General features: G+C 45.4%; 5 protein-coding genes and 1 long non-coding RNA gene across 7 annotated transcripts in view; 2 read left to right on the top strand and 4 right to left on the bottom strand.

Annotated features, from left to right (window-relative positions):
* Positions 1–7,388, bottom strand: part of LOC137473174 (uncharacterized) — a 9,384-nt gene extending 1,996 nt beyond the window's left edge. Inside the window, exons 1-2 of the mRNA XM_068188978.1 lie at positions 7,187–7,388; positions 1–1,475 (exon numbers count right to left, since the gene is read on the bottom strand). The exon at positions 1–1,475 is cut by the window's left edge and continues 1,996 nt beyond it. Of these exons, the coding sequence (XP_068045079.1) occupies positions 1–1,465 (1,465 nt within the window). The 5' untranslated portion in view covers positions 1,466–1,475; positions 7,187–7,388. The remainder of the gene's footprint in view (positions 1,476–7,186) is intronic.
* LOC137473176 (uncharacterized) lies at positions 4,870–7,180 on the bottom strand. Its single transcript, XM_068188979.1, has one exon. The coding sequence runs from the start codon at positions 6,873–6,875 to the stop codon at positions 5,178–5,180; it is 1,698 nt and encodes a 565-aa protein (XP_068045080.1). The 5' UTR covers positions 6,876–7,180; the 3' UTR covers positions 4,870–5,177.
* A 2,159-nt stretch (positions 7,389–9,547) lies between the features above and the next one.
* Positions 9,548–16,348, top strand: CD8B (CD8 subunit beta). 2 transcript variants are annotated; one of them, XM_068188977.1, is made up of 5 exons: positions 10,869–10,929; positions 13,071–13,421; positions 15,280–15,369; positions 16,010–16,099; positions 16,213–16,348. In XM_068188977.1, the coding sequence occupies exons 1-5, from the start codon at positions 10,884–10,886 to the stop codon at positions 16,251–16,253; spliced, it is 618 nt and encodes a 205-aa protein (XP_068045078.1). In that variant the 5' UTR covers positions 10,869–10,883; the 3' UTR covers positions 16,254–16,348. The 2 variants fall into 2 exon arrangements, with proteins under 2 accessions (XP_068045077.1, XP_068045078.1); XM_068188976.1 differs by lacking the exon at positions 16,213–16,348 and having other exon boundaries at positions 9,548–10,929; positions 16,010–16,185.
* Positions 16,349–18,481: 2,133 nt separating this feature from the next.
* Positions 18,482–27,646, bottom strand: LOC137473173 (uncharacterized). The gene is made up of 2 exons (XR_010998633.1): positions 27,590–27,646; positions 18,482–19,050 (listed from the first exon to the last, which is right to left on the bottom strand). It is a non-coding gene; the product is annotated as an uncharacterized lncRNA (long non-coding RNA).
* Positions 27,647–28,311: 665 nt separating this feature from the next.
* Positions 28,312–42,372, top strand: CD8A (CD8 subunit alpha). The gene is made up of 6 exons (XM_068188975.1): positions 28,312–28,668; positions 29,204–29,566; positions 30,165–30,251; positions 30,643–30,759; positions 31,737–31,767; positions 34,038–42,372. Exons 1-6 carry the CDS (start codon positions 28,623–28,625, stop codon positions 34,081–34,083), a joined length of 690 nt encoding a protein of 229 aa, XP_068045076.1. The 5' UTR covers positions 28,312–28,622; the 3' UTR covers positions 34,084–42,372.
* RMND5A (required for meiotic nuclear division 5 homolog A) lies at positions 40,718–65,847 on the bottom strand. Its single transcript, XM_068188974.1, has 9 exons — positions 65,596–65,847; positions 60,946–61,088; positions 54,639–54,773; positions 54,383–54,483; positions 49,570–49,736; positions 48,702–48,867; positions 46,099–46,201; positions 43,915–44,069; positions 40,718–42,442 (listed from the first exon to the last, which is right to left on the bottom strand). Exons 1-9 carry the CDS (start codon positions 65,735–65,737, stop codon positions 42,379–42,381), a joined length of 1,176 nt encoding a protein of 391 aa, XP_068045075.1. The 5' UTR covers positions 65,738–65,847; the 3' UTR covers positions 40,718–42,378.
* Positions 65,848–69,796: the final 3,949 nt, after the last annotated feature.

The following is a 69,796-nucleotide window of genomic DNA, read 5'->3' as shown; positions in this document are numbered from 1 at the left end:
ACACAAGCCACTGCCCCATCCCAAGGCTGGACAGGGATGAATTCAGGGGCTTGAGGAGGCCCTGCACGCCCGAGGTGACAGTCTCCAGCTTGTTTGCCAAGACTTCAGCATCCATGCTGTTGAGGACTCCCAGGCCAGCAGCTCCTCCTCCCAGCGCTGTGGCCAGCAGGTCCCTCCTGGCCCGGGTGCCCCGAAGGGAGCGGCTGTGGAGCCATGCCAGCCAGCCAGTGTGCAGAGTAGACAGGAAGGGGGCACAGTGTGGTCTGACAGAGGAAATATTAACAGTGGAGAGAGACAGCACCACCTTCTTTAGTGACCGGACAGGCCCTGTCAACAGCTCCTGGATGTGATTTTTCTTCACTACATAAGGACCTATTTTGGAAACAAAAGGGGGCAAGACAGCAATGATGGCAAATTCTTTTTTAAATCCTTCGGGGCCTCCTATCCACCACTTTCCTCCAAGTTTGGGAGACATTTCTACGCTCAGGTTTCCTTGACACCACACCTGGAGGGTTATGATCAGGTGTGGGCAGCGTCCATAATCCTGATTATACCATGAAGTCTCCGCATCTAATTCAGATCTATCAAGTGTTTTGGTCTCACAGAGGCAGGTCAGTGGAATGATCCACTTGCGGCCGTTAGGGGCTGTGACAGTCACGATGGTGCCATTAATCTGCACTGGGTCAGCTACATTTTCTTGGGAGTATTTAATTTCCAGTTTTACCTGGTTGCCAATTTCAACATAACGGGGCGCATGCCAGGCCAGAAAATGGCACTTTGAGATCTTAATGGCAGCAAAGGAGGGTGCTGTGGTGCTGATCTTAAATTTAAAGGACAGCCCCACGGTGTTGTGTGCCCAAAGGCAAACCACAAAGACTGGCTGGACCAAAGTAAAATTGTACCAGCAGTCCAAGTTCTCCACAGCACAGATTTTGTTCTGATTCTTCTTAGTTTTTATTTCAGTGACAGAGATTTGAGTTACTCGCTGGTGAGTGGATCCATTAATTACCCTGCACCCCACCTTTATTTGCTGTCCCACCTTTCCCAGCAGCTGTGGAAGTCTATTTGTGCTGTCCCAGCCCCACTCATTTTCCAAGTACACCTCTGCCCCATGCATAACCACTGTTGACAAATTTAAGCCTTTGTTAGAATTTAATCCCATGATCCCCGTGTGTTTTATGTATGCTTGGGACCAGGGCCAATGAGTCCCAATTTTTGTGTGCCTCCTAAGCCTGTGCTGGGCTGTGGCCTGTGTGTCAAGGTGCCTTTCTAAGTGAGAATGAATGACATTTTTACCAAGATGCTGATGGGTTGGTTGGACACACTGGGTGCTCAGCACTATGCACATACCAGAAAGCAAAGTAAATCCTGCAATCACAAATTTGAAAGCATTTTCCCCGCAGCACAAACAGGGCTGGTGATGCCACGAAGATCGCCCTTCCCGTTGGTCACAATCGCCTTCCATTTTCCTTTATCTGCAAAACATAAGCAAGGCGGGCTCTCCAGCCCCGTTAGTTTCCCTTCCATGCTTTTAATTGTGAAGAATGGAACCATTTCTCCTGCCTTTTTGCCCCTTTTCTGATTTCTACCTGGTACACAGAGGGGCTGGCCTTGTTCACAACCCTAACAGGCCCCATCCACTGGGGTTCCAGCACCTGGTTCTTCTCCCTAACCCCTCGATATATCACCAGGTCCCCTGTGTTCCACTCCACGGGGCGCAGTAGCACTCCCAACTGCTTATCCATCTTAGGGATGCTGGTCTCCTGCACTGAGGCGAGTTGGTGGTAGGTGGCTGACACCGTCCTCAGTATGTCCTGGACCCACCGGTCCATCAGCACCCGGGGCTGCATTTCATCCGGGGGCTCCCCTCCTTGCCACCAATGTTCCAGAAACTTCGGGTCTCTTGCAGGAGGAAATTTTGGGGGAGAAAGTGTTTGAGATGCCAGAGACCCCCTCAGTGCCAGCAAGGTCAGTGGGAGCTTAAGATCCCAGTCTTTCCTTTGCTGGCTCACAAGCTTCCTCAGTGCTGTCTTCAGTGGTTGGTTGGGCCCCTCTGCTGAGACTGGCTTCTGGAAATGCCCTGTGATGTGGAGCTTTTGCTTGATTCCCAGGGCCTGGCACACCCCTTTTGTGACTTCCCCGATGAAGCGTTGGCCGTGATCTGAGTGGATCTCCTTTGGGATGCCCCACTGTGAGAAGATGTGCTCTACCAGGATCTTTGCAGTTGCGCTGGCTGAGTTGTTTCGAGCTGGGAATGCTTCCACCCATTTGGTGAAGATATCACTGACCACTAGGCAATACTTATTGCCTTGGGCTGTTTGGGACAGAGGGCCAATAAACTCCATCTGCAACTTGCTCCATGGCCCAGAAACCCTCTGGTGGCCCAGGATGGCTTTGGCTGTTTTGGCATCTGGATTGTTGGCTGCACATGTCAGGCAGTTGCCGACATACCTCTCCACATCCTCTCTCATTTCGGGCCACCACCCAGCACCCTGCAGCCTCACCATGGTCTTGTCTGTCCCCAGATGCCCCTGCTCATGAGCCAGGGCCACCAACTCTGTCCGGACCAGCTCAGGCACCACCCAGACCGGGAAATCTGCCCCCTCCCTCCGTGCCAGGATCAGCCCTGAGACATCTTTCCACACCTTGCACCCTTTGTACTCCCTACCCTGCGCTAACTCCCAGAGCCTGGGGTCCTGTGCCTGCAAGCTCACCAGATCCACACTCTCCCAGTGCCTGCTGGGAGCCACCAACACTGGGCCACTCTCTGATATCTTGCTGGCCTTCCACATCTGCCCTTCCTTGGCACCTTGCTTGGCTTTGGCATCTGCTTCCTTGTTCCACTTGGCTTCCTCTGTTCCCTTCTTGTGGGCCTTGACTTTAATGATCTGTGCCGGGCACGCCCTCTGCTCTGCCAGCCTTGCCAGGTACAGCAGCTTTTTGGCATAGGTGACAGGCTTGCCATCAGCAGACTGCATGTCCCTCTCCCTCCAGAGGGGCAGCCACTCCAGCGCCACACGCACCACCCAACCCGAGTCTGAAAATATGGCCAGTGGCTTGTCTGATGGCGTGTTTTCCAGGGCAGCCATCACGGCCACCAGCTCGGCAGCCTGGATGGAGTGCGGCAGGCACTTCCCCTTCACCACCTCCCCCGTGCCCCTGTTGACAGCGGCGTAGCCCGTGTAGGGCACCCCTTCCTCGTGGTAGTTGGACCCATCTACGAACCACACAACGTAGCCTCTCTCCTTGGCTTCCTCCAGGCTGAGGCTGCTCTCAAAGAGGGGTGCCCGCCGTGGCTTGGGGTCGGTAAGGGAGACTCCCAGCTCCTCCCCATCCCTCTCTGCACTGATTACCACCCTGTAGGCACCAGGTGAGAGGTCCCCGGGGGCCTCCTTGTTGGTCAGTGCCAACGCCCAGTTGGCCATCCTGGGGCAGCACGGAGGACCTTCATCCCCCTTTCCCAACAAGAGGTACCTCACCGGGGTGCAGGAGGTCCTCAGCAGCACTGGGGCAGACCCCACCAGGTAGTCCCAGTGCTGCAGGGCCCAGGTTAAGGTTAAAACCTCCCTCTCGTAGTCACTGAACTGTTGCTCGACTGGCGTCAGGAGACGCGAAGCGTGGGCAACAGGGAGCAGGTTGGCACTGTGTTGCTGGCCCAGGGTGGCCTGCAGCCCCATCCCTGTGCTGGCCAGCTGCAGAACATAGGGTCTGTCCCCTTGAGGATGTGCCAGCATGGGGCCTCGTGCCACACTCTCCTTTAAGGTCTTCACTGCCTCGTCCTGCTCTGGCCCCCATTCCCAGGGGGTGTTCTTTTTCAGGAGGTGGCAAAGCGGGGCTGTTTTCTCTGCATAGCCCTCAATGAACTCACGGTACAACCTCAGGAGGAAGAGGAAGTACCTCAGGGTGGTGACATCAGACGGTGCTGACATCTTCTGTATTAGCTCAACCCTCTGCTTTTCCAGTGAGCGCCCTTCCTCCCCCAGGGTCACCCCCACAAAGGAGACCTCCTTCCAGCACAGCTGGGCCTTTGGGGGGCTGATCCTGAAGCCTGTCTTCTGGACAGCCCCCAGCACCTCTGCCAGCACCTCCAGGTTCTCCTCCTTTGTCCGGGTGTGGATGAGGATATCACCAGCACAGGACAGCACGTTCTCCCGGTGGCTGACCTGCTCCCACATCCTCACCACGCGGGCATGGCAGATGGCAGGGGCACTGTGGAAACCCGGAGGGACTCTGGTGAAAGCAAATTGCCGTCCTCGAATCGTGAAGGCAAACTTGTGCCAGGACCCAGTGTGCAAGGGGATGGCAAATGATGGGCTGGTCAGGCTGAGCACCGAGAACCACTCAGACCCCCGGGAGATGGCTGCCATGATGTTGGGATACCTGACCACCGTGGAGGTCTGCATTGGGGTGACTTCGTTCAGGGTGCTAAAATCAACTGTCAGCTTCCACGTTTTCCCATCAGCTTTCCTCAGGGGCCACACTGGGGCATTGTTGGTGCTCTGCTGCTCCACCAGCACGCCCTGGTCCAGCAAGGTTTTGACTGTGTCCCACAAGCTGTCCTCAGCCTCAGCCGGGTACCAGGGCTGAGGCTGAGGAGGCGGATCCGGCCCTTTGATTGACACAGCAGCATCAATCTGCCCACAGTCCAGCTTGCTCCTTGCCCAGACCTGGGGGAACTGCTCTGTGACCCGTCTCACCCGGGGCTCCCACTCAGGGTGGACCAGGATCTCAGGGGCTTTCACTGACATCACCCTATGGCTTGCCGGGATGACGGGCAAATCAATTTGTGGGCAGTGTAACAATGCTTGGTTTGCCAGGTCCACCACCACCCCCATCTTTGTCAGTGCAGGAATAGCTAAAATTCCTGGCTTTCCTTTCATTTCTATTTTCCCAAATTTTTCAGACCCTTTGGCAGCCCCAATTTCAAAGGGTATGGGCCCTGTGAACGGCACTGAGGATTTCTGGCCGTTCGGCCCTGTCAGTTCAATAATTTCAAAGGTTTGGAAGATCCCGGCTCTGCCGGGGGCCATATTCAGAATTGAATAAGAGGCACCAGTATCAATTAACATCACTTGTCCAAGCACCCCTCCTCCAATAGTTGTATCAACTATCAGGCGCCCCCATAAATCGGTCTTAATCGGTGCCACAAAAAGGGGCGATGCGGGTGCCTGGCAGCCCTATTGCTGAGCCTTAGCCCCCGGGTCAATCAGGTGGGAGCTGCTGGTTTTTTTGGCCTCATGCAGGGCCAGTTTTTGGAAGAGCTCCGCATCCGGCAAGCCATCAATGTCCTCCTGTTTCTCATATTTTATCAAGCGCTTCCTCAGCTCAGCCCTCCAAGGGTTAGACTTCTGAAACCTCAGCCCTTGCTGGTTCTCCTTCCCCAACCCCCCCTTGCTATCGGGATCTTTTCGGTTGTCTCCTTGCATTTTTCTCATCCCTGCATTTTGGAAAGACATGCCCAAGGTTTTCCCTTTCTTCCCCCCCAGCATGTACCCCGGGAATGCCTGCTTTTGCAGCTCAAAATTCTGGTTCAGGATCTGCTCCAGCTCTGACAGAGGCTTTTTGGCTGCATCCCCACCAGCAATCACCCGCAGTGGGGGTGTCAGCCCCACCACCAGTGGCTCCTTGAATTCAGGCCTGTCAAAATCAAGGGGGGAGTCCTTTGAGCCAGGCAGCCCAGCCATCTGGTAGAGCATCTTTTTACGGTTAATATAGGCATCAGGCCTCTCCTCGGGGTTTTGCTTCTCCTGGTGGAAGAGCACTAAGGGGTTGACCTCTGGGAAGAACACCTTCAGCACGGCCAGCTGGACATCCCCAATGTCTTGGACATTGCCCATCTGCACATCCCCCGGCAGCGACGCAAAATCATCTGGTTTCATGCTCTTTCTCACAATGTCTATCAGGTCACTCACAAAGTTGCCACTCTGGCACTTGGGCAGACGCTGGACCCTGGACAGCCAGTTAATTGCTGTCTCCTTTGTCAGTGGCCCCAGCATCTTCCCCACAGTCTTAAGCTGCTCAGGGGTAAACCAGAGCACAGCCCTGTTGGTGTCTATGGGCTGGAGTGGGACATGGCTGACTGGCTCATCGTGGGGGACCTTTTTATCTTTGGAAGCCTCTGCCTCCCCTACTTGCAGCTGGCACACCTCCTCCCGCAGAGGAGCATAGGGGGATGGCCTGGTGGGGCTGTTAGCACCCCACATATCATCCTCATAATCGTAGTGGGGTGGGTGCAGGTCCAGGGAGTCCTCCCCCTCACCATTCCCCATCGGGGTCCTCTTGCCTTTAATGGCAGCCACAATGCCCCTTGACACCCCCAGCTCTGCCTCCAGCTCCTGGATCTTAGCATGGCACACCTTGTGATCGGGGCCAGTGCCCCGGTCCCGCTGGACGTCCTGCAGGACCGCCCGCACCGCGCTCTGTGCATCGTGGGTCTCCCCAATCCACTTGCCAACCTCCTTTTTCAGCTCCTCCGTTTTCAGCTTCTCATAGCCCAGCTTGCTTTCCAGCCGGGTAATCTCCACCGCGCTCCGCAGAGAGTCCCCACACAAGCCCTGCACCTCCGCCCGCAGGTTGTCCACCTGGATTTTGAGCTCCTCCTTGGCCTGCTCTAAGGTCTGCACATTCTCAAGAGCCTCCTTCAGCAATTTGGACAACTCCCTGCCTACCATCAGCAAACCCTGCAAAGCCGCACGCTTCTTACACTTGTTAGTGGGTTTGGGCTTTTTGTTCTCCTCCGACCAGCTCTCCCACTGCTGGCACAGCTGCTGGTACGCATCTGGGCCCTGGAAAGACCCTGGTGACCAAATTGGGGGGAGACACTTCTGGAGCACAAACTGCTCCAGCTTCCAGCTGCTAACGATGTCGCTCATCATAGCGAAGGGGACAAGATCTGAGACGGCTCCTTCTCAGGGCAAAACTACCATAACACACCAGCACTGACAACCCCTTCGACCCCTCCACAGAGCAAGGCCGCAACCCCGCAACCCCGCAACCCACCCTTCCGAAAAGGCCCCCGGGGGGACACCGAGCCTGGGCACAAGGGAAGGGGAAGGTGGGAACAGGAGGCCGCAGCCGAGCCGGCAGCTGCCGCGAGCCGCCGGCTCCGGGAAGGGAATGGGGAAGGGATGTGGGAGCGGGTGAAGGAAAGCAGAGATGGAGTAGGATCCCAATAATAAGATCTCACCAATCCTCGGCTGAATGTTCCAGCAGTCCCAGGAGTTTGGAGATGGTCTCTGCAGAGGTCCAGCAGATCCGACACCTTTAAGGTAAAGGTGGTCACGAAGTCTCTGCCTGGTGATTTTTATAGCCATGGCAGGTCCTTGTTTGGGGCTGATGACACCTGTGTTTACTTCCTTGGTGGCTTTTACTCCTCCGTGTGCTGCCTTCCCAAGGACACTTTCCTTGTCTTTCCTTATCCTCTTCAACACTGATTAGGGAAGCTGAGATCACAAGGCAGCACCTGCACTGCCCCTTATCTTTTTGGGGAGGGCCAGGATTAGGCATGGTTCACACTAAACTTCTGCTTGCACCAAATGTCCTGAAGAGGGAGAGCTGGAGCCTGTCCTCTGGCCGTCCATCCTTGCAAATCCCCCCATGGCCCCCTCACTTACTGCACACCCCATTAGCACCTGGGGTTTGCGAGGAGATCACACATGAAGCTCACACCTGACACCTGCGACAAACACAGTCCTGCCAAACCACCCCCCAAGCACAGATCTATTTGTCAGGGAGGGAGAAAATGACAGGAAAATTCGCACAAATCATCATTTAGATCCATTTTGGCGTCTGGTCTTTAAAAGCAGCTCAGCTCATCATACACTGACATGTACCTTGTGACTACCCCAGGAGATGTCAGGAGCCTCCACTTTGATATTGCATCAGCTGAATTGCAGCTATAAATCTGCACCTGCAAAAGCAGATGGACCCCCCAAGCTCACCATACAAACCACATCTTAGCTTGGAGCAGTTTAGAAAATTTGACCGACTTGTTTTGGGTTTTTTTTTTTTCTGCTATTACACTCGGAAAAAGGTACCAATTGTCTCACTCAGTGAAAATGCTATCATTTTCATTACTGCTTTTACCTCTGATGAAATATTCCAGAAGCTAAACTCTCCACTAGAATAAAACCATTTCTAAAAAAATGTAAAAGGGAAAAAAAATGTTCATGGCTGCTGGAGCCCCAGGGAGTTTCAATCCTGCACCCCTTTACCCCCAGAGCAATCCCCTATTTCCACATACTGCAGTACTGGCTTGTGTTGGACTGGCCTGGAGGCTGAGCAGCCTTCCCTGACCCCCAAAATCAATACTTCTAACCTCAAAAGCACAGAGAGAATGATTTTTTTTCTCTATTTTTGTGGTAGCTGTTTTCCCTAGCCTGGCATTTACAGCCTAGCTGCAATTAACCTCCTCTGCAGCATGAGAGTTTAACAGAGATGAAACCCCAGCCAGGTCCGGCTTCTTGGCTCTAAACCCTGTTCTTCTATACCAACGCTTTGCTCCAGCCCACCAAAACAAACACTTTATTGTAGGAAATTCATAAGAGGGGGAAAAGAAAGAGTGAAAAAAGGCAGAAAAGCTGGTGAAAGCACCAGAAATTAATCTTAATGTGGTGAGGTGGGCAGGATGCAGGCTGGAAAAAAGAAGAGGGGTTGTTTCCTACTTGGATGAGTTCACAGGGAACCGAGCTGGGCTGGGGACAGGGATGGCTGTCTTTAATTTCAGAAAAAGAATAAAATTCCCTTGGAAATTGTGCAGCTACATAGTACAAATACACCAAAATTCAACAAGTCCCCCCCAACACGGCCCAGCCGTGAGCCAAACACTGGTGATTAGGAGCTGCTATTCCTCAGCAAGGTCACCAACAAATCCTGGTTGTGTGAACAGATAAGATCAACTTGCACCCTTCTTTCCTCCCATTTTCTTCCCAGGACAGCAGCCCCAAACAAAGTGGGGATGTTACAAACAGCACCTGTCTCCTGCACGTTCACACAGTGCTTTGATTTTTGTCAGAGCTTTGCTGCCAGACAAAAGTATCCCTCCTCCAAAATGTTTTCTTGTAGGAGCAACAGCCAGTCCTGAGAACAGCTTGGCCACTGGTAAACAGCTCCACTGCCTATAAACAGCAATTTTTAAAAAATTACATTTAATCCTTGTTCCAAGTACATTATGCTTTTACATTTCATGTATTTCTTTTGCTTTAATGTCCTGGGGAGTCATCCCAGTGTCACACCCCCTTATCCAAGGCTGTAATGATGGCAAAAGCCACCTCTAGGAACAACTCTTGTCCTGGCCAGGAAGCCAGAAGTTGCTCCAGGTGACAGCAGCAGTGGGAAAAGAGGGGCGCAGCCATTGCAGCAGCTGGGGATTTTGGGCTATACCCTACCTCAAAAAAAAAGTGTTTCTCCTCATTCTAGGAAGGGCCCAATCTCGAGGTGATGTGAAATAAAAGGGTACAGATGAGCAGAAGGTGAGGACAGCAGAGGCAAGTGTTGCTGCAACCCACATCAAGGGCTCAGCTCTGAAAACAAGAGCTTTAAAGCACTGAAATGAGTTTGAAAACACTAAAATTGCCTTCTCCTGTCAGGAAAGAGTTAAGGAGCAATTCAGCCCACCCTAAAGTTTAGCAGATGAGCCTTTTGTGGCAAGGGTTTTGCAGCTAGCAGCCCGCTTCGAGCAGGAAATTAATTTAAACAGAAATGAGGAGAGGATGTGTTACAGCAGCACGGAAAAATCTGGTATAAAACAGACCAAAAGCTCACAGTGTACAAGATGCAATATTGTTTTTCCTATTCATCTGCCAGCTCAACACTGGGGGAGGTTTCTCAGTGCCCCCATGTGAGATTCCCTTTTCTGAGGAAATGCTGGAGCATGGTAAGGACCGCAGGTATCTGCATGAGAGGGACATAAAAGAAAACTGAATCTCACTTGGCAGCCAAGTGGGCAGCAATAAATAAAAATAATAAATAATTTCTATTTTTTCCCAAGCATGAAAATATTGAAATCTGCTGACACCAGTTCATCTCCTTAATTTCACCTCATGTGCTTGTATTTGAATCCTAAACCCCAAGTGCTTCAAACCTCTTCCTCACAGATATTTCAAAGTCATTCTGATATTTTATAATTTAAATATTTCTGTCTGTGAGCTGCATACTGTCACAGCTACCGAAGCAGCACATGCTCTGAGGTGGAAAGCCCCAGCAGAATTTCCTCATTTTTGTGGTTTTTCAGCCACAAATTTGTTTGAGGTTTCTTGCTCTTGATTTCAAAGCTTTCTGTGATGCTTCACATCTCTGCTTTATGTTGGGTTGGTCTGGTGTTCACCATTTTTCAGAGAAAAACACCTGCTATAAATTCTGCTGAAGAAAACAACTCCACAGATCAAACTGCATCTTTTCCTTGTTTTGAATGCTTTTTTGATTTCAGCAGGGGGAAAACCAGACAAAATTCATGCTCTGCTGCTTTTATCTCTAAGGCCATGGTCCTACATATGTAATTTTTTTTGATAGGATAGAAGTAGATTAAAAGAAGGAGGAATAACTGGGTGGTGAAATATGAAGAAATCTGAAGAAATTCAAAATCAGTGAGTTTTCTTGGTTTTATTTTTCTAAAGGGGATTTAAGGGTACCCTGTGAAGTGCTGGAGAAGAGCATATGGCTGCTGCCCCGGTGCGCTCTTGGGTTTGGGGCTTGGCACAGAAGAAGCTGCCAGGCTGAGGCTCCAGGTGCTGCTGTGGCAGAGGCTCTTTGGCAGCTGCTGGTGAGAGATCTGCACAGAGAGGGACAAGGACTTCCTGAGGTGAAGCCAGCCCTGCCACCAAGAGGTGACAGCAAGTGGAAAGGGGGAGCTGGCACAAAACCCCTCCGTCACCGAGTCCGCCACCATGGCCCGGCCATGGCTCCATCTCTGCATCTGCCTCCAGATCCCAGGTAAGAGGGACACATCTCTTAAGGGTTGAGGGCAACTAAAATCCTGCTGGAGCCTCTCCTCCACCACACTCCAGCAGCTGGATGATGGAAGACTAAATATAGCATCACAGTATAGAGCTACAGGGTATTATTACCTATTTCAAAAATTTTTTTTGGATCATGCTATTAATGACATGCTTTAGGTTTTGGTCAGCCGTGAACTGGTCAGAAAGTGGGACCAGTTGGTTGCTGTGGGTCCCTTCCAACTGAAAGAGTCTATTCTATTCTATTCTATTCTATTCTATTCTATTCTATTCTATATTCTATTAATATTTCAATACACAGTGGTAGAGTCACCACAGAGTTTTTACTCCTCAGGGCAGATGGGCTGTAGGAAGATGCTAATGGAGAGGTTAAAATAGCTCCTCTCTCCACTGCCTGTGTAACACAAATGTGACACACATCCCGAATTTTCTAAATCATCCAAAGACTGAGTACATCCCAAGGGCCACCGCTGGAACTGGTGTGTTATAAAACCATTCTGCCTTACAGGTTCAGATATCCTGTAGATCTGTGAGGTGGGAAACCCACTGAGAAAACCTCAAAAAATGGGAGTTTGCTTTGCTCATGCAAAAGGAAAAGGGGTTATTTTTAAGTTGCTGCAGGCTGGTCTGGCCAAGCACCGTGATTCCCCATGGTCCCCCTGAATATTCACCAGGAAAAGGAACAGAGAGGTTTTGGGGTTGAAAGTATGACTGAGGATGAGTTTTCTTCTCTGTCTCCATCCCAGCTCCCTCCTAGCCTGACCACTGGCACTGAGCTGAGATCTTCCAGAATCTTTTCTTATCTTTTCTGACTTATATAACAGTGTCTCCAGCAGGTCAGGGATAAGTTTTTCATGGAGAGTTATGTTTCCCATGCCCAGCAGAGCCAGACCTCAGGTCACTCAAGGAGGCCCTGAAGCCCCCAGTGCCATGGCCACACACATTTCATCCCCTAAAAAACCACACAGGTGTTTGCCAGGACAACATCTGAGAGAATTACCCTCTGAAACCTTTAAATTATGTATTTTAATAATAAGGAGGCATTAATGTTGTCACGGAGCCAGAGGATGTGGGGAAATGCTGCAGCTGCTGTGCAACACTGGACTTTTGGCATTGCAATGAGGCTGAAAAAACTGCTGTAAGCAACTTCAGGATTTTGAGGAAAAAGGAACATTTTAAAGTAAAAAAAAGACAAGAAACATGTATTACTGAGCTTTTTTGCACAGCTTTAAAACACGCCTGGGAAAGAGATGGGGGAAGCAGGAGTATCCTTATCTCCAGAGGGCTGTTTTTCACTTGGGCTCAGAGTATCTGCAGCTTTGCAGGACTGTTTGCTGAACAACAAGGATCACAAGTTACCTGTTATCCTTCCCACAAGGACACATCCTCGCTCTCACAGACAGCCCTCACATCTGCCTGGGCCAAACAAGACTTAGATAATTTCCACAAAAGCTGCAAAGCCCAAACAGGGCAATGTGATGCCAAACCAAAGCTTTGAACCCCACCGCTGCCCCTCACTCCCTCTCCTTCCCCATGTCTCAAAATTCCTTTGAAAAATATTATTGTCTGAAAACCAGTATCAAACTGGCTCGTTTTGAGATGTTTTGCATGTTTTTTGGTCTCTTTTTCTGCCCCTGAAATGCTTTTAAGTGTTGTATCAGTTAGAAGAAAAACTTGGCAAATTAGTTAAGAGGTATGAAAAATTCATTGAAAAAGGGGTAAAATGTCTGAAAAATGAGAAAGGTAAGGAGGGCAGGAGAGGGGCATTCACAGGAGCAGGAAGGGATGCTCTTCCCTGCACATACAGCCCCAAGAACACACTCAAAACCATCCCTCCATCTCTCTCCCTGTCAGTAGCCTCTTTCCTAGATGACTGTTCACAGAAAAAAGTCTGCCTGTATAATTTGTCTTGGCCAAAACAATAGCTGGGGAACCCAAAGAGACCTCTGAGGGAATATGGGAGCATCCTGATAAAAATGCTCCTGTCTCTCACTCATGTGACCCCCCTGGTCTGTGTGTCTATGTGATTTTATTAAGCCCATAAAGAAAACCTGTAATTTGCATGAAAGAAAAACAATGAAATGAAAATAATAACTGTATATTTCTCTTTTTCCTTAGGCTTTTGTACAACTCTACTTTTAACCCAAACTCCAGGGCATATTCTAACCCAAACTAACAATAAAACTGAAATCCTCTGTGAGCGGAAGCAGGAGCATACCGGGGTGTACTGGTACCGCTGGAGCCAGCAGAGGGAACATTTCGAGTTCTTGATATTTTCCAACACACTGGGCAAAACCACATATGGCCCAAATGTGAGGCAGGACAAGTTTAGTGTCCACGAGGCGAGGTCCCACAGCTCCTACAGCCTGCACATCAGCCACCTGCACCCCTCGGACAGCGGCACCTACTACTGCTCCGTCTCCCAGTCCTCCCAGCTCCTCCTGGGCAGTGGGACACAGCTCAGAGTGGGTAAGCAGCACCCTCGGGCTTCCAAAATGTGCCACCAGTAACCTGTGGTCAGGTCCCCTGGGAAAGGGGTGAGTAGTTTTGGTAGATTCTTCCCGATTTTGGGTTGCAAGGTTGGGGCTCTGGGTTTTTTCTATGAGACAGAAGAAATCTATAATATATGTGTGCAGAAAATACAGAAAATAGCTAAAATTTAGGGCAGCTTCATGTGATAGTCCTTTTGCCATCAGCAGTTGCTCTGCTGTGGGCATGCCTTGAGCACAGCATTGCTCCTAGTGCTCCGGGATGTCCCTGGGAAGACCTGGTATAGCCATGCCCTGTTTTTTTGTCATTCCCTGCTGTACTTTGGATGAGAGGCTGGATGTGTGCCCTGCTCAGATCACAGGTCCTTCCATGCCTTCATTCTTCCTTACCCTCACTCCAAGTGACACGAGCAGCGTTGAGGCCAGAGAGCATCACCCCTCTCATCTCTGGGGTGGATCTGATGGCAGCTTTCAAGACCACATTTCAAAAAAAAAATCCTGAAATGGGATTTATTCCTCAAAGCTCACAACCCACTATCCCTGAGGGGATCCAAACAGAAATAGCAGTTTTCTGCAGGTGTCATGGGAGGAGAGAGGCTTTCCAGATATCTGGGTCATACAGAAGCTCTTTTCAGACCATTTTCCTTTTGACCACAGAGCAGTAGTTGATGCAGAAAAACTAATGTATTTGAAGTGGGATTCAGCCTCTATTTTTGCAGACTTTTAGGGAGACAAATAACTTATTTAACTAAGATACAAATAACTTATTTAACCGAAATGCTGCTTCTGTCTCTAAAGCAGACCCAGTGTCCCAGTTTTTCTGGGGTTTTTTTGCAAATACACTCTGTACCTTGAACTGGATGAGAAATCCCTTTTGGATTCTTGCAGGCTCAGAGAAAAGCTTGTTTAAGATAAAGGAGAATTGTTTTTTAACAGCTGGGCACATATCTCTGTGCAAAGCATGAAAAACAGGCTTGAAATATAGCTTGATCAAGGACACCAATTAAAAAGTAAACAGCAGCAGGTGTTCTGGGAAGACTCAGGCTTTGCTGGATATTTTCTTTTTTTTCCTTTTAGTTCTCAGGATAAAACAAATTGTCTTTAAGTTTCTTTTCCCCAAGTCTATTATAATTTAAGGGAGAAGTTTCCAGATAAATCCCAGAGCCCTGATGTCTCATCTTTTCATGTAAAAAAAATGGTTGTTTCTGTAGGAATTTACATCCTGGATAGAAACAGAAAAAAACAGTTTTCGATCCCAAAATTTTTCAATACCTAACATTTTGAATAAATATGGTTTGAGCAGTCAGACATGCAGCTATTTAATGACACTACTGGCATATTTTCCTGGCCAACTTTATTCAGAAACGAATGTGTTCCATTTTAATTCAGATACACCATAATAAATCCTACCCTCATTTTATCAGAAAATTAAAAAATCAAATGTTGAGCAAAGTTTAGAGCAATGTGAATAAGGAAAAGATCCAGGAATCCTTTAAAACATTCCAGTGCTGCTGAAATCTCCTGCTACCCACGATTTTGTGCAATTCTGGTGAGATGATGCTTGGCAGCAAATGCCACTCGAGCAAGTTTGGGGGGTTTCCCTGCATTAGCCTTCTCCTCTTCTTTACCTGGTACATTGCTTTATTAACACTTTTAAAAGCTCTTGGTAACTTCTGTGAGCCCCAAGAGGCTCGGGTCAAGCTCACCCCTCTGAGTGACACAACCCTTTGCAGGTTGGGGCTTGTTGAAGGCCCAAACTTTCCCCTCTTGCCTGCTGCTGGAGATCTCTCTGCACTCAGTGCCGCACTCACCACCCTCCTTTTCTCCTTCTCCCCCAGTTGATGCTTTGCCTCCAAAGACCACACAGACACCGGTGTCCAGAAAGCCAGTGCCACGGATAACCAAAGGCAAAGCTGCCAGCAGGGAAGGTATGGCACCGTCTCAGCTCAGGCTGCCTGAGAAAAGGGGTTTGCTGAGCTCTTGGGGTCCTCAGGGCTCAGCTGGGGTTTGTCCTGGGGTGGGGGCCACCACAGTGTCACCCTGCAGGAGTGGGTGTCTGCGTCCAGATGGACCTGCTGCTCTGGATAGAGCTGACTTCTGCCTGTAGGAGGGATTCCCTGGGCTATCCACAGGTTGAGGGGGTAGGATGTATTTCATTTTAGGTTCTCATGACCCAAGAGCCAAGTTCTCTCAGAGCCAAGTTCCCTGCAATGCCTTTCTTACTGCGAGAGGGACTGAGCACCAGAACAGGTTGCCCAGAGAGGTCATGGAGTCTCCCTTATCAAAAATATGCAAAAGCCACCTGGACACAATCCTGTGCCCTGTGCTCTGGGATGACCCTGCTTGAGCAGGAAGGTTGGACCAGGTGACCCACTGTGGTCTCTTCCAACTTGACCCATTCTGTGGTTCTGTAGTGCATCCTTCAAAGGATACCCCAGGGGGATGGTCGCATCCTCCACCACTCCTCTGAGGACCTGCCTTGCTTTTCTCCCTTCCCCACCCCTCACTCCATCCCCAGAGCTGCTGGGGCAGCGTGGTGCCAGGCACTGAGTCCTCTCCTGTCTCCAGGTCCCTGCAGTCCCCTGGTCTGGATCCCACTGGCCGCTGGTGTCCTGCTCCTCCTGCTGAGCCTGGTCCTCACCGCCTACCGCCTGTACCGTGAGTGCCCTGCCAGCATCCTGAGGGGAGCCAGGCCCTGGGACAGCCCGGGGGGATGGAGAGCCAGGAGGGGGTCCTGGGACTGATGGACAATGTCTCTTGTCTCTTCCCAGGTCTGCGGCGGAGGCTGTGGCTTCGCATCCACAGGCAATAAATCCCAGTAAATCCCAGTAAATCCCAGTAAATCCCACTGCCCCCCTGCCTCAGACAGGCAGGGAGAAGCCACAGACTTCTCTGCACAAAGCTGAGCACTGTCTGGACATGACCCAGGAAGGACCGGGCAGGGGACAGACGTGGGCTTGTACCACAAAGGAGACATTTCTCTCCTGCATGACCTCAGCATTCTCCAAAAGGACCAAGCTGGATTCCGCAGCGTCCTGAGCACTTCCCAAAGGACACTGAGTAGGGCAAATGCCACAGCTGGCTCTGCACAGGGGGAAAGGGGCTGGTACCAAAGGGATTCAGACGGGCTGGAAAGCTGCGAGCTCCTTGGCTCTCCTCTGTGTTCATCTGTAGGACAGCCCAAAGGTGCTTTTTTTTGCTCCTGTTAATACTGATTGATAAAAATCTGGTAACCAACACTTTGAGAGCAACCTGCAGGAATGGGGCAGAGGCAACTTGTAAAGACCCTGTGCAGGTTTATTCAATACCAAAAGTGAATATATCACTCAGTTATTTTGTTCTGCAGGCTGCTGTCTTTTGATCCACACAGTTGTGTGGCAAGCAAGGAACCACGGCCTCCAACCAAGAAAGAGTTAAAGCAAAAGCTGCAGGGGTGAGCAGATCTGGGAGGGTGTCTTCTCCCATGGGAGACTGCAAACAGCCAGGAGTGGGAGAGGAAAACCAGACAAAGCCATGCACACAAAGCCAAACACTTGGCACGGCCTGAAGGTCAACACCACCTCTGAGAGCAAACAGAGGCCCCCAGGGGCTGGCCCTGAGCCCAGCAGCACAGCATGGCCAGTGGGAACTGCCCTGAGTGATGCCTGGCTGTGCTGAGCCCCGGGTGACACCCCTGTGTGCTGAGCCCCGAGGGACACCTGTGCCCTGAACCCTGGGTGACATCCCTGCATGCTGAGCCCCGAGCGATGCCCACGTGTGCTGAGCTTTGAGTGATGCCAGAAGCAGGGAAGGTCTCCCCAGGGAGGGAAACAAGGCTCAGCTGCTGCTCAGGGTGCCAGGGCAGAGCTGGAGCTGGAAATTTGGCATCCTGCTGAGCACAGGCAGCGAGCACTCGCTCTCAGGTGCACGCCCAGCCCCACATCTGCTCACACAGGCACCAGCACTGTGCCAGCTACAGTGAGGCCAAGGGGAAGGTGGCCCAGAGTCCCCAGGGTGGGGGCTAACACAGTCTTGGGATGAGCTTGTGGGTGAAAGCATCACAGTGGCAGAGCAGCGTCCCTCTGTCCTCCCCCTCCCTCCCCTCCCAGCCGCAGGGTACTGCTGCTTTCCACTTTAATACTGAATTTTCTGTAGAGCTGGGTCTCAAGCCCAGCTGTTGGTGCTTCCCCTAAACGATGCAGTGGATAAATAAAGCTGGCAGTGGATCATGCTGAGCCAGCTTTCCCAGGCTGTGACACTCACCCAGCTGATGGCTGTGAGGACACCAGCATGAGTCCCCTCCCCAGGTGCAGCAGGGAGGGGACTCTGAACATCTCTGCCTCCCATGCATCACAGTTTATCCTCTCTGAGAGCTCAGATTAACTAAAACCATCATTTTCCTGCCCTGCAAGTAGTGAGCAGGGCTTTGCCCCAGAAGCAGGTGGTTTTTATGGCACGTACATTTTTCATGACAGCTGTAAGAAAACCCCTTTGAAAGATCCCATGTACAAAGGTTTATTCTTTAAAAAACAGGGGCTTTCCCTCTGCCTGCAGCTGCTTTCAAAATCCCAGCTCCCTTTCTCACACTTGAGGTGTCCTGCCCTTGATGTCCACACTTTGTCCAGCTCTCCCACCTCCCAGCCAGCCCAGGAGAGGACCTCCCATGGCCAGGCAGCAAATACAGGCTGCACAGCCCAATCCTCCTCTCCCACAGGAAGGTGAGCAGCCTCAGGGGTAACCCTGCCCAGTCCACTCCTGCTCCTTCTTCTCCACACTCAGGACATCCTCAGAGTGTCTGACCTTGGCTGAAACCCCTCCCCAGGACAGCACCATCTTGTCTTGATGGGCTTCAGTCACTTATCCCAACTCAACGCAAGGACAAAGGAGAGGGATTTACTCCTTGGCTCTCTGCTCACCCACAGCAAAGAATTTGCTCAATGTCTGAATTCCTCAATTAGTCTGCACTTTTCCTTTGTATTTGGGAAAAAAAAAAAAGTCCACCCAGACTCTACATCACCTGTGTGAAGTGAAAACAGGAGAGGACAGTGACAGCCAAAGACATTGTCTGGTCTGTTGAAACACAGGTTTGGGCAGTTCACCAGTAGAAATTATGAAAAAGTAATGCTAATTTCTTTAATCTTCAATAGAGTGATTTAGACAGTAAAACTGGGAGAGATTTTAGCAGCAGGTTTCACAGTTGTGAGGGTTGATAGATAAAAAAGATTCCCATTTCAACGACAATTTTTTCCCAGAGCATAAATAAGCACAAAACAGAAACACCAATGTAAAGATGCTGAGAAAATGATCCCGGTTCCCTGACATCTGCAACTTCTTTGCTGAGAGCACAGTGATGATGCCAGCCAAGGATCAGGGATGCCATATTCTGTCGTGGCATGGCATTCCCACCTTGAAAAATAATGGAAAAGTGTTCCTGTGCAGCTCTGTAATAGCATGGATCCACAGAGAGAGGGAGATACAGGTGACACCATTGTCCATCACAGTGTCACTTCTGCCACCATGTCCTGGCACATGAGGGTCCCAAATTTATTCCTTGATTCCCTCCAATGATGGATCAGCCTTCTCCTGTCTCCCACTGTCACCATCCTTCCCTCAGCAAGGAACAGCCATACCTAGAAGGAAAAATAACAGGATTTTATATATATAACCCAAATATCTTGCTTCAAATGTAAATAAACTATTTCCTCTTAAATGACAAAAAGAGACACCACAAAATTTGGACAAAGGCAAAAGGACAAGAAGGGTTTTGAGGATGTATGGGTTCAAGAAAAAAATTTCACCTATGTTGTGCTCATCCCCACAAATCATTGGGCAAGGAATTGTAAAAGAGATCAAAAATTACATGTTGCAATAGTCGGGTTTATTATTACTATTATTTCTTTTGTGTTTTATAGTGTATATATCTACATTTGGTATAGAACAAGCTATAGAAGAGATATTTTATCTAGAATATATAGACTATATATAAAGAATATATAGAATACATATTCTATATTATAAAAATAGAAGCCAGTTATTTTCTCAATGAACAGTGCAGATCTTGAAAGCATTAAAATATTCAAAGGACACAGATACAGAGCAGAAACTTCAGGCATTGCAGTAAATAGTCTTCATGGCTTTGTTACAGTTCTGTAAATGCATCTTTTTAAAAATTGCCAGCCTTTACAGAATATCTCAGTTGTTAATCTAATAGTGGAAGTGCTCAATTTTTCTTTTTTCTTTTAAACTGCTCAGTCATTTTTATGTGGATGGTCTGTGTTTTTATGATACAGAAAAGTAAATCTAATCAGGTGCAGTGGAAAACATTCAACTGAAAGCAAACTATTGACACGAGAGCAAAGTTACCTCTGAGTTTAAAGCTCCTAATATATAAAAAAATAATCTTTCAGTCATAAACTGCTGAGTAAGGCATAATAATGGAGAAATGATGAATAACACAATATTCAATTATTAAATTATTCAACTTGAAAGCTGTGCAAAAAAAAAAAAAAAAAGAAGATATGTTATCCATGGGTGCTGTTTAAGTTCCTTCAGATTTATCCTCCAGAACAGCTCCATGCACTGTAGCTGTTTATTAAATATGTTGTCCTGGCAGGAGAAATGGATTCACAGCAGGACTTCTAAGCTTTCGGGTCAGACCTGTTAAATGGGAATTCCTAAATGTCTTTTTCTCGCACTGTATAAAATCAGATGTGTCCCAGAAACTGCAAGGGAATCCCAAAAAAGCCCTCTAGGAATAAAAAAAACTACCTCCTGGTACCATTAGTACTTTTCCCCCCTATTTCTCTGGATTTCAATAAGCCAAAAATAGCGATGTGTTACATTTCTGGTTTATATAAACAAGAAATTAGGTTTTTCAATATATTATTCTAATTATTGTTTCATATAATTTCCAGATATTAAAGTATATATTATTTGCTGAAATAACAAGTACTTGTGTATATCAATATACCTATATTGAGTGCACTTGGTGAAATCTGCAGCTTCTGGGGATTATAAACAAATATTTGTTATTCCAGCATTCATTTAAGTGGAACACATACTGGACCAAGTCAAAAAATAAATTTCTACAAGGTATGTGTTTAGCTCCTCTACTACCTTGCTATGAGAGAGGTTAATTTGAGTTCATTACACCAGTGGTTCTTTCACATGAAGCAAAACTCACCCATGCTTTAAATGTTTGCAAGATGACAGAAGCCTTAACATTCCTCCCTTAGGCATTTGTGTTTTTCTACTGAAGTTCAACTTCTCCTTTAGCCTTTAAGATACACATGTGCATGAAAGGGGGCTGCATCACACTTTTAAGAGAGAGACTGTCATTATTGCTATTTACACTTTCTGATCAGGTAATAAATGAAAATCAGATATGAAACACTCCAAAAAAAAAAGCCCCAGTGATGATATCAGCTCAGAATCTTTTCTCTGCCAGGTAAAACATATCTAAGTGCTGTTGCAACAGGGATCTCACACAGAAAAATTAGTTAATATAAAACCCCCAAACCCCTAAGAGGAAGGTCAGCTGGAAGTCAATAAGCAAAGGAAACTTGTTCAGATGGCAAAGCCCTCTCCATCCCCTCCCAAAAGCTCCTTGGATTGGAGGGAGCTCTCATGCAGCCACGTTGACACCAACACCTCAGAGTTTGTCTCCTTGGTCTTTTTTTGGCCCCAGAAAAGAGTCAGAGCTATGTTTTGTCTTGCCCTGGACAGAGCCTTTGCAGGCAGGAAGACATTTGATCCTGGAGAAATTTGGAGAAGTTTTGCAACACTGTTTTTTTTCAAGGGCTTGAGCTCTGCTGGGAAACACCAAAAAATTCTGGAATTCCCTCTGCAGAGCATTGGGAGCAATGGACACCTCTGAAGAAAAGTCAGGACAACAGGAAATGGTCTGAAGTTGTGCCAGGGCAGTTTTAGATCAGATATTAGGAAAAATTTCTTCACTGAAAGAAGTGAAGAAATGCAGAAGAAGTGGTGGGGCCACCATCGCTGGAAGGGTTTAGAAGACATGTCGATGTGCCACTCGGGGACATGCTTTAGTGATGGCCTTGGCAGTGCTGGGTGAAGGGTTGGACTCGATGACCCTAAAGTTCTTTTCCAACCTAAACAATTCTGAGATTCCGCTGAGCCCACAAGCTGGTGCCAACCACCACGGGCACCCTGCTGGGCGCGCCCTGGTCCCATCCCAGCCCTTCCTCCGCGCTCGGAGGAGCCAGCCTCACCCTGCCCCAGCTGCATGCCACGCTGGGTGTGCTGCTCCTCTTCTCAGCTGGTGGTTCAAGCATCCAGCCAGGAGGTCAGGCATCAAAATCTGGTGTGCAGCCACCCTCCCTCCCCGCAGGGCTCAGCAGGGAGGAGGGCTGTGGCTTAGGAGACGTCTCTGTGCCCGGAGCTGCGCGTGTGATCTCGCCCACCGCACATCCTGCCGGGGCTGTGGGCTCTGCAGGCAGCATGAAATGCAGCACAGAACCTTCCTGCTGGGCAGCTGCCTCTGGGGACAGGCACAGCGTTCTCAGAGGAGCTGGGTGCATGCTGCTCTTCCACATGCTGAGTGCCACCACGGCATAGAACCAGAGAACCATTTCACTTGGAAATGACCTCCAAGATCATCAAGTCCAACCTTTGACCCAATACTTCCAAAGTGCAATATCTGCTTGTTTTTTGAGCACTACCATTGATGGTGACTCCACCACTGCCCTGGGCAGCCTGTTCCAATTCTTAGCCACTCCTTCAGTGAAGAAATTTTTTCTAATATCCAACTGAACCTCCCCTGGCTCAACCTGAGGCCAGTTCCCCTTGTCCTATCAATACCTGGCCCCTCTTCAGGCACACCAGGGATGAGATGCTGAGCTCTGGGGGCTCCTGGCTTACAGACAGGGTCACAGAAGAACTGCTGCCATTCTTCAACAAAGCCCAAGTGCAATCATCCAGCACAAGCACAAGGTAAACTCACTGACTGATGTCTTAGGGAGAGGTGCTGGGCTGCACTGATGCCCAGCTATGGGGCTTCAAAACATTATGCCTTAACATCAACACTGAATGCAAAATTTAAGTTAGGGTATTTCCTGACAGTCACTTAAAAAATAAAATTGACACAAAATATTCCTGGGGGCTGGGACTGTATATTCCTGCCCTGAGCAATGAGCTGCAAATGACATTCCTATTATTAAAGTGCATGTCTCAGGTCACCTGGATGCAGGAGGAAATAAGTCAGAGCAGTGGTGGAACAGCCATTACTGAAATAGATGCCTTTCCTCAGGTCCTTTCATTTTAACCTGACACCCATCACTGCCATAGCCAGGATAATTTTGACACAATTAAAAACATGGGTCACATCCCACTGTGCAGAGCCCAGGTGACATCCCCAAGGAAATGCCAGGGGAAGGAAGCTGCCTCTGTGCAAATTCTCCTGGTCCCCAAACCTGGGTCACTCCTTGCTTTCCTAAATCTGGAACACAAACTGAGGTAGTTGCCCAGAGTCAAACATCTTTCCTGGCCATTATCCCTTTTCCAAGAGGGATAAATGTTCTTCTGTGAAAAACCACAGGATCTGTTGTTGGGATAAATGTCCTTGTGCAGGGTGAGCTCAGGAAGATTAAAGTGTCCAGCATTAAATAATGAGATAACTGGAAAATTAATGGCATTTCAGAGGAAATGGATGTGGAGTTTTGTAACAAATGGCTTCCTTAAAATGACACATTGTAATGAGATCTCACATTTAAGAATATAAAAATGACTGGTTTGGTTCAAAGCAAAGGTTCATCCAGACAACCATCCTGTCTCCAGCACTGGCTGTGAGCAGATGGCTAAGTAACAATGACAAGAAAATCATATATGACACTGTCCCTTAATATTCAGTCTATTTTAAACTAAATGGATTTCCTGAGCCTGTTGCTGTCTGCTGAGTAACCCACAATGAGCCTCTCTTCTGAGAATTTGTCCAGGCTCTGCATCCACAGTGTCCTTTGTCAGGGACATCCCAGGGTGGAGGATTTCTTTTGCTTTCAGCCTCACCCAACATCAGCTTCACCTGCTGCCCCTTACTTTCTGTACTGGAAAAGGCAGGGAATAATCAATCCCCCTCCACTCCTTCCCAGCCACTCCTTACCCTGGAGACCTTTAGTGTAAATCCATTTAAATCAGGTTTTCAGGGTGAAGAGTGTCCTAGCCACACAAAATCCATGCCAGACCTTTGGCCCTGCATTTTGTCCTGCTCTGAACCTTTTCTTGCTCTACTACTTCTTATTTGAGTCCTCTCTGTGAGATGAGGGGTGAGACCAACACACAGCATTCAGGCCTTGGCTCCGGACCAGACCACTGGACCATACAATGGCAAAGCTGTGTTCCCTGTTTTATGTCTAATTTCCTTCCTACCTGCTGACATCCAATTTGCTTTTCCTGCTGGGCAAAGAGTTGATATTCCCATGGTAGTACCTGCCTTAATCCAAATTTTATCGTCAACTCGGGGCAGGTTTTCCTTTCACACAACACTTCATAATCACCTACTCCGAATTTCAGTCTCTATAAAATACTTCTGCAGTTCTGTATTTACAGTACATAAATGCAAAGAAATCAATGTTCATAAAAATAAAGTTTGCAGGATTTGTTTTAGACATGATTTGACAGGAAGTGCAGTGGTGCCTGCAGGAGAACAGGCATGGGAAGAGTAATCACACACTTCTCTTGCAGTACTGGTGGGGATCAGGCTGTTAAAAGTGAAACAACACCAAATCTAGTTTGTTTTGTTGGTGGCAGGAGAACATTAAACCAGCTGCTGCTTTTTGATGCTACCATCCCTCCCACCCTGCCCCTTTTGAACAGGGTGTTGTGGCTTAGGGTTGCATCTTACAGGTCTAATTCAACAGAGGGCGTTGGGGTTTATTCAAATAAATGCAAAATTGAGAAGAAATAAGCTGTATAAGCCAGCAAACACTATTAATAGGACCACAAAATGGATGAAGCAAGTTGTCTCCAGCAAGCCATGGGTCTCCATCCTGCCAGCAGGAGAGGTGGAGAACAGAAATGGGAACCCTCCCTCCATTCCATTAGCTGTGACTGCTGTGCAAATTAGTTCCCTCTCAAAGATTTTAACAGTAAAGATGCACAGCAATACCCTGCTCTGGGGAAGCCCTCCTGCACCACACAGATGGACCCAGAAACTCCCTGAGCGATCTCCACCAGGATTTCCTGCCCAAGGTCTTTGGGGAAGAAGGTCAGTGTCCAGCAAAGAAGGAGACCAGACGTGGCAAGGCTCTGGATTGGTGGCGACAGGAGACATCAGCTGTGGGGATTGCACCAAGAGACCCAGGAAGGGAGCTGAACTCGGAGGACAACAGTCAAACAGTGCCTTGAACCCAACAAAAATCTGGTTGTGACAATTGGAAATGACACAACAAGACCAGTTCATCTACTTGAACAGTTCAGACAAAAAAAAAAAAATATGTTGGAGCCAAACAGAAAATTTACCTTTTCTTACATCTATATAGAGTTAGAAGAACATTAGTTTTTTTGGGGGTTTTTTTTGGTTTTTTGGTTTTTTTAAATTCTAGTCTGAATCTGTGGTATTTAGATTAAAGAGGCAGAAAACCAGCCTGTCCACTGTTAACTGCAGCTGGGGCACTGGCAGAGTACATTGTCACCAGTCCCCAAAAGATACCATCACAAATTGCTGATTTACTGATCAGGAGAGGAAGTTTCCCACAAGGAAAACTCACAACACATCTAGGTCTCCTATCAAACTTTCATCTGAGGTACCAACAAGCCTGGAGATTATAGAGATTTTCCACCCTCTGGTCAGTTAAAGGGCTACACCAAGGAGAGGTGAGAGCACAGGAGTGTTTGTGGTTTGCATTCTGGATTTTAAGGTAAGTGATGTGCACACTGAGAGTACCCAGAGGAGTGGGCAGTATTGGCCACCAAATTGGAAACATGTGGCTACAGTGGAAAAATAGTGTGAGTGCCTGGTGGGTGACTGCTGCACTTGACATTCTGCAAACCCCTTTAAGTGCTGCAGCTCTGCAAAGAAAAGGGGGGCAGCAAGGGGCTCATAAACCACAGCTTCACACCGGAAAAGCTGCGTGCTAGAGCCTCAACATGGTATTTTTCCCTCTGTTCGAAAAACAATGCTTGTAATTTGCAACTAAATTTGGAAATTTTCACTAAAACTTTCCATTCCTCTTTATGAAAATGGAATGGAAAATTTTAATGCAATCCTTCAAGGGTTAGGAAGAGGAAGAGTCAGCGGTGCTGTGGAAGAGACAGCCCGGTGTCACCCCTCCATTGCCATCACTGACCCCTCCCAGGGATCCAACAGCACCTGCTCATCCTCAGGAATGTGGCATCACTGCTTGGCAATGGGATGTCCTTCTGGAGCACTAGGAGACACCATGGGCAGCAGAACAATGGACCTGTCAGAGCACAGTCATTTTGGTGCTCCTTTTGTGTTCACCGACCATGGCAGCGTGACTCCCATGTCCCCAGAGGAACTCCAGCCGCTCAACACCATGACACGTCCAGGCAATGTCTGCTATGACTGGCACTGAGAAACTGAAGAGCTCCTTACCCCATGAAAAAGTCCCTGAGAGCTTTCCACAAAATGACTGAGAAATCAAACATATCCAAAACTCAGCATGTTCTGCAGCTCTGGTGCCTCAGCTCCCTCTCGTTTCCCATTCCTTCTCTGCCAAATGGATGTAAGAAAGCAGAGAAAATGAATTCTGAATTCACCCCCTGCTAAGCCCTAATCAAACACAAGTGAATCCTTGTTACTCTTCTCATCCCTCCATGATTTTGTCTCTTGTGTCCTTGCTCCTGTCTTCTACCAATTATTTGACATTAATTAAATAGAGATCTAGGCTGGCCCTAATATATAAAGATATACCTCAGTCATAAACTCATAAACTCCAGCTTAGGTCGGAGTTCAACAGCAATCAGAGTCCTGTAACCTTAGCTGTGAGTAAAATAAAACTTATGTGTAGGTTTGGGAGAAAAAAGAAATTACTTCTACTTTCTAATCAACCTGTCTGGTCTCCTGACTTCTCTTACATGATGCTCTGCAGAAGTAAGTGGCTGTCTGAGTATTCTTTCTTCTTCCTTAGTCGTATTATAACACTGACACTACAACAGAAATTACTGACTAAATTACTAATAAAACAATGCTAGTGTTCATTGATTTGGCTTAGGTCCTCAGTCAAACAATGATAACCTATTCTAAAATACTGTATAGAGGACAAAAAGGCAAACCAGAACATAGAAAAATCAATGAGATTCCTTAATTAATCTGATTCTCCACCTTCTCTCCCCAGTTTTAGAGTTGGTCATCACTATTAAACTTATACTAACCAATCTAAATTAATTATACAAGTGTTGATTCTATATCAGAGCTTTTTCCTAGAGGTCCTGCTTGTGTTCTGGAGCTTTTCCTAATCAAATGATTGTCACTGCAAGTTTTTTTTTTCTTTGTTGCTATGCAAAATAGAAATAGCTTTGTACTACACAACACCTTATCACAGAAGTCAGTAAAAAGCGATGTGTGACTGCCCTCCTGCAGCCACATCTCCCAATGACAATAAGCTTTTGCCTTGCCTTTAAATGATATATTCATTAGCAGGGGAAAAGGTGGCCTCGCCTGGAAATCAGCTCAACCTGTGAGCAAAGAAGACGGAGATCAAGGACACCTCCACAGAGGAGAGGAATATCTGGGCACCAGTTTGGTACCATGGACTGATTCATATAAAATTCCCTATTTGTCAGAGACAAGAAAGAAATTAGATATCCCTATTAAGAAAGGCAGCAGCCCTTCCTGGATGAGCCTTTAATTGTACAGGTTCTGCCAGCACACCCACCACCACACCTCTGAGGACATGCACTGCGTGCTCACGCTACAGCAGAGTGAGAACCTAGAACTGATGAATATTTTATCCCATCCTCACTGGCCATTCATCTCCATTTTACTTTTATTTGCTTTATTTAAGATAGACATCACAAGTCTCCCAGCCTAACAAAAGCACGAGTTTCACATATCTCAGCAGGCCTAACAGCTTTCTTCACTCACCAACACGCATCGAAGCCCAGAGAAATAAATCCAGTTCCTAAACTGTTTCCAGTGATTCGGCTCTGAGCCCCAATAGAAATGGCATCAAACCCAGCAGCACCTACTTTCTGACAGATCCAGGGAAAAGGGGCTTTCTTTGCAGAGGGGTAATGAAGGAGAAAGGAAAAAAAAAAGGCATATAGAAGAAAAAAAAATCAATAGGAAAGCCAGGAAGGAAGAAAGAAAGAAAGAAATCAGACACCAGCCCAGCCCCTCACAGGCTGGTGAAACTGTTGTTAATGTGTGTTTTTAAAGCTCAAGGAAACATCACCCATCCCCACGTGCAAGTGGTCAACTGGAGGCAGCAGCAAGGGCCATTGAGGCACACAAGGGGATTTTTTGGCAGAGAGGAAGCACCTGTGGTGAGAGAAGAGAGCCTCGAGTTGTTAAAACAAACAAAAAGCAAAGCACACGCTGGACATTGGGCACTCAGATGATGCTTCTGCTCACAGACCACCTGCCCTGCATAATGAGATTTGCAGTTGCAAAGAAGAAATCAACAAAGAAGAATTGCAAAGAGAACAATCAAGCACCTGAAGAACCCAGCTGTGTGCCAGCAGCACGTGTGCTTGGGGATAAATGATCTGTGTATCTATGCCATGAAACACCTGTGTCTCACTTGCTGGGTTACAGAATAGTGGGGGCTCTGCCATCCACACGAGACCCCGTGAGTGGGCTAAGGAGAAGGAGGCAGAACCCCTGCCAAGAAAAGCAAAGTGCAGCCTGCATCAAAAGCATGGGACTCATCCATAACTTCTGCTGAGCTGGAGCAGCTGTGGATTCCCAGCGGGCTGTTGTGGCTGATCCTACCTCTGCCATGAGCAGCATCACTCTGGATCTCTAGAGAAGGCATCCAGAAAAAAGCCTTGAGGCACCATTTAGAACTGATGAGGATATATAAACTCTGGACAAGAGGTTAATTTCTTCAGGAATCTTTTTCCCTCGTTACGCCGCAGATGCCGAGCATCACCTCCTTACCCAAGAGGGTCCTGATGACATCACATCCTCCCCAAAGAGTGACAGAGCCACCCAAGCCAAGTGACAAAGATCTTCTCAGCTGTGCTGCACCAGCCCCAAGCACAGACACCCCAGGAGAAGATGGACACGTCTCCTGCCCTGCTCCTGCTGCTCACTCTGGGATTCTGTGAGTACGGACACAGGGTTGTGCAGCCCCTTCACTGAATCCAAGGCATTGGGTTAAATAACAAAGGGGGAAAAATATCAAACCAAAAAGGTTGACTTTGAGGTGTGCTCAGTAAGTTTGGAAGGAAGGCTGGCATCACCTCAGGCAGCAAAGGGCAGCTGGAGTGGTGGCTGCAGCACCACCTGCACTGGGAAGGGAGATTGATCCAATGAGTGGCTCTAGAGGAGAGGGAGAAGGGTGGAAAAAAAAATTTGCAAGAAGTGCAAAGGGAGTCACTTCAAAGAAGCTGGGAAGGTGTAATGTCCCTGAGAAGACTCTGGAAGGGCAGCACCCATCTTTCAAGCCCGTGTGATTGCTGAGCACCCTCCATGCACCATCTCAGCAAGGACTCCAAGAAAACCTTCACATCGTCCAGACAGTGAGGTCTTCCCTTTCCGTTTGTACTTCCAGCCCCTGGACAGGGAGGGAGGGAGGTTTCCTCAGAGAGCCCTTTGACTCTTCCCAAGTGGTTCCAGCAAGGATTTCTCTCCTGCAGGCTGCCCTGGGATTTATGGCCAGGCACTTGAGATAAAGGTCAGGTCTCCCAAGGACATCACCCATCTCCGGGAGAAACAGAAGCTGGAGCTGGAGTGTCACACTGACAAGAGCCATGGTGTATCCTGGATCCGCCTGGACAAGAATGGGACCCTTCACTTCATTGTCTTCATCAGTTCTATGTCCCGGGCCACGTTTGGGGAGAATCACAGAACATCACCTCGCTTTGAGGCGAGCAAACGCAACACGATCTATCAGTTGGTAGTGAAATCTTTCACACCACAGGATGAGGGGACCTATTTCTGCGTGATGAATTTGAACCAAATGCTGTACTTCAGCCCTGGCCAGCGTGCCTTCCTTCCAGGTCAGCAACACCTTCACCCAGCCTCACTCAGCCCTGCCAAAATGCCCAGCACCTCCTGTCTGTGCCCTTTTTAACCAGCCATCCCTCCCACAAACCCCATTTCCCTGCTTGCTTGCCCAAGGCATCCTGTGACCCACTCACTGCTCCTCCTGCCAGAGGCTCCCTGCTTCCCACCTCTCCTCCTGGCACTGCTCCTGCCCAAAGGCAAACATGGTGGGGCAGACCCAGCATCATCTCCCCATCCCCACTTCCCCACCCCACCCATGGCTCTGAAGGGAGAAGATTAAAGCAAAGTCCACCACCACCCCCTCCTTCCTCAGCACACACAGGTCCCAAAAGTACCACCAAGCTCAGGGGGCTCAGGCTTTGTGAGGATGGTGTGAGGATGGTGTGAAGCAGGCTGCTTGTTTCTCAAGCCCTCTTGGCTCTTGGGAGACCCTCCTTTGGGGAGTCTCCCTCCAAAATGGGCTCTATGAAGTTCTCCTGGAGCTGAACTCAGGAGCACCTATGCCCTGGCAGGGGCGAGAGAGCAGAAAGGCGGGAGAGATCTGTTTTATTGTATTTCCCTACATGCTGAATTCATCCATTTCACTTGTAGTCACCACCACAGTGGCACCCACCACATGTGGACCCAGCACCCAGCGTGGCATCACTGAGGACCCCAAGCTCAGGACTCCAGATCCAGGTAACCTGAATGGAGGGAGGGAGAGGGGAAGGGCTGGACTCTGGTCCATTGATGCCAAGGGGATCCTGCAGGCATTTTGGGATCAGGAGGGAGAGAGAAGATCCACGGAGCTTCCTTTTCACAGATGTGAGGATTAAATTCCAATATTTTCTTCAACTTAAGAAGGGCTAAATACGACATAAAAAGCACGAGCATGCCTGGGCACACCAGGAATATGGGGAGCGGGGGTAGAGCCTTGGGGGCTGGGGCTGCTTTTAGCCTAAGCAGGAAACATGAGAAAACTTTTGCCCACATATCCTCCCTCGAGTCCCCAGGAAAATGCTGACACCAGAACTGTCTGTAACACTGGCCATGAGCACTTGGTGGACATTTGTCTTCTCTCTTCCTGCAGAGGGAAGAATGCAGGGAGATCTGAATTTCCTCTGTCACATCTTCATCTGGGTCCCCTTGGCAGGTGCCTGCCTCCTGCTCCTCATCGCCCTGGTGATCACCATCGTGCTGTGTCAACGTAAGGCTCTCCACAACCCTCTCCAGATCCATCTCTGGCCTGAGACCACAGCCCTGCCCTCAGGGACATGGATGTTCTGGCAGTTTTGGGAGGCAGCCAATAATCAGAGCACAGCCAATGCAAGACAAGGACCACTGTTAAAATCAGTGTCTGTATTTTAATCCTCATCGGTAGGATTAGGATGAGAAAGAATTATCAACTTAGAATCACACAGTCAGGAAATTATTTATGTTGGAAAAGACTTTCAAGGAAGAAAAATAGATTAGAAAGAGACAATACTTACTCTATTAACTGTCTTGGCTCATAAAAGGGTGTGTCAGAAGTTAAAGCCCCAGAGCCTGAAACATTCTGACCTAACAGAGTAAATATGCTCCAGCAAATGCTGAGAATTCCAGCAGCAGCTGGAGCTGGAACCAGATGAGAAACTTCATTACCTTATGATCAGGGGAAAGCCCTCAGCTGCAGTTAATTTCTGCAGCAGTTTCCAAGCCCTTCAGGATGGATTTTTTACCTTAGTAAAACTTTTACCTGGGCATCTTATTTTGCTGAATCTACCCCAACGTAACAACACAGATGCTAAAATGGAGAAGAGCATCGTTACCTTGGGTGCATGCCACGTGGCATCACTGCCACTCACCTGCTGCAGAAATTATTGCTGCTGAGGGATTTTCAACAATGTGCCAAAGTCACTGGAGAGAGACAGCAAACAGAAATAATTTACCCTCAGTGTTCCCAGGCTGACCCTGCTGCTGCTACTCACCTTAAAGATTTATTCATGAAAATATTTAAGTGGATTACTGGGGTAACATGGGCTGCAGCACCACACCCTGGCATGGATTTCCTCAAAACCAGGCTGGGTTTATCCGTTGTTAAAGATATCGGCTGCAGGGGAGCACCAGCCCCACATCACTGGAGTGTTTCTTTCCTGAGCTGTCACTTGGCACCTTTGAACTAAAACATTTTCTCTCTTTTCTTAGAAACCAGAAGACGAAGATGCAGGTGTAAGAGGTGAGTGACAGGCACTGGCATTTTTCTCTTCATCTTGGCAACATCTCACCCTCTAGAGATAAAGGAGGCAGGTGCCAAAAAGCAACCTAAAATTTCTTCATCTGATAGAAGATGGCTGGGAGGAGCCTGAGCAATGACTTAAGGGCAAAAACAGAACAGAAGGTTCTCCTGTTCTCTGTTTTGGGTTTTGTTTGGGGTTTTTGGTCTGTTTGGGATTTTTGTTTGGTTTTTCAACTATTAAGTCACTCAAATCACTGAGCTCTGACCCAGCAGCAGATACAAAACAGAAAGACAGGAGGTGTTTGTGGCAGCCCAAAAACTTTGTGCATCACCCAGTGCTCATAACTAACCACATCTCTGTGCTTCCAATGCACCATTCCCAACTTGAGCCTGGGGGTGACCATATTTCATCCTTTCCCCTCCCCAAGTCGTTCATTTGAATTTGTTACTGCATATTCAGATGTCCCCATGGTTTACATGTAAGTTCCTGCAGCCCAAATCCCCCTCTGCACCATTTTGGGACCGACAGCAGCAGGCTTCCTGCCTCTGTTTCTCCAGCAGGCACAAAGGAACAGCAGCAGAGAGGCTGCTGCAGCCTCACAGGACTCTCCTCAGAAACACCAGAGCAGACTGGAACAGACTGAGGGGTAACCCAGTTTCTAGGGCACACAGGAACCTTTTCTTTATGCTTTGCCTCCTGCCTCCCCAACCCACCCCTCACCGTGGGTCACCAGGAAAACACGATCAGAATGAGAATTGGAATTTCCTGGTTTGGAAGAGAAAATGCTTTTTGCCCACACACATTCTGCTTCTGAAAATCGACCTCCCTGCAGCTGGTTTAGTCACTTCTGCTCTGAAGGAAACCACTTCTGCAAGCACCCTGTGCTTGTGCACCCTGGGGCTTGTGGCAAGAGAGGCACCAAGAAGTCCCCACTACTGCTCAAGGGCAACCAGGGCTGGGCTAGTGCTTGGAACAGCTGGGTTGCCAAGAAGCTTTGGAACAGCATGTTCACACCTCTGGAGCCTCATTCTTTGCCAATCAAAGCCTCTTTTAAATCAGATAAATTCCTGTTCCTTGTTATACATCCATGGGTTTTTTAGTACAAGAGGTAATTGCCATATACTTCTCCAAATTAATACAGTCCCTCCCCAACATTAGTAAGAAATGGATCCCTACAAATTTATTTTTCCTTTAAAGGCAGGTTGCATTTTTTGAACTATCTGTAAAATGGAACAGACTGTCATTTTCACAGGGGATATTTATCACACCCAGCACTTTCCTGGTACTTGTCTGCCTTTCCAGGGGAGGAATGATAAGGAAAAGCTCTTCATGCAGCCTTGTTTAGGAGACTGTTTGCATTTTTCACTTATCTCAACCCTGTTGCCAGCTCTGTGCAAGGACGTTCTGTCTCTGTGGGGAGAAAAACACCCTGCAGAGCTCTCCCAATTTGCCCTGATGCAGTGGGGCCTCAGGAAATCACCTCCTCAAGGATGGCTCTCCTTCAGCAGGCCTAAACTTGACAGAGCTCTTGTTTTAGCTATTGTACCATATTTCAGTTTTGATTTAGAGAGGAAATTCCTGCTGCTCTGAGCAGCTCCTGCTTAGTGAAAGGAAGCTCTTTGGAAGTTAACAGTGCAATTCACTCCCTTACAAAGCACCCCAGCATCTGGCCTGCCATCCTTGCTGGCAGCAGCAGGAATCATTTTCCACCACCAATTAATCTTCCCTGAAAAGGGGTGCCAAATCCCCAACTCATTCCATCAGTATAAAACACTCAGTTGATGGAGAGCAGTCATTTGTATCATTTTGGGTGCACATTGGCTGTCTGGAAAGCCTCCTTTCAAACTTCTCTGCAGGCAACATGTTCCAACAAGAAAAAAATCTCTCTGAAATTTTAACACCCTGTCTAACTCAAAAAAAAAAAAAAAAACCACAAACCCTTAGCTCTTCCCTCTTCATTCTTTTTTGAATGTAGAGGAAGACTTAATGAGAAGGCAGGAGTGTGCAGAAGTCAGAGGTAAATTTAAAAAGCCCACTTTATTTTTTTTAATTAATATAAGAATTGACCATCAGTGTATCTTGAGAATATCCTTCTGTTATCTGTCACTGCTCGAAATGGAGGCAGACCTTTCACTTGCACAAAGAGGATTTAGGAACACTTTGCAGCCTCCTCTTGGAGGTCTCTGGCTGCAGCCCAAGGCTAAAGGAGCCTTGATTGCCTTCTTGCTCCTCTCCCATCCGAGTAAACCAAACCCTCCTCTCCCTCCAGACCTGCCAACGGGAAGCCCCCCACAAAACCCAGGACACCAAATTAACACAGACCAGCATCTGCTCCTTCTGGCTTCTGGATCTTCCCCGGGAGCTGCCAGCACAGAAATCCATCTCCTGTGTTATCCACAACGCCACTGCACCTCAGCCACTGTGCCCTGACAGGTCTGAGAGACGAGAGGGAGCACAGACACACAGACACACGGACAAGGAGCAGCAGCTCCCTGTGAACTGCAGGGGAAAGCACAGCTCCTTCCAAACCCTGAGCTTCTCCAGGCAATGGCCAGGGCCAAAGCCACCTCTGCTCCCAGGGACAGGGCTCAGGCAAAAGAGCCAGGATAATCCTGGTGCTGACACAGCTCAGCGAGAAGCTGATGAGAAATAAAGGCATGAGCTGGACCTTTGCTCAAGGCTGTGTGCAATTTCCTCCCAAAATGCAGCCAGAGGTGGAATTTGCTACACAAAGCCTTAAAAATCATTATCCTCACTCAGCACATCTTGTCGTTGTGGTGCCTCTCTCCTAGGGCTTCTACTGTTTAATGTAATGGAATACAAGACTGCATTGAGAAGCTAAATATGGATTAATTCCCTTACTTTTGAGGTTTTTACAGTCCCGGGGCTAAGGTTCACTGCTCCCCTCACACTATCCTTGTTCTGCTGCTACCCCTGATCCACCTGTTCCTGCAGGAATTTGGCCTGAGTAAGGAAAACGGGATTTGCTTTCTTTCTGAGGGAAATGCCCAAGTGATTTTAAAAAAATTGTTTTGGTTAAGCAGGATGTTTAACATGTTGATATTTTGGGGACATGTTATGGACTATTATAAGTTCTGTTTTTTCAGATCTGTATTTCATATAAATATTTCCTTCGTATACTTGCAATTTAAGAACTGAGACATAAAATAAAATTATTCTAGTCAGATTCATGACTATTATTTCTTTTTTTCTTTGGTTCCTAGTCTTAGAAAAGCTAAAATCCTTCAGGAAGATAATAAACAAGGGGTTGAAAAAGTCTTGGCTAAGGGAAAAGCCAGTGATTAATACATCATCCTGAGCGTTAGGGCGCAGACTTCAGCTGCCAGCTTACCACAGCCTAAAATCATCTCAAGGTATCTTCCCAGGGACTTGCTGATGGGCCCAGTAACTCTCCCACATCCCAGGAAACTGCCAAGAAGGTGTCTGAGATAAAGAGTCTGTCGGTACTCTGGAATTCTTGTCACGGGGCTGATAAAAACCTGGCCAAAGAGTGGAAAAAACACTTTGATAGTCTTCTCCTCTGTAAACACAATGGGAAGGAGAGAAAATAAAAGAAAAACAAAGTTCTTCCAAACTTACTTGTTTGTAAAAATTAAAAAAAAAATATTCAGGAGTAGATAAGTGTATCTAAACAATAGCAGGCAAATACTGAATGGCAACTCCACAGAACTACACACACTATGAAGATAAAAATAACAGTAAAGCCCCAACACTGAGGCTATGAGATCAATTTAATTATTGAATTAGTCTCTTACTGAATTAGTGTGAGATAAAAGTTTTCACTTAAAAAGCTGTAACTCAAAAGTGTTTCTGCCAAAAAGCTATAGGTCTTTCCTCATATTCTCATATCCACTTTTTCACGTTACACATCACACCACGTTCCTGTAGCCCAGGCAGAAGGGCAGTGTGCTCCTGCTCTGCTACTGACCCCCACACCCAAATCCTCTTCCAACAGATGAAGAAATAGAAACAGGATCTGTTTGCTCTGGCAATTTTTATTTGTTTCAGAGGGGTTGTTTGTTATTTCAGAACACACCTGATCGCTTTTAAGCCCAGTGCCTTCTCAGGGACATTACACCTTCCCAGCTTCTCTGAAGTCATAACCTGTATAAGCTCCCTATGAACACTAACTTTTAAACCTCTTTTTTTCCACCCTTCTCCCTCTCCTCTAGAACCACTCATTGGATCAATCTCCCTTCCAGTCCAGGTGGTGCTGCAGCCACCCCTCCATCTGCCCATTGCTGCGTGAGGTGATTCTGCCTCTCCCTCCACAATTACTGAGCCCACCTCAAAGTCAGCGGTTTTGGTTTGATATTTTCCTTCCCTTTAACTAGTTAGTCCTATGTCTTGGATTCAGTGGAAAGGTTTTCCTTGCCCCTCCCAGTAAAGGGGCTGCATAACCCCCCTGAACAGCTCCAAATCCACTGCACAGTGAAATCTTCCCATTTTTGACCTCTAGTAGCACTGTAACAGATATGAGTTAGCACAAGCCTATAAGGGAAGGGAGTTGGAAAGCAAATCCAGCTGTGGATTTTCAGTGAGATCCTGCATGTTTGTGGGCTGCTGTCCATCCCAAGATATGCGGGGGGTAAAACTTGTCATTCTGTCTCTTCTTACACAAGGTTTTCTATCACTGAGCTCCTTAAATTTTAGTGTGTTCTACAAACACACACAATACACTGCACTGAACTGCTCTGATTCCACCTTGGCTGCAAAAGCAGCACAATCTTCCCTGCAGCAGGTCAGAAGGCTGAGAGGAGCAGAACAGCTTGGGGTGAGCACCAAAACAAACCCTTTTGTAGTCGCTGCCCCAGTTTCTCACTGAACACCCCAAAAATGACCGACTTCACCACAGAAGCCTCCAGCACAAGCAGTGACCCAGCACAGCTCTCCAAAGCAACACTGACTTTCCTTTGCCAGCTCTTCCTTCCACACAGTCCCTTGATCAGCTTGTGTTCCAGCTCAGCTCAGCTGCACCCAGCACTGCACCTTGCATTTAAACCTAAAACCTTGCACTTGCACTAAAATGTTAAGAAGCAATTGCAAGTATCAGTGCAGTAGTGAGAAGGGAAGTGCCAAGAGCAACTCCAGCCCTGCATGCATACACCTCTAGCAAATCATGCAAGTTCAGGGCAAGCTGGCTGGGTTTGTGGTTGAGTGGCAATGTCTGGGCAAGCAGCCTGGACTGCTGCTTGCACCAATAAAGAGAGGAGGACTGGCTGGGCTGGAGTGCAGAGAAGCAGCTCAAGGGTGCTTGTTTGTGCATGCAGGAAGCTGTTGTTGGACAGGCCCTACAGATCTGACAGTTGCTGGTTACAGCACATGGAAGAGGTTCCAGCTCCACAGTGAGCTGACTGAGCAGGGTGCAGAGGCTGGAAGCTGTCACAGGCTGACACAGGGCGAACTGGAGGCTGGCCTGGAGAATGACACTCAAAGAGGAGCACAAGGAATGCATTTGTTCAGAGGCTGATGGTTACCTAATTGCACACTTGCTCCAAACTAAAAAGGGAGTAGCTCATAACTCAGGATCTGACGGGCTAAAGACAAACAACCCAGGAGTTAACATTTAATGGTGGGGAGAGCAAGAGCTGTTACACAATTTAAGCATAACTAATAAAGGAAAAGAAACAGTACAAGATGGTTGCTGAAAGCCTATGAAGATGAGGAAGGCATCAGATGCCCCCGAAACACTGAGCATCCAGAATTTGTTGACAGATCCCTGCTTTTACACCATACAGAGCTTCACTTATTCAGTGAACTTTTCTGAGAAAGGATTTTGATAAATAAACTCCAGATACATAATACAGCCAAGATTACCCCATCAGAGCCAGTAACTGGACTGGTCAGTTAAAGTCACTTTGTCTGTCCAAGCCTGTATTTGATAATGACCTGTCACAGGGAAGTAACCTAAGCTCCTCCCAGACTCCTCTAATTCTGTGGTGCATTTTGTGCAAGTGCTTGGAAGCCACCCCCAAAACCATGCCCTTGCTGCTGCTTCTGCAGCATTCAACAGAGAAAAGCAAATTAAGGCAGGAAAAAAATTACAGAAACCTCTGGAAGAACATTCAATAGGCAGTGAAACACAACTTTCCTGTAAGTGGGTTTCTTCCTTCTGATTCATCTGACATTAAAACCTGCAGGGTCAGCACAACCTATCCATCACCGGATTCCCATCCTGAGCCGTGCTGAATAAATTGAATATGTGTAAATTTTTGTCATGGGAGATCAACCACATCTGTTTGTGTTCCACATTCCTGGAAACCCCCCACATAACCTAGAGACCTTGGAAAATACTGGATTTGTTCTCAGTTCTGAGGGGAAAGAATTGTCAGTCAAAACAGCTACCTTGATATATTTATTTCCTCTCCCCTCAGGCAAGTGTCTCATGGATGATGCTCAAGACTTGAACTGAAACATTATTTGCACCTTCCCCATCCCTTTTCTCCAGTCGAAGGAAAAGTCCTAGCTATAATCTGACACTTAGTAAGAAGAAAGAAACCAACAGCAGTGTCACGAGGTCTGAAAATAACCAGACAGAGGAAATGCAGGAGAAAAGGGGATCTCCTTTCAAAGGCCAAACTCAGGGAAGGTTTGCTCACTGCAGCCCAGGTCACAGCACCCACCAGTCTTTGTTCCAGTCTACACTGCTGTTTTAAAACACCCTCTAGAAAGTGAAAAGTTCTGAAGTGGAATAGGAACTAGACAACACTTCCAGGGCTTTTGCATTTGAAAACACAGATACAGCTGTCCTGTAAAAATTAGTACAAGTTAGTGTGATCTGAAACCCCAGTTCCTACAAGCAGACCCAGCAGGACTCAGTAAGAGCTTATAGGAGGCTGTGAACAGTTCCAATCCTGTATTTCTCTACAGGACTGCTAACTTAATGCAAACTTGAAGTCATGAAGAAAGATTAAGTTACTCTCATCTCATATATGCACATTTTTGTAAACCACTCTTCCTTTTTACATATTAAGACTTCAATTAAATTCACAGTAGTGATGTAACACCACATTACAGCTTTACTCACTACAAATCACTGCTGCCGGGCTCTTTTTTTTTAAATTTCGTTTCAAAAGCTTCTTTCCCTACACTTCAGTCTCCTATTCACAAAAGGAAAGGAGCAAGGGTTGAAATGGATTAAGGACCATGTTATCCCTCCCTGCCCAAGAGACACATCAACCTCTGAAGTGATAAGCACAGAAAGAAAAACCTTGCAGTGGGCAAACAAACCTTGCAAGGAAATCTAACCCAAACTTACTGCCTTTACCTTGGCAAGTTGGCTCTGAGCGATAAGTAACTTCAACCTTGAATTTTAGTAGAAGCCATCCTGTAAAGTGTCAAGAAGAAAGATTCAAAGCAACAGGATGGAGACGGGCCTAAGCTAACAGAGATCAGCAGCTCTGACTCATTACTGGGAACACAGAGCATCCACTTCAGCTTCCCCACAGGAGGAGACTGAAATCAATGTTTCCATAGAAGAACACTGCTTTTAGGAGGGAAGATTGTTAGTTCATCCATGCCTAGTTACAATGTGCAGTGCGGAGGTCACAGCAGGAAAAGACTTAATTAAAAAATACTTCAGAGAGCAGATGAACATCCAGAGCACCAACAGGAGGTGAGAACATGAACTTTGTGTAAATGACAACCAAAAATGAACAATACCTGTGAAGTTTAAAAAGGCTATGTGCTACTTTCATTTCCTACTCTTTTGAAGTTTTGATAATGCTTTATAATACAAGTCAGACCTGAAACACCACAAGAACGCATCGCAATACATTTCCTATTTCAGGCATTTACAAAAATTAAAATCCAATTCTATTAACAGACATTGAACTGACACTACAAACAAGCTGCTGCTATGAAAATCAAGTTTATAAACATCCATTACTTTCAAAGCACCCATAAATTAAGCTTTATATAAGCTTGGTCAAAAAATTCTTGACTTGATGCCCATCCCCACCATTAATGGGTGCACTTGCTCAGAGCTGCTGTTCTGACAGCTTGCAAAGGAGGGGAGCACCAGCTGCAAGCCCAGCACAGCCCAAGGAGTGACAGGGTGGTCTGGATACAGATACAAACATGCCGAGTGTCTTTATTCCCATCCTGCAGCACCAAAAGGCACTTAGGACACACAGGGCTACTTCAGGGACTAGTCCAAGGCTTCACAATCTGGTCCAAAAATGTAAGGGAGACACATCACAGATACCACTGCAGCTTCAAAATCTAATACTTTTTTACTGTGGATATTCCCACCCCACTAGGGACAATGTACACATACCAGATGCCAACTATACTTTAAGTATGGAAACCACAGTTTTATTCACTTTTCCCCTGCAAGCATGCTCTCCAGTTACCAGAAGCATAGCAGGCAGTAGCAGGAGAGAACTCACATCACTTCACAGGGCAAATTGGATTATTTGTGCCAAGCAAACTGCAGAGCTGCTTCCCAAATGCCCAGCACAGCCTCCTGTTAGGGTGAGCACGCACACTCTCAGTACTGAACCGTGAGCATCATCTGTCGGTGGAGCTGCACAACTGCAGGCAAGGATTTTTAAGTCAGATAGGGAAAGAATAGCAATGAACTGGTGAAAACAGTTTTTGAATTAGCTATGGATCCATAACATGCACTAGTTAAGGTGGTATTTAATAACCAAGGTGAATTTGTAACCTATTTCCATTTAATAGCTCTTGGGCTTTAAGCTATCAACATTTACTGTTCACACCAGTGCTAAAATAGCATCAGTGTAACAGAGAAAGATGCAGCACTCGTACTGCAGGCTGCTTGTGTGGGGGTTTGTTATTGCTGGGTTTGTTGGGTTTTTAATTACTTTATATGTCATTTCATATAGATCCAAAGCATTAAGCAACTCCAGTCAAAAGAAAATATTTAAAGCAATTTCAGCAAGACTAGGAAACCTACATGGAAAATAATATCCTCACCCGTTTATTGTTGATTTTACCACTTGGTAACGCGGCTGTTTGGAACTCAGTGTGAATACAATGTAAGTTTTGCAGAAAATCACACACCTGTATTTTTTCACATGTATCAAACACATCTGAAGTTTAAAATGTGTGCCTTGACTCGCTCCTCACTTTATAATGTCTCTGTAGGTTTGTCCATTGTCACTGATCCCATAAGAGTCCGACTCAGTCTCTCCAGTCAGGTGACAGGCAAATTCAAAAGGTGTAGATTTCCCAAAGACGGTCTTCTCTGTAGTGCATTGTGCTAGTGCATTCAACCAGTGTGTCAGTGTTCAACCAGACAAGCTTGGGGTTGGTTGGCTGCTGTTTGTTAACTACACAATACAGAAATATAATTTTACATGTAGCTTTGCATGCCTTATGGCTGCTTGCCCTACTATAGGACAGTGCAATAAATACAAATATATGCACACTAAAAAAGATTTAACTGCCGTGATCTACATCTCCTTTATGAGTACAAATTTACCTAGTCAACAATATGACAAATTTAGCAGAGAAAGTGGCAATGGCAGTAATATTCTACTACAAAAACAAGGCTAGAAGCAAAGTGTTCTCAAGCTACAGAAAACTTGCTACCTCCTAATATATGATGTAGGGCCCAGTTCTGCCAAGTGCAGAGTCGTGATCAGTAGATTGCATCAGAACATGCTTTTCCCCCCATTTAACAATGAATACTTCTACAATTTATTTGGTTTTGATAACTGTTTATAAATAGCACACTATAATGACTATTAAACTATACAGCAACATGACATTTATAGCCTAATCCTGAATACAAAGTTCAAAGAACATGACTACAAAGGCCAGAGAGCAAAAGTCATCAACTAAAAGCATTTCCACTTCAGAATTTATTGAATGTTCTCTTACACAAACGTTTCTCGATCGTGAAACCAGAGGAATAGGATTTCCTATTCCCTCTCTGCCCCAGTAGTAGTTTAGCCACACATCACCCTTATAAATTAGTGATGGATTTCAACAGGTAGCCCCTTGGGGCTATATATTTTATATACTTTATATATATGCACATTTACTTTGAATTCTATGTAAAAGTTGAAAAAATGCTTGAAAGAAAAACTCAGAATATATCACAGCATTTTCAGCAAAAAAAATACAAATTAGTTTTATAACGACTATTCAATTTATCAAACTTTTTTTTTTCTGAAGTATTTACCTTTAATTATGTACACATTACAGGAAATAAAACTTTGTCCACAAACTTTCTCTAAGATGACAGTTATCAATAAAATGATAGAATAATAGCAGGAAGAATATTAAACAAATGGGGGTGATCAATTTCTGCTTTTAAAAAGTAAAAAGTCACCATATAATTAAGTACAAAAACCTGCATTGAATGACAACTGCTGGTGTAGTAACTTGATCAGGTATGGAGACCAAGAGTATAGTAGAGCCCTATGGTAATAATATTTCTGTAGCATTTCCACTTGGTATGTATAGACTAAATGTTGGCAAAGTTTCTGTAGCATTAGCTTATACAAACATAGGAGTCCTCAGTCTGCTGCATAAAAGGGAACAAGAGTGTTTTACTTCTCCTGAAATGCACCTGAAATCCAGAGTGTCACTTACAAGCTGCATAATGTAACTTTTCTTCAGAAAAATATCTGTTTGGCATCTCCAGGGCTCTGTTCCATTGGACAATAGGGACATTTTAATCTGGGGACAAAGACAATGTGTTAGAACTGGGGAAATGTGTGACAACAGAGCATTAAAGGTATTCAGTTTTCCCCCTGCAGCAGGAAACAACTGCACTCTTAAGCCCCAACACTTGGCTCCTTTAAAAGTCACCTTTAGCTGAGAGAGAACTTACCATGCTTTTCCTTCTAGTTATAGTCTCTCACCTTTCACCCACAAGAATTATTAGATTATCATAAAGAGCAATTTCTCTGTAGTTATTATTTCTACTTCTGGATTTGCTTGTTGTATTTTAAAATCATAGAATGGTTTGTGTTGGAAGGGACCTTAAGGTCCATCCCATTCCAACTCTGCTGCCATGGGCAGGGACACCTTCCACTAGACCAGCCTGGCCTTGCAGTAATTTTAAATCAGCTGGTAGCTTTCAGTGTGGCTTCCTCAATATCCAGTTCATTTTAGTGTCTGGTTCCCAAAATGCTGTGATTTTCCAGCCCACTTCGATCAGCTCCTGCAGGCTATGACTGAAGGGTCACCCCGGTCTCCCTGTTGAGGTCTCTCATACAATCCCACCTACTTACAATATCTCTTCTTTTTGAAGAAATTGATTCTATTTTAAAGCATGGATCCATTTTGCCCCCATCTCCCACATTTGGGCATTTTACCTTCTCCCCCCACCCACCCACTTCTCCAGAGTTAATACTGTCAGAGCTGTGCTGTCAGTAAAACTGATCAATGAAAGCACCAGGAATGAGTTATCAGGGACAGGAATGATGCAGCAGCAAGTTTACAGCTTAAAATGGCTAAAGTCACCCAAAGTCACCCACAAAGGCATCCCTTAAGGCTTTTCTAACAGGGCACAGAATGCAAACATCACTTGACATTTTCATTCACAGCCTCACTTATTTTCACACTGGATTTCCCAAAATGACTTAGAGCTCTAAATTAAGCTGACAGCCTGCACAGAAACTGTATATATTCAATCCAAACAACCACTGTTCTTCCTCAAGAAAAACCGTAGAGATTTCTCTCTCCCATTTCCTGTTCCCCAAAAGCCTGAAGCACCCCACAGATATCTAAGAAGGACTATTTCCACAGTTATAATTCCCCTCCTTGCTCAATTACTAAGACAAATTTCCCCCAGAGGTTTAATTTTATTTTTCAAGAGATTTTTCATGCATTACTAACCTTGCTCCCAAGGAAAAACTGTGTGTGTAAAGCCTTCCAGTTTGAATTTAAGACAACACAATGGTGGCAACAACATGAAAAATTACTCTGCTTGCTGCATTCCTTCACACAAGCTCACTTTCAACAACATCAGAGAGTTTATTAGGCTTTTCTCCAGTGCATCAACCCAGCTTATCCAGCTTTCAAACCACTCTCCAAGATTAACAAACTTCCACCAATTATGGGCTCAGTTTTCCCAAAACACTGTATTCTAGTCTTAAGATGAGTCCTTTTCTGTATGTTGTTTGAAATAAAAGAATGGTACTTACTTGCTGCCATTAAACATTTTATTCAAAGCATCTCTGGATATAATATGACCACAGACTAATTTCATAGGTGGATTATTATCTGTTGTTTGCTGACGAAGAATGGGACAGGCAAATATTGAATGATACCAGCACTTTTTACCGAGGTCCACTTCAATCTGTGAATGAAATTAACATAAAAATTTATCTGGGGAATTGACATTTCCAGATAATATCCCTTTAGGTCATGGCAGTTACTTAACAGATTTCACAATTCAGCTGTGAAAGCAACAAAATCCATTGTGTGGATGCCTGACAATTTCCCAGCCAAAAATACTTAATTGTGATCTTAAAATGGTGATTTATGTTGGGGATGCAGAGTAACAACAAAACAGCACATTCTGCCAAGGGACAAATGCAAATTTTGTTGCATATCTATGCCCTGATAGGAAAATTGAGCTGGCTTCCATCAAGACTTTCTGGAAATCACTGGCTAGGAAATAAAAACTAGCTTATAGATTTCATTTTAGGGGAAAATTAAAAAAGAGAAAAACCCTTGCATTGACTATATTCATGTTCTACAGTTTCTTGAAAGGCTCTGCCAACACCTTCCTGTCTTGTGAATAATAAAGTATATCACAATCAGATACTTGTGCAGCACAACTCTTGCCACGAGTACAAAATTATTTCAAAAAGGAACATACAACAAAGAACAGGTCCGTAACTTCAGTGATTAACTGAGAACTGCAAAAATCACACCAGAGCTCACCTGGCTCTGAGCAGTCCTCTGTTCAAAGGTTTAACCTTCAACAAAACCTGAAAATGTGACCTTCTCATGCTACTTAATGTGTCTTTGCACAATGAAAATAAGGTTTCCCACCCTCATACTGCCTTAGCAGAACACACTAGAGACCCTTCAGTTTAGAAAATGCAAGGAGACACAGGTGTATTATTAGCTGATTTGCATCAGACAGCAATCTTTTTCCAAATGCTCCCCTAGCTATTCATTCCTGGCTGGAGAGCAAGGCAGGAATCTGTCACACTCACAGGTTACACTCTCAGCATTACAGAAAACCCAGCAGGGAGAAAACTCAACACTCATCTTTACTCTATAAATGAGCCTCTTCCCACTGCAGTCGAAGAGGCTAACTCAGTTCATGCCCAGTTTGCACTAAAAAAGTTTCCTTTCCAAATCAGGAGCAGGTCACTGGAGAGCTGCACACGCTCAGCAAGAGCTATAAAGGGAAACTGGGGTTTCATAACAACTGAACTTCATTTCAACCGATATAAATGAGATGTGCTGCAAACATAATGCACTGGATCCCAACTCCTGTGTCCCCAGATGCAGCACTAATTCTTTCATCTCCTGTCTGCCTGATAAAGAGCCAGTGCAAAGCAAGCCCTGGACTGAGCTCAAACCTAGCTAGGGGAAGTGAATGTGTCTCTGTGGGATCCATTTTCTTTCCAGTTATACAGAAACATCTCTGGGTAAATGGAAGGTGAGAGCATCAGTTTCTTTAAGGTCATTTATCAAAGACCTTTCCAATGTGAAAGGGGATAACAAATGAAAGGAGGAGCAACAAAAAAAACTGAGAGGTACAAACCTGACGGACAAAAATAATGGAGATAATAATATGAAACAACCTTGACAGGTCATCAAGAAACTGCAACCAAACCCGGACTTTGCAAGAGACACAAATCTAAACCTGAGGGTCTCTGAGGAGAGGGGGTCAGCAGAACTATATAAACTATAGGAGGAAAGTGCAGGGGAAGAAGACTGAGGAGGAACAGCTGGAAGAGAGTATCAAAGGGGCTAGGAGGGCCACGCTGCAATTGAGGACCCATGAGCAGGTGTTTGCCTACGAATCTGGAGTTGTGCTTTCACTGGTGAATGTCAATCATTTCCAGCCAAGGAGAAGGAAGGGATCTTGGCTGTCTGTACTTATGTTCCAGGTGAGTCCTGTGTGGGAGGACAGTGTGGGAGCTGCTGAGGGCAGTGCTGTGTCTGGGGCAGCCTGTGTGGCTGCCTGGGTCAGTGTCTGGGGCTGTCTGTGAGCCCCAGGCCCTGTGCAGCAGAGAGCCCCAAGCCCCAGAGCTGCTGGAGGTGGTGGCCATGCAAAACATCCTGTACCATGAAGTACAAAACAAACCTGAAAACAGCATTTGCCCTTAGAAATCTGCCCCAGGGGTGGCTCAGCCCCCACTCACCGGGAGTTCGTCCTTCTGGTTCCAAACCCCTGTGCACTGCCTTTGCTCAATTACTGCCTTGATGTTGATTAGAGCTGGTAATGCTACACAACCTGCTGAAAAACTGCAGAAAAAGGACACGTTAACATGAGGTGCATGTTAGGAAACCAACATTTTTCACATTTCTATTTTAAAGGTTAACTGGGACACAAGGTTTTTGTATTTTTTCATTTACATCTTGTTATGCTTGGAGGGAGCTTAGAAGTACAGACAAGCAAGAGTTTTGGGGCAGGTTATCAATTATCCATGTATTTTAGGCTGGGGCCCTCAGGAACTATATTCTGGACAGAAAACAACAGTAAATTCCTCCTCTGAGATTCATAATGATTTGATTTCTTCTACCATCTACTTTGATTTTGAGCTGTACAGGAGGAAGACATCACATGAGTTTATTCAGGAGGTTGCTCTCAGCTATGGTGGAATATGTGCAGCCTAAGAATTTCCATGTAACCCACAATCCTTTAATTATATGTAATTATCATGTAAAGAAACATGTCTTTCCACCTTCACCTTAAACCAAGAACAGAAATGTAGAAAAAGCAGGTAGGTAAGGAAAGGGAGGAAACCAGGGCCCGTGACAAGAACAGCAGTATAAAACTTCCCAAAGTCTGTGTCCCAACAAACAGTTCAGCCTCCTCTGGGATTTACCCACTACCACAACTTAGCACACTATTTGGAAATATTTCAGTATTTTACAAAAGAAAGTATGGCAGAGTTTTCCACAAATTAACAGATGAGTTGATGGATTTAAATCTAATGACAGTACTGGAAATCACCAGCAACAGAAACAGGGTTTGACCTTGCTGTCAGCCTGCTCTGTTTGTTTGGCAGATTATTTTACTAAATGTGCAAGTTTTATTGTCTACCTAAGTCATGTTGACTCTACCTGAAACCTGTGGATCTCTTGCCTAAGCTAAAATATATATATAAATTATATCTCTCACCTCCTGGCCATTTTAACCCTTACACTTTGTTTTTTGTTAATTCAGCCCTGAGTGTAACTTGTGTTAACCCTGCTGAAGAACCCTTTCAGAATATAAAAACTCAAGTCAATAGTAAATTCAAATTCCTGCAGTCCTTCAAGACCCCGAACTCTGACCTCCAGAACACAAGAGTTTTTCTGCTGTCACCACATAGTAACTCAGACCATGAGGCCTGTACAGGATTAGGTAAATATTGGAGAAGCCAATCAGCATTAAAAAAGTGCCCACTACTCATGCTCTAGAAAGCAAAATATTTTACAGCAGGGATTTCACTTCAAGCTTGTTTAATTCCTAAAGGATCTGCAGCACTCCAAGGTCACACCAGTTGAGAACAGTCTTGTTTATGACAAGAGCATCAATACCACCTATACATTAAATACATTTCAGCACCATCAATTCCACACCAGGAGCAGAGCAAATGTCCAACCACTCCAAACATCAGTAACAGGGATTTCCCACATCACCAAAAATCTCTTGGCCATTTGCTCTGAAAACTGCATTGCAGCATCAGTGCATGAACAATGAAAATCTAAAGGACTGCTGGTCATTTGAATGAAACAAGAGGAAGATAAAAAAAAAACATTTAAGCTCTAAATACCGATAAAATACTCAAACTGAAACTCAAAAGTTTATTGTAGAAAAACAATTAGTCTGAAGTGTTCCCTTTGTTGTTTCTGTTGTGTTTTGTGACTGAGGTAGAAACAGGAAAAGCTGAAGGCTTTAGCAATGTGAGAGCTCTAAACCAAGCACAGAAGTCTAACAATAGTGAATGGAAACAGTAAAAAGAAAAAAGTAAGCAAAAAAAAAAAAAAAAAAAAAAAAAAAAAGAAGCAGTGAAGCTTCTGCTAAGTACCAAATCCAACCCAGAAAGACAGAAAGATACACATAATTTATTTTCTGTTTAACATTTTAAATGAAAATGAGATCATCAGGGGAGTGTGCCGGGGGAACTGACATGCACAGGCTAAATAGCAGCTAATCTGTTTTATCTTCAAAGAAGCTAGAAGATTAGGTTGGGTTTTCTTCCTATTTCCAACAGCCTCGTACAGATTTGCATTTTGTCAGATTAGCTACTGAGCTTAAAAATTCCTCTTTCTTCTTTACAAAAGAGGCCCCAGCAGACAATTTGGAAATTTTAGCAGCTGAAACCACAACATAACTGTTAAGCATTCTTCTAAGTAGGCAACTAGTAATGTGTGGAGAAAAAAAAAAAAAAAATTATCAAATGCTGATGGAATCACGGCTACATTTTCAGGGTTATTTTTCAGCTGAACAGCAGGGACAGCTGTCACACATTTGTTGTGGGAATAACTGGCTGATTGCCATCTTCATCTTTAGCAGTTATGTCTAAACTATGGAAGGTAAATTCCATGCAGGAATGCTTCCTCTTGAGCTGCGGTGGTGCAGGGTGAAGTCCAGCACACAGGAACCTCTGGTTTTTAATCTTTGCAGATTTGTTAATTGTAACTATACCCTGTATTTGAGTCAAGCTAGTCAAAAGTCATTTCTTTTGCCCTCAACAAGAAACAGGAACCAAACCACGAAGTACCTGGTCTCAAAAGCAAGAGAAAAGCAGCATACCTAACACTGAGAGGGGATTCAACTGAGAGGCCCAGGAGAGCACAGGCATCCCTCGTGAAGATGTCACAGATGTCAGCCCACTGGTTTGCATCCAAGAGGTGAACGTACGGAGAGTTCTCGATGCCTTGCCGCAGGTACACCAGGCTGCCCATCAGGACCTGGATGTCTGGGAGGAACCAGGAACAGCAGAGTTTGTACAACAAACAAGAGACTGTGTCTCCAGCTGGAGCTTTCACATGGAAAACAGGCAGATACACCGGATCACTGCACACATCCTCACCTCCACACGAACAATTACAGCCATGACAGCCAGGAGAGCTCCACTCCTAGTACTTTTTTGGCTGGGGAGCTGCCAGGGTGTGCTGCCTGGGAATTTGCTTCTAGCAGGTTTACTTTATTGTAAGCTATCTGACACACACAGTACCCTAAAAAATAGGCTTTGCTGGATTCAGCTTGAGATGGTTCATTTAACTCACATGCTCTCCATTTTTCAAAAGTTTAATTTCTCTTTGTATTACCCCACGCAGCAGAAAATAGCAGATGACTATTCCAAGAACATTCCCCTGCATTTTTAGCACTTTACTCTGGCAGCAGGCCTATTCTAGATGTAATCTGCATTTTATTTAAAGAGTCAAAAACCTTAAATTTAAGCAAATGTGCAATCATTCAGATATTACTTTTGAGCCCTCTTAAAGAAGAAAAAAGAAGGTAATTCTAATTGTAGGGATTTGGGTTATACATGATAAATCCAAAAAGAAGCCTTTAACAAACTGAAAATAATGGAGTAAAACATATTTGGAATATATGTTTTACTCCCAGGTGCCATATCCCAGTGATTTAAATCCCCTTAATGTGACCAAAAACGTACCTTTCTGATGATTTAGGGCAAAGGGCTGGAAGTTTTTCGCATACTGAAGTGCTTCTCTTTGATTTGCTGTTCCACCCATCAATAAACTAATGAAATATAATCTGTGCAGTTTAAATTCCAACGAGCTGTTCTGTGCCATGAGCATCTCTCTGTTGGATACCGCCCACCTGGAAGAAGCGAGGAGGTACAATGGGACGTGACACGAGAGTAATTAAGTGGCAGCCCACACCACATGAAATCATTGCAATTATCTATTATCTACCATCTATTTCAAGGAAAGTGTGACTGTTCCCTGAACTTCTGAGAGCCTCTACAGAGCACAGAAAATGGCAAGGCCCTTTGCAAGGAATGGAGCTACACAGGGTGCACAAAATGTGGACGATGTTAATTCTGGTGCTGCTGTAGAGGTTAAGCACTGCAAAATTCAACATTCACTGGCTGAAAGACAGGACTAAATTAGGCACAATATAAAGCAGAAATAGTTCAAGTCTATTGTATTTCAATTAATAGCGCTCTGAATGTTAACAATTACTGACAGTTCTTCAGCTGCATGGCAAGAAGTTTGACCAAGAACATTTTCCAAAATCCTCATACACCAAGCGTGTTGTCCAAGCCACTGTGTTTGTGTGTGTGCATCTGCTGCCCTGGAGAGGGAACTGCATCTATGGGACCTCAAAGACAGACATTATCAAGATCTCACAGTGGGGGAAGGGAAATCATTTTAAATATCATACTTTACCCTGCTTAAACTTTGCTTTCTCTACTATTTTCAACTTGGACAATAAAAATATTTCTCATTTTCTGTGTCTCATTCACCATGACAACACAACTGTTTGGCTCCTAAATAACATGAAAGAATTCTTAAACATACAGAGAGTACAATGAACTGAAATTTTCAAAGCATTTTATACAAGTTTTTCTTTATTATTTAGAATTTATTCATCCCTTTCTTGGTTTTTTGGAAGGTTTTTTTTGGTGCTTTTTTTTTTCTTTGATTCCATTTAGTCAGGCCTAAATCAATCCAATCTTTCTCTTAAGAACCTCAAGTTTCAATGTTCTCCAGTACATCTGTTTCTCATTAGTGTTAATTAGTTCTACTATTTTCACTGTGGGTGCCCTATTAAGCAAAAAGCTTTTCACTTTTTAGCAAGGAAGTGAGGAAGTCTGTGTTCCTTAAAAAAAAAAAAAAACAGGGTATGTGAGGCTTCTTTTCAATCAATACTAAAATGAGAAAATTAAGCATTCTTACTGTATTGGGAAGGCTTTCAAAGCAAGTCAGCCTTCTGCATTAGGATGTAGCATTAATGAGCAAGTATCCACTTTCAATTTGTTGTGGTGGAAGTATCAGGAGTCTGACTTCACTGGCAAGGCTTTTTAAAGACACAGTAACCTTTCAGTAGGAAACAGTGAAAAATGGAGCCTTTGAACTAAAAACAAGCCCTACTGTCCCCAGTTTCAGATTTTCCTGAATCTCCACCAGGAAGGAGTGAAGAGCACACTCACTACCCATGGGTGGTGAGTGGGTTTTGGGACGGTTTCATAAGTTGGGGGGGTTGGGGGGTGTAACTGTATTTTTATGATCAGTGTGCACAGTTTAAACAGGATATTATGGCAATAAAAGTACAATCCCAGCTACAAAAACAAGAGCCTGAGGTTAACAACCATAGACTAATAAGCAGATGAAGGACAAAAAACTATTATAAATAAACACTAAGACTAGTCCACAGTGCCATCAATGAGATATTAATCTCTATTGCATCAAAAGAGCCTCCATCCTCTCCCTGCCAGTATTTGCACCCACATGACAGAGATCTTCATCTTGCTGAGGTCGAGTCTATTTTTCCAAATTAGCTTTTAGGCAGGCTTTCCATTTTTAGGTCTTTGAGTGGCAGCACAAATTTGTATCAGAAGAAAGCAACCACAGAGGCAAGGCCTGAGGTGCTTGGTCTGGGACATGCTGTTCCTATTTCCAACAGAAAAACAAAAAACCAGCAAGGGAGATTTGAAACACTCAATCCACATATTTTCTACAACTGCCCAAAATTATTAGTAATCACATCACCTGCCTTCCTACCTCTTCTCAAAATGACACTCAGTGTTTTCACTTCTGAGACTCAAATCCATCTGAATTTTTTTAAAGTTTACACTGTACTTTGCAAACCATGGGTACACAGGACTCTCTTCAGCTCCCACGTGGGATTTAGCTGTTAAAATTAATTTAACAAAGCCTACTAAAGAATAACTTAAGTTTAAATCATACCCCAAGGACCCAGCAAATACCAGGACCTGTACACCTTACTGTTTACATGGAGAGGAAGAGAAGAGGGAGAGGGAGAGGGATTACAGGCAAAGCTTTGAACCTCCAAGTCATTTCCACCAGGAGCTCACATGGAGGCCCAACCTGGGCTCTGAAGGACCAGAATACACCCTGAAAAATAACTGGATTTCCCTTCCCATCACCAAACTACACTGAGAGAAGTCACTGGAAGCTGATGGGATCTTGCAGGCATGCAGAGATTACACAGCTCAGAGTGCAAGGCCAGACTAGGCCTCTACAAAAGTCAACTTCCATATCCCACAAGGGAAAATAAAAATGTTATGGCCAGTCACATTCTATTTAAATCTGAAAGGTCATATTTTTAAGTGTTGAAATTTGTATTAGAATGAAAACCTGAATAACAAACACAGGGTCTTTTTTGCGGGTTTTTTTTTAGATACAAATACTAATTTCCATCACCTCAGCAGGGCTTTGAAAGTCTTTTTGAAAAGTCATAAATCTGACAACTCCCTTCCCATGGCAGTGACCAGGAGCCACCTGTGTTTGTTTTGTTTCCAGCACTGAGGGAAGTTGAGCACAAGCAGAGAGAGCTGGCAGAGCCAGAGAAACTGGTTGCCTTTTAATCCCAGCTTTTCACAATTTTGCATGGATAAAACCTGCTAAACTCCACTTCCTGGTTCAGGAGACTGTAATTAATCATCCTTGCGTGACACTTTGCTTCAACACCACTGTCAGCAGCCTGACCCTGCAATGGGCCACTCTGGAGCTGCTTCATGCTGAAGCTTTATTCACTGGTGCCAATTTGAGCCCAAGGAGCACAGTGCCACTTTCTCTGTTCACATGGAGGCCATTCACACAGCACTGGTTTCTATCCCTCCTGCTGAACACCTGTGTCTGCCAGGAAATAAAAGGGAAATACCTTCACAAGCATCAGCAGTTCTGTGGGATAGCTGGGCAGTTAATGCACTGGTTACCTCATTAGCCAGAGAGCTCAAACCATGACATTTTGTCACATGTTGATCATTCTCCCCAAGAGCCATGTTTTTTACATCAGCAGCACCACTGTAAATAAGGCTCCTCTGTGCCCAGCAGCAGCCAAGAGAGGCAGACAGCTTTTGCACTGTCCAGCTTAAACAGAATAAACATTATACACAGAAATAAGACGGGGAGAGGGAGACCAACACAAAAACTGTGCTGACAATACACCCTATTGTCTGCCCGTTCAGCTGGAAAATAAAAATTCCTTTGAGGGACGACCATGCCTTCTCCTTTGTTTGAAAAATATTTAACACATTGCAGAAACTACATGATACGAGTCAGTAGCAATGAGTAAGGCCTAAAGCACTGCAAACTGGAGCTGAAATGAATTTAGAGATTTCAAGGGAACAGTCATAACAGCAAGTTACTGTTCCTCAGGGATTATCCTTCACAGCTCTGTTATTATTTGAACTACAAGATGTATGTGGTTTAGCTGGCAGTAAATCTTGTTTCAGTTGTAATATCAGTGTTGCTTCCCTTCAATTAGCCAATTCAACAGCAATAAACTACCCCAGCTTTCCACCTGTGTAACTAGATTCAAAGACCAACTATTTAGGTCAAACTTTGCATGACCCAGAGGCATTACCCAGGATTTAGTCAATGAACACCAGGGATTGAATATCAGAGTGTCCCCGCACTTAGTTTAGATGCCAGTAAATGCTCAACTGACACACCTATGTTGGTTCATGTAAAAGGGAAAAGAAAATGTTGTTAATGTGAAAATATACTTAAATGAATAATGCAAAAAATTCTATCTCAAGTATATGATTTAGCCTCTGGAATGAAAGACAAATTTTGAATTTGTTTTGGTTTCACCGTTTTTATTTTTAGAATGACAATTTCAAGATAGGCTGTTTTGTTTGGTTGGTTGTTTATTGTGTTTTGATTTTTCTTACTTTTGAGACCAACCTAAGCTTCGAAAAGTTTGAAAAAAAACAGGATGAGGGAGTTTCAAGGGGTTCGTTAATGTTTTTTCAGGAGGAATCTCATTAACAAGTGTCACTGTCAGCCCCAAGCTCTTCCCAGCCTCTGGTGCTTTGTCTGGAAAGGGAGGGTGACTGAAGGACAAGTGAGAACTTTGATCCCAAGTCAAGTTCTGCTCACCCCAAAGGCTTCATGGTACCCAGCACCTTTAATAAGTCCTGGTATCCTTCACAATGGGACCTCTTAAAATAAGGTCCACTAATGATCCAAGAGAAGGTCAAGCACCATCACTGGCTAACAACTTTTCCTCCCAGTGGTGTTTCTTCCTTAAAGCAGTACCACAAGTGATTAAAGTGAACCCTTAATCTAAGAAAGAGACATTTAGTTAATCACTTCCCATGAGGAGTGACACAGAGGGGATGGAAAAGGAAAGATCCACTCAGTAACTACCCCTCTCAAAGGACAAGCAGGGACACACCAGAATATACTAAAGAGAGTATTGAAAGTGAAAAACTAAAGAACTGTTAAAAGCATTTTTTTTAAAAAGTGAGGAAAATAAATGAGTAGACTCACTCTAGTGCAGGTCTCAAAACTCTAACTTTTAATGCTTCCAATATTCGATTTAACTCCACAAATGGCTCTTTTTGACTTTGATCTATTGACAGACCAGATTCCTGAAAAGAAAAAAAAAAGGGCACTTTTTAGTTAAAGCATGAAAACCAATAGGTTATCTGACAGTTTAAATATCCACCTGAAACATTCAAATGAGGAAGCTAAGACAAAGCTTCATTTTCCTCAGTGCATAACCTTCAACATCCACACTTGTTACCTGACAAAGCTCCTCAGCTACATCCAGCATTCCCTGCCTGAAGAAGTGCTCCACCATCACCTCATTGAGGATCCTCTGGCTGTCAGCCTGCCAGCACCCATCTATGCCCACGCTGCTGATGTCCGAGTCAAAATTCTGAAACGCACAAATTAACAGTTAACAGGCTGGAACAAACCACCCCACATCATTTTTCTTTAATCATGCAGGACACCTGTGCCTCCACCCTGATGCCTTCTGCCTATTACTCAGCTGGCCCTCAATTATCTCCAAGGTGAAATAAATATATGTCAGCTTCCTTCATTACCTCCTGTATAGGAAGAAGAAGAAATCTTTTAGCTTGCTCCTTTCAAGTCTGAATATTAGTCACTACAAGGAATTAAACCAACAAATTACAAGTTTAGCTAGAAAGTTAGAAATCTAATTAACTTATAAAGGGGTTTCCAGTCCAGGATGGATTTTTGAAGGAAGTATCTGCAGAAATGGCTTTTTCTATATATGAAAACTGAAAATGTTTAGAGAACAGAAAACAAAATCACCTCTATTAGAATCAAGACAGAGTCATCAATGTATCTCTGTCAGTACAGCACACCAAACTGCAAGTAAAAGCTTTAACTTCAGGATTTTTTTACACATCTGGGGAGCAAGCAATGCTGAAAAAGCAAAAAAGGCACTTCTCCACACATCCAAACAACGAAATTCAAATCCCTGATGACCCCAACATCCCAACAACAGGATGAGCTTTGAAGATCCAAGAGATCTTCTTTAGATCTAACCCAGATGATCCCAGTGCCACGTATTTTTAGGCCAGTGGCCTACGGACATATTCCAGGAATAACTAAAGAGATTGTCACGCTGACTCCTCAGTAACACTTGGCACTGCTTGGCACTTTGCCTTTTGGCAGCAGGACAGCAACATTTATTCCAATCCAAGACATAAACCAGGATTTTTAACTGCTAACATGTTTTATGATCAGGGCAAGCAGGTTAATTTTAATTAAAATCCTCACCCACTGCTTAAAACAAGCCTCTTGCAAAATAAAGGATCTAGAACTCAGTATATTGCTTGCTGCCTGATCTAATGACTACAGCTCTCTCCCAAGAAGGAGCTTCAGAAATCAGAAGTTTGGCTCTGTGAGGATCCACAGCCCAGCACAACATGGAAACACCAGCCTCACACAAACACAGGCTTCTGTCACAGCAGGCAGGGCAGATAACACCCAGCTGGTACCAGCTATCTTCCCATGCACAGCTCAACTTCACACTGCACCTTCCTGTTACTCACCACTTACTAATTTCCTTCATCAGCGCCTCTACATCCCCTTTGATGCTGCTCTGTGTCATCATGAAAAAGGGACAGCCTTTTCATCCCTGCCCACACAGCTCCAAAGCCACTGCTTCCTTCAGGGCTCTCAGCAAACTTTCAGTAAAACATTAACCTTAGTCTAGCAAACTGACTTTTCCACCTTTCTGATATGGTAGAGTGAGGTGAGCATTTAAATTATTGCCATTGATTCACACCACACATTTAATAACATTTTCACTGGGGTGTCTTAACCTGTAAGCTCCTTGTCATGCTGTTCACCTCTAAGCTGTATCTTGAAAAATGTAAGCATCTTGAAGACTAAGTAATACTGCTCTTATTTGTGCCAACCATTCAAATCCTTAAAGGTTCACCACCACTGCTGACTCTGGTCTCAGTGTCCAACCACCACCAGCAGGTAACACAAATCCATTAACAAAGCACTAAAGGATATGAGATAGGATTCAGAATGCACAAGCTTGCATTTGTTACCTAGCTTCCAAGGTTGAGATCATTATTAATCTAAAAATAATTGACTACAAGTTATGCTTCAAGCAAATCCAAGTCCTAGCAATGATACAACCCCCTAAGCAGAAACTGTATCCTTCTGGACACTTACCAACCAGTGAAGCTGCTCCTATGTCTCAAACATTATCACATCATTCTCACTGCTCAGAGGCAGAGATGGTGAAACTAATTAGCTCAGTGCTCTCACAAAATGCTCATTTTCTTTCGAAACAGCAAACCTACCAGCCTTTACAAAACCCCACCACTAGATCTTTTCAAGTCACATAAATAAAGTTATGAAGTCCCATCGTTCAACCTGAGGACCTCAGTCATGCTCTGACCAACCCAGTCTTGACCAGCTTCTCATTCCAATAATTTTTTTTCGTTTGTTTTAAACGATTCCGAGGTCTGTATTAAATGTGGGATTCTACAGCTCTGCCTCCTCTGGGTCCTGAGGAGCTTCAGGAACTGACTGCACAGATTACAGTGAGTGACTGCCACATGTCAGAAAAAATTATCACTTGCCTTTGGCTTATATATTTCACAACTGTCACGCATGAAGGATCTGCTGGTGACTACAACCCTCAGTTTTGTTTTGTAAAAGCTTACAGTATGCTATCTGACAGCACGTGGGGTTTAATAAGATTTCAACAGTTAAAAGCATTTCTGCAAGTTAAAACTCCAGAAAGCTTAAAACCCCGAAAAACACAAAATAACCTCTGTGTCAGTTAGTATTCCTGAGGAGCACATCTTTTTTAAAAGCTTAATTAGCAAGCCTGGGGCCAAAATGTACAGTATTATGTGCTAAATACAAAATTGATACAATGTACAGCACATTACCAATAACTGCTACAATGTGATGACTTCAAGATGCTCACAAACACAAGATGGACCTTTTTAACCAACATACAACTCTCCATGTTAACCATAACAACAGGATATGAAAAAGGATGATGATTAAGGACAGTTTTATTCCTCAGTTACTCAGCTGAGATTACTTTGTGCATTCCTCCCTTCTGAATTCTTACCCAAAATACAAATAAAATATTTGTTTATTTTCTCTGTTCAATCTGTTTACACATAATAGAAATCTCAACTTGCAAAGACTCTGTATTTATGTAGCCTAATTCTTCACAGCAACACAAATTATGTTCAGTAAAGTTTTTTAGTGTGCTCATACACAAGTTTTTACATGAAAGGAACAATAATTCAGGCAAAAGGTTGCTTTCCCAAAACAAAGACTGGATTAAAATGTTTGCCTTATAACAGATATAAAATTCAGGGGGGAAATGGAAGGAACTACCTTTCCTAAATGAAGGTATTTAACCATACTCAGATTGCTCCTAGAGGGAAAACATTTACCAGCCCATCAAACATGCTTTGGGATGAATTCAAATCATTCCAGAAGACTGACTGATTTACAGGGACGCTGATGAATGAGCTACCTGATAACAACTTGCTGAACAACGGCAGCACGATGAGTTCTGGAAGCAGAGCAATTGCCAGTACAATACAGAAAAAACTGGATGCGAACATTTCCTTTCAAAGGAGAAAATGCTCTTTGGAAGACAGGGTAGCCTTTAGTGGATCAGAAGCATGCAATCCACATAGGACTGCCATGAAAAGAGGTTTAGCTTATTAGATAAACTTCCCAAACAACACCCAAAGCTCTGGCATTTCAGACTTTAATGTATTTGATGCCAAATTTGAACTTCATTTTGCTGTAAGGGTTTCTGTTCTCAGAGTGAACTCTGCAGGCAGACAAGTCTAGGGCCCATCCAAGTTCACAAGCCACAACTACTATAACTTAAAACTGACCAGACTAAACTTTTTATGTAGGTATAACCCTGCCCCAATACGGGGAAAAAAGAAATTTAGCCTGAAATTGCCAATGGCTGATAATAGTGCCAATGGCAGCAAGTTCTTTCACAACCCAAGCTTGCTAAATAGGAAGTCTATTGATTCTACATGCAACAGCAGCTACCATTTGGCTGTGTCACATGCAATGGGTACCAGTATTAGCATGTTTCCCAATCTCAAACCAGGCCATTTATCTGTGCCTGAGCATGCATGGTTAGTAAGACCATAAGCAGTGTTTTGGAGATGGTAATCTGTCTGTAAAATAAGTGAGCACTTACATGTGACAGAAACAGAACTCCAGTCTCACGAATCAAGGCGAGGGCTGTGCTTCCTAAAATTCTAATAACTTTTTTATTTTGGAAGCAGCAGGATTTTGACCAGAATGTGTTGAGAATCAATTCACTACATAAATTACACTTAATTACTTCTACTGTTTAAGCTTAAGTATATTATGGTGAAGGGATGGGGGAGGGCAATTCCAGTTTGGGACTCCAGTACCAACAAAGACTTTGCTGGCAGGTTCCAGCAGCACAGGGAAATTGCATTGGGTACCTATGGAAGATTTGCTTCAAATGTTACAGTTCAGGGAAATGCTACATTTCACCTGGATTTAAACATTACACATATTCATCTGACAAAAAGGCATAGACTAGGGTATATTTTAAAGTAGGCCCGTTAAGATACTACAGTTGGGGAAAACTAATCAAAAAAATTCCACCAAGGACAAATTTAAGGAGACAAGTTGTCCTAAGTTGTGCTCTGAACTTCACAGAACTACATCCTTTGCTACAAGCAGAACTGGGGACTTGTACAGTTCCCACTGCTTTTAATTTTTTAATGCAAACACCACAGAGAGTAACTGAGATTGAAAATCCAGAGGAACAAGCACACTGCACACAGCCAGTTGAGCTCATTTTTGAAGACTTCACTGAAAAAGCCCTTCTGACACTCAACAGGAACAGAGCAGATTAATGGGATCCTTTCTACTATTTTACCAAGCAACATATTTGAAATTTAAAAAAAAATGTTTTTATTTACATCTATTATTTTTCAAATAAATACACTACATAAACTTAAAACAGCAGGACAGAACACTGGAAAAACTATTCCCATGATAACTGAAACAGCAATTTGGAGATCAGACTCAAGACTAAGCTTCATTACACTTGCCAGCATTTTCTTTGGCTTATAAGAAATATCATCACCAATTTCCACTGAACACTTACACCCTCTCCATACAACCTGGGGCTGTTCTACCTCAGAGGATTTAAATGAAGAAAGCATGGCTAAACCTGGAAGTGTATTTGTACACAGTCCACTTGCTAAAGCAGAATTGGAAAGTTTAAAAACTTAGGACAAGATTACATAGATTTATTTCAGGCTTCAAGCTGGTAATAAGGATGGAATTTTACTCTAGTTAATTGGTTTAGATACAGCACCAAGGATTTGAGACAGATGCATCCTTAAGCTTTGGATAACAGTGACATGTGGATTAAAGCTTTTAGTACAAAGTTTGAACTCTCCATGATGGTCAGTCAGATATAAACAAAAAATACAAGTTTCATGGACATTCTGCCTAATAATGGAGCATTATGTACTTTGTTTCTTCATCTCATTATTGTTTCATTATGCTTTACCAGATTATCATTACTACCAAAGTTTAAATGAGATTCCCAAAGGATAAATCAGTGCTGTGTACTGAACAAATATTTAGACCCTGTCAGAGCCACGTTCTGATGTGAAGCTATCACAAAATGTACATAACAGCAAGTATCAGACTCCCTGCACACGGAGCTGCTTTTATATAAGAGAACAGAGAGGGTGAAAAGCACGGCCTGAAAGTATACATGCAGCACCATTTCTGTATCATTTCAAAGAATTGTTAATAGTTACCTACAAAAATAGGTACAATAATATTCATATCACAGTTATTGTTGAACCTGGAATTCAGATACCTCATATGTAAAGCACCTAAGATAAGCTGCCCTATCTATTATTTAGACACAGAGACTGTGAGATGCTGAATCTCCTCTATTGCTCATTAAGAGCCCTGCTATAAAATTAACCTCAAAAAAACAGTAACATCCCTGTAAGAGGTACAAAATGCCTTTCTTAAAAAATTCTCTGGTCTTACAGGGTCACTGAATGTTTTAGGTTGGACCTTAAAGATATCTTGTTCAACCCCCTGCCATGGGCAGGGTGTTCCCATTGGACCAGATTGCTCAAAGTCACCTTGAACATTTCCAGGGATGGGGCAGCCACTTACACAGCAAAATGGCACTTTAGAGTTACCTGCTACTGACAATTAGCTAGAAATATATATTTATACACACATATAAAAACTAACAGTATTTCTTACTGAGACAGTCATTGAAGAAAACATTTTGCTAAAGTGATAAAACACAACATATTTTTACATGCTGTAGTATCTATAGGGTATGTTCTGTAAGAATTCAGGAGAGTTGAGCAGTCCCAGAAGGAATAGGCTGTCTGCAGTGAGTTCTGAAAGCAAGTTCTGTGCTGCCCACTGGCTTGCCTTTGTTTCTGCAGCTGACAGAGTATTTAGTTCAGATTAATTATAGCAAAAATCCAAATTTTGTGCTATAATGTGATAATGCAGTCAAAGCACAAAATAAATACCTTATCAATGGCTTTTCCAACTCGGGACACACTGCTGTGAATGTCTTTGTGATCCGAGGCCAGTTTTTGCACTGTGTCTTTTATTCTCTTACAACACTGCGTCATAACAAGTGAAATCGTCCCCGACAAGTCCCCATCTTGATCTAGACAAAAGAGAGGAAAATTACCAACTTTGTTACAAACAAACGGTACTATCAAATCTCTTAATATGCAACAGCATAAACAGACAAGAAGTGGTATTAAAGAAATGCCATCTAGAGAGCATTTGCAAAGCAAGATCAGCTCAACTGAAGGCAGACATACAGGAATTCACTTGTATGAAAACTCTCCTGTGGAATTAGGAATCCAGTTGGGTGCACAATAACACTGAACAAATACAACAGTTTAAAAATTTAATGTAAAGGTCTCATGTGTCTCAGTCACAGCAGATGAATAAACATCTCAAAGTAACACTCAGTTCACAAATCTCTAAGGAAGTAACAGAAAGATACTGAAGCTACTACAGGATCAGTTTTCTTTTAGACAGCCCCTAAAGGTACATGAGAACATCATGTTTAACTTCAACAGGGTTTGCAAGCAAAATGTAGATTAATGATGGCCCAATTAATTCTTGCCCCACAAGTCACCCCCTGCTATTGGACTCTGTGTTTGAGCTGTAGGAAACTTGTGCTTCCTGACTTGTGGCAGTAGCTCTGAACAGTCTCCAATCCCCCTCAGTGGATGAGAAGCTGTCCGTGGAGAACCTGTGGCCCTTGTCATGAGATTTATTCTCTAGAAACAGTGACATTTCTTAGCTGATGTCCAACAGGTTCACCGCTGCATGACCCACTCTGTGAAGAAAATAATAAACAGGACAGGTTTACAGGCCCCTGACCACATCACAGCATCTCACAGCTTACACCCTTTGTGCCTTGATTCAAACATCACTCAGAAGCTTGAGTCAGAAAAAAAAAATTACATTTTTGGTGCTTTACTCCAGTCCTTTCTTTCTGCTTTTGATTTAGAAAATACAAGAAAAATCTCCCTTCCAGTCTTACCTCTGAAGGTCACTCCTTTCTCAAAGTTCATTCTACATGAGGAATTTTTCCTTTGGGGACACAGACTTAGCAGCCTTCCACTGCATGTGAAGGCTAATTTAAGTGTGAGAGCAGCTCAGAAATGTCTCCCTAATATTCCAGACCCAAAGCCTTCACGTGAAAAAACAAAATCACCGAAATATCCCTTTAGAAGAAGGATTTTATGGAAAACATGTTCACTTTTTAAGTTTGTTCCATTTAGATTTCATATTTTAACACATCTTTGCTTTCAGCAGCGTGTTAAGAGCCCAGTTTCTGGAGAGAGCAAAGAGAATCCAGGAAAAACTGCAATCATAGGGAGTAGATAATAATTTCACAGCCACTTTTTCTAGGCACCTTCCTTCTTGCACCCTGTGAACGCTGCTGCTGACACTGTCACACACTGAGCCACCCCCCTCTGACCAGCAAACAGCTCCTGCCCAGCCCCACAAACCCCAGCTGGGCAAGTTTCAACAGCATTTTTCCAACAGCCATGGGTTCTAAGAACAAAAAGAACCTTTACCACGCTTTTTTCTCCCCCCAGTCCCATGAAGCCAAGGATCATCTCCTGGGCAAAAGGCTAATGGAGCTCTGTGTTTTTTTTTCTAGCATATGAGTGAGGAGTAATAGGACTGAAACAGTCACTTCAGTGATTCTGTGCATCCCAAATTAAAACTGAAAATTCCACTCAACTATTCCAAAAAGTTCATCTCCCAAAATTATTTCGAGAATATTCATTATTTCTTAGTCACTATTTAATTATTATGACAAACACTTAAAGTAACATGAAGGATCTTTAACTCTCTCAAGAATTTTGCCATGGCAAAACGACCAGCCAGAGATTATGCAAGAAGCAAAACGGAAATACTCACTCCCCAAGAAACAGAAGGGCTAAAATACAACTTTCTGAAAGCCATTAAGCTAAAACCCAAACAACCCACGTGGGTGCCTGCTTTTGCCCCAAGCAAAGCAGTGAATTATTGGCCGCTGACATTGTAGCAGAAATCCAACTCCAGCAAAGCAATGAAAATGTCTACAGAGGAAAAGCCATCAGAGCTGTAGGTGGTTTCCTCTCTGCACCCCTCTCTATCAGCACCAATCAAACTATGAGCCACTTGCACTAAATCAGCAGGAGAAAGCCTGCAGCCATCCCTCCTGGTAATTCAGGGTTCACAGGACAGAGAGACAGCTTCTCTCTGTGATGTGTGTGCACACTCACAATTTAAAAAAATTGAAATATATTGGCCCACAAACACTGAGCACAGAGCAGAGTGCAATGCCAAGTTTACTCAGCCAGACACACTTATACCATCCAAGAACACGCAAGCCTTGGCTACTCCAGAAAGACAGATTTATTAAGAGAACAGAGAAGAAAAACAAATTTGTCTTCCCATTCACAGGCCTGAGCACAGGGCTGGCCTGCCCTTAAGCTTTAACATGAAATCAGCTCTAGACATTTTAATACACTGTGAGGAGGGGAGAAGAAAACCAGTTTAGAGGTTAAGGCAGTTTCTAATAGTTTCTTTTTCTCCACCCACTTCCTTTTTATATCCAGTGCCTATTTAAGGTCTTTTCATACATCTTTGCTCTCAGATCTTGTCCTAACATCTTCTTCAGCAGTGAGGGCTTTCATTTCTCTTTTTTCCTTTGAAATTACATCCAGGAGCCTATTTCTGCAGTTCATAGCCCTGGATTAGACTTCCACATTAAGATGTCTGGTTGCTTTCAATTCCATCCATTTTCAAAAATCCTCAAGATAGTGTGTAAAAGCTGAAAATACCCGTTCTTTGCAGAAAGTTACAAATAACATGTTAAAGAAAAAAGAAAATACTAAGAAATTTGACCCCTATGAATCCAGCTCACCCTCAGATGCCAAAATTGAAGAGTCCTTAGATGTCTGAGGGTACACTAGCAATGTATTGGCTTCATTCTAGAGCACTTATTAAAAGAAAGCTCAATTTGGGATGTGCTCTCTGGGACAGCATCACTTGGTAAGTGCTGAAGTTATGTCCAAGGCCTTCACTGGACACTGCTAAAAACTGATAATCCAAGCTTGGATGGAAAACCCAACGAGGACCCTGAAGGAATCACTCACTGGAACCTTCTAAGTTCATTACAAAGAGAGTAAAAGCTCTGGAGCTGCAACAGGGATGTCAGAGTCAAACCTTTACAGCCCAACAAAGACCAACACAAGAGTGAGGGTCACACACACAGCTCTCCAGGCAAGGTCAGCACCTCAGTTTGTGAAGACACATTTTAGTGACTGCCCTCAATGCCCAAGCCCAGGCTGTTTCAAACAGCACAAATAACATTTACTGAAACACAGCTCAAAGCAATGCCAAAAAGACCAAGCCTTATTTCATCCCAAAGAAACTCCTCACAACCAGAATTCCATGTTTGCTCTCTATAGAAACTTCTGGGTACACACAGAGCAGCTCCAGCACACTCCTGCTTGTGTTCCTGGAATTATCCACACTCCTGAGTGAGCTTTGCACCGGTGTTCACACAGAACCACGGCAAACACGTTCTCCCCCAACCAAACAAACACAAAAGCAGAGCAGCAGCACAGTTGCTCTCAAGTTTGGTCTCGGGAGCCTGCAAGTTCCTATTTTTAAGCCCTGAGCCATCACTCGCTTCCTGCATGGCCTTGGGTAAATCACTTCAGCTGCCTCTCCATTCCCTCCCACTCCAATAAACACGGCACCACCTCCATGGCCGGGATTTCGCAAGGTTTAAACGCCCCGTGTTTACAGCCCTCGCAAGCGCCCGGCATCAGCCGTGACACAGACACAAGGCTTGTTTACCTCCTGCGGAACGCGGCTCTACCCTGAACACAACTCAGGGACACAGGAAAAGAGAGACCAAAAAAGAAAAGAAATGGGGGCGGGGAGTGGAGGGGGGAAAGCAAACGGGTCAGCTCTGCCGTATTTCCTCCGTACTTCCCCTGGGACGACCAACCCCGAGGAAGCCAACATAAAGGGCTGTGAAGGCGCTGAGCGGGGTCACGCCGGACCTGCTGACCAGGAACGAACAAACAAACCTCTCCAGCAGCGCACACGAGGCGGGACAGGCCCGAGACTGATCACAGCACCATGGAATACGCTGAGCTGGAAGGGATCCACCAGAACCATCGAGTCCGGCTCCTGGCCCTGCACAGGACAACCCCAACAACCCCACCGTGGGCTGACAGCGCTGTCCCAACACTCCCTGAGCTCGGTCAGGCCGGTCTGTGACCACTGCCCTGGGGAGCCCGTTCAGTGCCCGGGCACTCTGGGGGTGAAATTCCTTTTTCTGATACCCAACCTGAACCTCCCCTGCTCCCACCCTTCACACGTTCCCCGTCACCAACGCCCCCGAAGCTCCGGGGGCCGCGGGGGAACACCCCCGGCTCAACCCCCAGCACAGAACCCCCGGGATGGGGGAGTCCCTGGAACCACGGCTCTCCTTAGGGGGGCTCCCAGCCCACAAAGCCCGAAGTTTTGAGGGGTGTCCAGCCCACAACGCCCCAAATTTTGGGCTTCCCCTCCCCGGAGGGAGGAGCGGGGCCGCGTCCCCTCGGCAGAGGAAGGGGGGGAGGGTGGGGGTCTCCACGTACTCTCGGTCTGCAGGATCTCCCTGCGCAGCCCTCCCGCGTACTGGATCAGCTCCTCCAGGCTGCGCTCGCACAGCTGCCCGTATCCCGAGAACTTCTGCAGCACCTTCTCCAGCTCCCGCTCCACCGTCACGCACTGGTCCATCGCGCCCGGGCCGCGCTGCTGCTCCTCCTCCTCCTCGTCCTGCTCCTCCTGCAGCCCCGCGGCCGGGCCCCCCGCGCCGCCCGGGCCCCCCGCCAGCCCCGGCCCTCGGGCGGCCCCGGCCCCGGCCCCGGCCCCGCTCCCCCGCGGCACCGTCGCCTCGGGCCGCCGCACTTCCGCGCAGGCGGCGCCGCGGACACGCGGGGACCTCCCGGCGCTCCGCGCAGGCAGCGCCGCGGACGCCTCAGCGAGGGACCTTGGCGCAATGCGGGGCGGAGCGGCGATTTTCGGTCAGGCGGCGCGGCGGGCAGCTCCGGCGCGCCGCCGGCGGGGGTGGGCGGGTCGTTTTTTTCCGGTGTCCCGGTGGGATCAGGAAGCGCTTCCCGGCCAGGTGGCGCGTGGGAGTCAGCCTGGCGAACGGGTAGCCCGGGGGTGTTGCGGGTCAGGCAGGGAGATGGGCTGCTCAGCGCGGGGGCCTGAGCGGCGCTGTTGCCATGGCGACGCCGAGGCCTGAGGGGCGCCGGGCCCGGGGAGGCCTCGGGGGCCGGGACGGCCTCTCCGGATCCCGACCCCTCGAGCCGGGCAGCGGTTTAGGGCCGTGGGGTGGGTGTGGTGTCACCGCTGGGTGACCCCCGGGTGGTACCCGCGGCGCAAGGGGTTCTCTCCCAGCCGGCCCCAAACATCGCCCAAGTAACGCTGAGCGGCGCCAGGGCTGAGTTAAGGAGCTCGGCGAGCTGGAAAGGGAGTATTTAAGCTGTCGTTGGGTTGTTAATTGGTCGGTAAACGTTCTGCTGGGTGCTGTGTTGGCCAACAGGCTGAAGTGCACTGGACTGGCAGCAGCTTCTAAAAATGTGCTCAAGGAGATGCCTCAGATCGAATTGCACTTGGGTAACACCAGCTCCAGGCGGATTCAGAGGAGACCACCAAGCTGATGAGAGGGATGAAGCACTTCTGTGGGGAAAGGCTGAGAAAATTGGGATTGTTCAGCCTGGGAGAGAGAAAACTTTGAGTGACCCAACTGTGGCCTTCCTGTACCTGAAGGGAACTTACAGAAAAGATGGGGCAAGACTTGACAAGGGCATGTAGTGACAGGACAAGGGGGAATGGCTACAAAGTGAAAGATAGAAGGTTTAGATTGGATATTAGAAAAAAAAAAAAAACCCTTTACTGGGGGGATGGGGAGGCCCTGGCACAGGCTGCCCAGGAAGCTGGGATGGATGCCCCATCCCTGGAAGTGTTCCAGGCCGGGCTGGATGGGGCTCTGAGTAACCTGGGCTAGTGAAGGTGTCCCTGCACACGTCAAGGGCTTGGAACTGAATGCTCTTCAAGGCCTCTTCCAACCCAAACCATTCTGTGATTTTATGCTGATGGCTCTGTGAGCTTTGCTGTTTGGAGGCAGTAGCCCAGGACACACAGGACTCTGTGTTTTGTGTAGCACAGTACAAACAAAGCTCCTGATAAAGCTGGACTAAGTTAACTGGAAAACCAGCATTTGCTCTGAGCCTGGGGTAGTGCTGCTTCATCTGTGTCCACAGTGCCGGGCAGGACAGGAAAATCAAGAGTTTGGGATTCTCACAAGAACAGAGGACTTGTGTGATGTGCAGTGTCAGTAATTGGTCACATTGTGGCCCAAACTGCTGCTTTTCTATGGTTTTGCTCTTCATTTAATCACAAATTATGCTTAAACACAAGCACTATCTTCTCGTTTCTCAGGTCATCAGCACAGGGGTTTAATTGGTGAAGTTCTCCACTGCTGTGGGCTCCTTGATCATCTCAGCACACTCGAGCAAGGACTCCTTACTTATTTATTTATTTTGGACGTTAAACAGAGCTGGTCTTCTCCAAGGGGGCAACAAATAGTTTTACTGGTACAAAAACAAAAAACACGAAGTGCCTAGGGAAAAAAAAGTGTCTATTTGAAGCTTTAATTATTTTATTCTGCTCCTGTAAGTTGGTTTGCCGTGAGTGATGCCCGTTTTTGTGCCGGTAATCACTGTGTGTTTACAGCAGATCAAATTCCCGCAGGGGGTGACCGTCAGATCCAGCTGTGGCTGCAGAAAGCCCTGATCACCTGCCCGGGTGTCACAGCTGACCCTGAGCCGGGGGCTGGGCTTCAGAGCCTCCAGCCCGAGTTCCTGTGTGAATCACCTGCAGATCGCCGGGACTGCCTCTCCCAGATGGCAGGGGGTGGAACTGGGTGGTCTTCGAGGGCCCTCCCAACGCAAACCACGCCAGGATTCCACGGTTAAACCGCCAGGGCTTTAGCCGAGCTGTCGGCAGTGGTCCCTGCGTTACACACTCACACCTCTGCTAAATCTGCTTCCCGCTGGCCACTCAAAAGCAGGGAACATCTGATTTAAAATTCCTCTGCCTACAACACAATCATGTCTGGGCTGCTGCCATCTTGCTTTGAGACTCTCATAGAAGTTTCTTTGTTTAATTACAAGGAGGCACAGTTTCATATCACACCTAAAACATGTCGAGATGCACTCATGTTGATAAAGAAGCACATCAAGAATTTCTGTGTTACCGAATTCCCAGAAATTCACAGAATTATAGATTATCCTGAGTTGCAAGGGACCCACAAGGATCAGCGAGGTCCAGTTCCTGTCATCAAAGTAAATTGTATTTGCAGAGTTGGCTCTTGGGAAAACTCTTTCAGGTTGTTTGACTATTAGTTTGCTGAACTGTTATCTTGATAAACTCATTAAAAATAGTGTGATGTTAACATGGTAAAGGATTGAATTAAGATGTTTAATCCCCTGTTTTATGGTTAATCCTCTGGTTTACCGATTTCAAAATGACAATACTTTTCTTATGTTCCCCACAGAAGTCTGGAAAGTGGATTATTGTCCTTATTCCCAGGCTGCACACTCAGCAACTGCTGGTAGGAGAGGATGGGGGAAGAGAGGGAATCCTTGCCATTTACCAAGGGGCAGCAGATAAAAAGACTGCAGGTTTGGCTGTATGACAAGGAAAGGTGGCTGTCCCAGTTCTCAGGTTTTCAGCTCATTAGCTCCTAAATTACAGTAAATTTTTTTTGCTGCCAAAATTATTTAAAAGCAGATCCTTGCTTTGGGCTTTTGTTTAAAGGTGGAATTTATATTCTCCATTCTCTTCACATTTGTAATATTTGCTCGGTGAGCATAGGACTGACTGACTGATGACTGTTTAATGATGTTAATTAAGTAGTGTTAACCCTGGGGTCTTTAAAAATGCCACTTTAAAAATGGGCTTTGTGTTCAGCCCCAATGAATTTCAATTCACTCTTAAGATATTTAGATTTTCCAGATAATTAAAACTCCCTAAAAGATTGTTTGCAGGTGACATGTCAAAGACATTCTGAGTTGCAACAGGAAATCAAATGACAGCTACATCCAGAAAATGGCACATTTTCTGGTAGGGTCAGCTTAGTGCATCAGGGATGCAGAGGTGGGGAGGGAAGAGAGGACCAGAGAGCCTGGGGGAGGCACTGGATCCATTTTGGTTTGCTCTGCCAGACCTTTGGTTAACTCCTCACCTGCAGTTCTTGGTTGTACCCGCCCCTCATCCGGGTGCTTCAGTGTTGGCAGCTGCTTTGTTTTGGGTTGTTTTGAGTACTGGCTTGAAATATCGTTTGTACTTTCCTGAAACGACTTCAGGGCTTTGCGTTTGGCAGATGATTGGCTCTGTCTCTGCAGGGGCCTCATTTAGCTCAGCCCATGAGCACTCGGAAATGACACGCTGGTGACAGCCTCCCCAGCAGTTGGTGTTGCAAATAGTTCAGCTGTGAGCGTAGAGGAGTAATTGTTGTGAGGTGCCTTCCTGCTGGGGGAAGCCAGGGCACCCCGAAGGAATTACAGGGGAGAATCAAAGGAATCTACTGGAGGAGGGTCTGAGGTGCTCATGTAAAACAAAGAAACCAAACCAAACCCAAAACAAACCAAACAAAAAAAACCCACCCCAACCCAACAAAGTTTTCTAACTAAAGTTAAATATAAAAAGTTCTTCTTCACACTCCCACCAGTCACTTCACACGGGTGGGAGTTACTTCACACTCACGTGAAACAAAAGGTAGAGAAA

Source organism: Anomalospiza imberbis, chromosome 4 (genome assembly GCF_031753505.1).
Source record: "Anomalospiza imberbis isolate Cuckoo-Finch-1a 21T00152 chromosome 4, ASM3175350v1, whole genome shotgun sequence".
NCBI lineage: Eukaryota > Metazoa > Chordata > Aves > Passeriformes > Viduidae > Anomalospiza > Anomalospiza imberbis.
This window is presented reverse-complemented; position numbering and strand designations above follow the sequence as displayed.

Bases quoted from the DNA above. Each gene is read 5' to 3' on its own strand.
- LOC137473176 (XM_068188979.1), bottom strand. From the start codon at position 6,875: ATGATGAGCGACATCGTTAGCAGCTGGAAGCTGGAGCAGTTTGTGCTC.
- CD8B (XM_068188976.1), top strand. From the start codon at position 10,884: ATGGCCCGGCCATGGCTCCATCTCTGCATCTGCCTCCAGATCCCAG. The intron at 10,930-13,070 runs GTAAGAGGGACA...CTTTTTCCTTAG, and splicing joins CATCTGCCTCCAGATCCCAG to GCTTTTGTACAACTCTACTT. The intron at 15,370-16,009 runs GTATGGCACCGT...TCCTGTCTCCAG, and splicing joins CAAAGCTGCCAGCAGGGAAG to GTCCCTGCAGTCCCCTGGTC.
- CD8A (XM_068188975.1), top strand. From the start codon at position 28,623: ATGGACACGTCTCCTGCCCTGCTCCTGCTGCTCACTCTGGGATTCT. The intron at 30,252-30,642 runs GTAACCTGAATG...CTCTTCCTGCAG, and splicing joins GCTCAGGACTCCAGATCCAG to AGGGAAGAATGCAGGGAGAT. The intron at 30,760-31,736 runs GTAAGGCTCTCC...CTCTTTTCTTAG, and splicing joins CACCATCGTGCTGTGTCAAC to AAACCAGAAGACGAAGATGC.
- RMND5A (XM_068188974.1), bottom strand. From the start codon at position 65,737: ATGGACCAGTGCGTGACGGTGGAGCGGGAGCTGGAGAAGGTGCTGCAG. The intron at 48,868-49,569 runs GTACGTTTTTGG...GGTTCCTCCCAG, and splicing joins TGCCCTAAATCATCAGAAAG to ACATCCAGGTCCTGATGGGC. The intron at 44,070-46,098 runs GTGAGTGGGGGC...TTTCATTCACAG, and splicing joins ACCAGAAGGACGAACTCCCG to ATTGAAGTGGACCTCGGTAA.